We start from the raw sequence: 72,089 nt of genomic DNA, 5'->3' as shown, positions 1-72,089 counted from the left end.
CCCTACCCCTGGACAAAGAACACTCCAAACACTGCAAAAAGGAGACACCGTTTTCGAATCGACCATTGGTCGCCGTGGAGTAGCGAGTGGATCAAGCGGCCACTTAACCCTACGTGGTGTGAGACCGCTATTTTGTAACGCACTTTGCAACAGACCCGTTTGGGACGCACAGGCTCATACTAACCAAATATCTGTCGCTCTAATCATAGAGGTTTACACTCATATATACCAGAGGGAAATCTGGCGCCAGTGTCTACGGGAGTAGCGCTTCAGAGAGCGTTAGGTCATGTACCGAGCAGGCACTTTCCCCTTGTCCTTGGCATGGTTCTTTTTTTTATTATTAAGCAAGTTCGCTCTTTGGCATAAACTAGACGTAGTCCAGCAGTCCCGTCTTGGCATGGTTCAAAAACAGGCTTTAAAGTTGGCTCTGGCTCCAACAAAGCCACTATATTACTGTGAAAAATTGTTCAAATTTGTTTAATTATTGTAAAATTGAAGCTTTAAACAGATTTATATGTCAGTGAATATTTAGAAGCGTCCTTACGATGAACAAAAAAATGTTTCCTTTTTCGTTGATTTGGGCTTCGAAGCAACAAAGAGGCCATGTGCCTAGCCAGGCCAATTAGGCCAGGAACGTCGCTTGCGGCAATGGCGGCGCCCACGTTGGTCCGCCATTGCATCGCTAGATTTCCCTCTAGTTTACATTAGAATGAAACTGACTGGCTGTAATCAGAGTTACTCAATATGTGCCCATCGGGAAACTCTCCTTAGGCCCCACGTATCACAAGCCAGTCTTCGGTTGCTCCTCCCCCCTGTATGGGGCATGCACGGGGCATGTTGACTAGCCTGTCGTCTGTCGACAAAAAGTTGAAGTATTACTCAAGTGTGCGTGGCTGCTGCTGTAAGTCATATAAAGAAGAACCGTAAAAACGAAAGCAAAGTTTACTTTAATAATGTCTTCTCATTTAAAATGCAAGCTTTGTTTTACAAAACGTTTCTGTTTGAGTAACAGTTTAGCAAAGTTCAGTTTTCGTTCGCTAGGGGCGCACCTGTACACTTGCCCCTGAATTTCTACACGGCAGGGGGGCCCGCGCCACCCGGATTCTGAAGCGGAGTTCTGCAAGTGGTATATATTGACGAACTCTGGCTGTAATCGTATGCCGTCGTGGCCGCCGCCACAGCACCTGACAACCTTCCTCTCCTGCTGGCCTGGCTAGCTAAGTGGCTTGTTCCCGCTTTGGAAGCCCAAATCCGCAAAAGGGGCTAAAGTGTTCTTGCTTTTTCGTCTTGCGTAAAGCCTCTAAAAATACCTGAGAAATCAATGTTTTCAATCTACACTTTTTTATAAATAAAATAACTTTAAATAATCTCTTATCATCTCTTACAGTTTATTATTGTTGTTTTCTTCGCGTCTATCCGAAATATTTGAGCTCGTTGGCGCGCCATGGCAAGTAACGATATAACGTACTTACACCCTACATGGCGGCCCGCTCCTTGAAGGGCTGCTCGCCTGAACATTAGCGCCTGATTTCCCTACGGAGTTTGTCAGTGTGAAAGTCATGGTCAGAAACCTTGAGTAGCGTCTGCTAGAGCATCAGGTTTTCCTCGACGTCTACTCGACCGACGATTCATAGAGTAACGCTAGTAAGAAACCGCTTGTGCTTGGAATCACATTTCTCTCACCTGGGCGTTTTCCTGTTTAGCACCCAGGTGAGAGAAATGTGATTCCAAGCACAAGCGGTTTCTTACTAGCGTTACTCTATGAATCGTCGGTCGAGTAGACTCTCGAACAATCACAAATATTCTATTGTCGCACTTGATATAAAAGGGGCATTTGACAATGTCACGCACCAAGCCATCCTACAAGGGCTAGCTACTACCAACTGCGGGCCCAGACTTTACAGCTACGTCGCGGCATTTCTTAGCAACCGAACCGCCACTGTACGCATCGGCCATCTGCGATCCGACACTTTTTCAGCAATTCCCCGAGGAACACCTCAAGGCTCGGTTATTTCACCCCTACTCTTTAACCTTGCCATGAAGGACCTCCCACCCCTGCTCCAAGATATTCCGCATCTCCGACACGCTTTCTATGCGGACGACCTCACGCTATGGACACCCACTGGATCAATTGGAGATCAGGAAGAGGCACTTCAAATGGCAATTGACACCGCCCAACGATATCTCCAATCCAGAGGACTGGAGTGCGCCCCCGAAAAGTCTGGTTTACTAACGCTCAGCAAGAGATCTACCCGCAAGACCGCACACAGTATACCAGAACCAGAATTATACATAAATAATCACCCTGTCCCTAATGTCCCTTACCTTAGGATATTGGGCCTCATTATACCTAGAGATGGATCTGGCTTACAAGCCCTACCACCATTACAGCGTACACTCAACCAGCTCATGCACATCATCCGCCGCGTCTCCAATCGTCGCTTCGGACTTCGTGAACACGACACCCTACGCATGGTCCAAGCCATTCTCATCAGCAGGATAGCGTATGGCACGCCATACCTGGCCCTGAGACCACAAGAAATACGGAAACTCGACGCCACCATACGCCAGGCCTACAAGACCGCTATTGGGCTCCCAATCAGCACGGCAACCAAAAAACTTTTGCAGCTAGGGGTCCACAATACCTGGCAGGAAATACAAGAGGCCCACCACGCATCTCAGATACGCCGACTACAGATAACGCCCACGGGAAGAGCAACACTTCTCCGTCTACACTACAACGTCCCACCACGAGAAGATGAGAAAATTCGAATCCCAGCAGACATTCGGCAACACATCCGCGTAGCCCCCATACCCCGAAATATGCACCCGGTTTTCAACAAACAGCGGCACACTGCACGAGCTCGCTTGATTCATAAGGACAATCACCATTTACCATGCACTCGGTACACAGATGCATCGCCGTACCCTCATCAGAAAGCACATGCAGCCTGTGTCGTTAGCACGCAAGGCGCAGAACTGGCAGCAGCGACCGTTTTCACCACTTCCATCGAGACTGCTGAGGAGTGTGCCATCGCCCTTGCCGCTACAACAGGCGAGGAATTTCTTACAGTTATAACCGATTCACAGACCGCCTGCAGAAACTTTCTCATTGGCCGCATCTCTCAACCAGCACTGCACCTTCTACGCCAACTAAAAAGACTACCAGAAATTAACATCCTCCGGTCACCCGGCCACCAGTCCCTCGAAGGGAACGAGGCGGCACACGCCGCTGCCCGTGCTCATACACACCGGGCCGTTACCTCAGAGGGAGAAAACAATGACCGAAGCGCCTCAAAGCCAGCACCAATCCATACATACACCGAAATCTTATCCCACTACAAAAACGACCGCCGTCGCTTCCCGCCACCTCATGCACAACTAACACGCGACGAGGAAACCACTTTCCGGCGCCTCCAAACCAATTCGTATCCCCATAACACCCTACTGAACGCTATGTACCCCACCCAATACCCTGCCACCTGTAACTTTTGCCCTGTTGCTGGCACCCTATACCACGTGGTATGGGAGTGTCAACGGACCCCCCCTCTAACCCCAAATCCCAACCCTACCTATGAGCAGTGGGTGGAGCAGCTGACCAGCTCCGAGCTCTCGGACCAGCGCCGACTGGTGGAACGGGCCCGGACGGCCAGCCAGCTCCAAGGCATCTTGGAATAAGGATGCCTCTCACTGGGTGGAGGCCCTAAGAACATCCTCCTGCTCATTACTAAAATAAATGTTTGTCTCTCTCTCTCTCTCTCACCTGGACCTCATTCTAGCTACCTTGATTTTTCTACAGGCGCGAAAATTACCAAGGCGACGGGCACCTTTAGACAACAAGGAGTTCGTATTCGAAATGAGCTAGTCCTGTTTCGTCAAACAGTTGCTTAATAGTGCTTACCAGGACTCGATCACGGAACTGTACGCATTAAGTTAAACCGACCTTGTACAACGAATTCCATGAGGCAGCGGAGCAAGCAAGTCCACGTGGTTGCTTGAGCAGTACGCATTCATTAGCACAACTACAAAAGACTCACCAGATCCGGGCAGCAAGCCGTAGTAGAACTCGTACTTTTTAAGCAGTTTGTTCATAGTGCCGTAGTGGCCCCACGTCGCGTGTGACGCGAACGCCTCGCTGTTGTCCCGGCCCATCTTGAAGAAGGCCACTCCGAGGTCCCGGGGCGCCTTGGGTCCACACTTCTTGAACGCCCACTCCAGGTCTCCGATGTCTTCGTACAGGTTGAGCAGTCTGCATGGCAAATCACAATGAAGTTCTGATTTTCGCTGCACCGGAAGTACGGTCCCCGGAAAATTCAGTCGGAAATGACAGATTGTTCCAAGGACCCCCCGCGGTGGCTCCGTGGCTGAGCCGTTGTGCTGCTGAGACCAAGAACGCGGGTTCTATTCCCGGTTACGGTGTTTGGTTTTCTAATAGCGACGAAAAGCGAAAACGCTGCTCTGGCTAGATGTAGGCCCGCATTGAAGGTATCCAGGGGGTCAAAATAATCCGGAGCCCTCCACTGTGGTGTTCATCGTAGCCCAGGCGAAGCTTCGGCGTGTTGAACCCTGCAATCTATCAATCAGATTGTTTACACGCTAGAAGACATCATATTGCCGGTATCCATGCCTCTATCTCGTCTATTTATGCTTTGTCTGGAACCTTACCGCGTCCCCTAAACTCATATTGTGTCCTAGAAACGTGTGTTCACTCCTTGTGTGCACAGCGCCGCTCACCTTGTCTTGATTGGAAAAGGGTTTTGCATTGTGGTCGCTTTCCCAGACTGTTCCTATTTAACATACAATGTTCTCGACAGAAATCATTATATCTTGCAATGAGAGCACCGCAGAAAAATGCGTTAAGATTCGCCACGGGCTTCGTTTCGCCGACGTTCTTCTTTCCAAGTAACTTGGTTGAATGCTTCTCTACATTGCGTATAGCTTAAGTTCTTCGCAAGGCCGAAGTTCCCTGCAATAACGTCTATTCCCTCAACAACCCCGTGTAGTCCTTTACCACGTGACAATATCGCACTTTTACAAGGTAGCCAAAAAGGTGTCATAGCTTTTGTGCAAAAATGAAGTCTTGGGATTCTGGCAGCAGGAAGCCTTCAAAGGCAGTCACCTGAATCTTATGGAACCTGAAACCGTACTTTACGGATGCAGATATAATTAGGATAATTTGCCAAGTACAACATTTCACACGGCATGTTTTCAAATGGCCATTTCACGGTGAGAAAGAAAATCCGGACGTGCTCATGTGCATTGTCAGCATACTGGCATGTCCTATCATACCCTAGTAAGGTCATGTGTTCGAGGCCAGTTGCCTTGGCATTGTTGGCACATCCCTCGTCTGCATGTGTCATGCATGCACATGCCTCAGTCGGGACCAGCAATCACATGTGTTGTAAAGCGAAGCTTCCATTGCCTGTCCTCCCGGTTTTATGGGGGACACTATTGATGCTTCCTCGCGCGCCCAGGGGTGCCGGTAAGGCGACTGTAGGGGCCCGGCTGCACCCGTGGAAGTTACACCAGATAACGCTGGCCTACTCGTGCCGCGCCCAAGGGCTTGGGCGGCGAAGCAAATGTCGTTTGTTAATGCGACTGGTCCAATGCGTGTTTTACGTACTTTGCTTGGAGCTGGTGACGTTTTCAGCAAGGAGATTGAGATGTTAAACGCTTACCGTTAGGTCTCCTATTTCATGACACACTCACCACTGATCACCGTTGTAAAAAAACAGCAACTAGGCCAAACGCAATGACTATAATAAACTCAAAATGTCACACACAAGTTCATTGGAACTCATGTATGCCACGATAAAAGCTCACGTTTCAACGACATTGCGATTTGACGCAATTTGATACACGTTAGGCACTACAGTGCCTAACTTGTAGCACAGAAATTGCTACTTTGATCCCAGAAAAGAGCTTTCCCACAATATTACCGCCGTTGACGCAGCCTAACTATCTAGGTAATTTTTCTACCTCTTCCAACACCCGACACGAGAACCATTCATGGCACTGTTAATGGCGGAAGTAGTATGCATACCCTGATGGCCTTTCTGCTTATAGCATAATAATTGCCTCCGTATCCAAAACACCCCAAAAGAAGCAAAACAGTTCACATAGGTAAAAACACATGGATGACAAAAAGGTTGCTAAACCATGGTTTCCGCCTGCAACGAATAAAAAAAGATTTCCTTTTCAGCAACAACTTATAAAAAAACGTTTATACTACAGTTGCTGGTGCCAGTACTCTGGTGGCTATTGGTCATTGTTAGAGTTTCTATCATCGCTAAATTACGTGCCAAATAATTAGGGTTTCCGAGATACCGACCCCGCTCCAGTAAACGTTCTACACCAGACCGAAAATAAGAACCTGCCTCCGTTTTTGAAAAAGGATATCCACACAAGTGCGTACTCACATCAGTCGTTCAATGTCTGGAGGAAGCTTGTAAGGCTCGTACGGGATGGCGGTAGCTCGACTGAGGGCGCGCTGCAACACGGATATCTGAAACAGAGCCAGCTCTACCTGCGAATTAGGTGCCAATTCTGTGTCTTTTGGGCACGGTTTACCAATGTTCACAAAGCAGTTAGCAATATGTGCAAGAGGTTTCATAAGAATATACAGTTTGACCCAGCTCATACGCCCTCCGGATTTGCGACCACCAGCTTCTTACGACGGATCACCGCGGTCATAGAAAACTCGTCATAGAAACAATGTATTGGAAACCCTGATAATATGAAGCTCGGGTCCACGTGGTCCGCTTCATACCACGGACGCTGGCGCGGATAAACAGGTGTTTTTCCCATATTTTTCACCGCTTCGGCACCTCGTCGTGACCATCTTTATTCTTAAGCCCCGTTTGGCGCCGCTTGGCATGCAAAGGTCCGCTGGTGGGTCTGACCACTTTCTGAACCGACGCTAGCAAGCAGGCGTGAGCAGGAATTAATCTACGATGGTCCCACGCGGAAGTAGTACGCCAGCGTGCCAACCGCAAGATGTCGAGGTTCAGGTGGCAGGCGGACCCTGAATTTGAACCTCACGTCGAGACGATGACGAAAGAGAAAACACATACGACACAGCCTATTTTAAACATTTTAAAAAGCAGTATTCTGGAGTATATATTTGTTGTTGAACTGCAGCTGACGGAGCATTGTTTTGTTGGTCTTTTGCGTGCGATTTGGGGTCTCCTTTCGTGGTGTGCCTCGTGGGTGGTTTCACGTTCACGCACGGCAGTGCAGCGAAGTTTTTGCGGCATTCCACTTCAACTCGCAGAAAGCATAACAGCCTTGAAAACGTGCAAGTGGTACCATTATCTTCACCCTCCGTCCTTAGAGATGAGCCGTCTGGGTTTGGCTGTGGTTCCGAGGTGCGGTGCCCGTTTCCACTACAGTTTTGGGGGTGAAGTCAAGCAGAATGTCTCACAGAATGGCACGATAAGTCTAGGGTTTCAGCATCAGTATGTTGTTCGTACGATGGCGTTCTGAAAAAATTGGCAACAATTCACGCTGTGAAGATGATTGGAAAGCGTAGCTTTAAACGACACCCACAACAATTGCCCATGCAACGTCACTTGAATTCAAGCACGTGGCTCTACACAGAGTGAAGACAGAGGCTCTGCGAGCTGTTACCTCGAAATGACGGTGAGTGCGTCACGAACGCGGCAGCAGCATTAGACACGGCTAGGCGAGAGGGGTGCACGCCGCCGCTGTATCACAACAGTGAGTCGGGAGAAAGAAAACGGAGAGCAGCGTCTTTCGAAGGGTGAGATAGCGGAAGACAGCCGTGATGATGTGTTAGCTTGGGGATACTCCACCAAGCGACACAACCGCACACACAAAAACAGTTCGGCATGTGAGCACAGTTATTCCGATTTATGCCGATTAAACCTAGTTAATTTAGTAAGGTTGAGAATTGCGAGAAAGTTGATGGAAAATTTTATAACCACTCTTGATCAGAACAAATTGCTCTTTTCGCATTTTGCAATACCTCTTAAAACAATCGAATTGGTATTTACCAATTTAGAAAATGGAGTCTCACTCGTGGGAAGCAGTGCGCTAAAGGTGGCGTTTTTATAGAGGCCAGATGTCCGTATGCGGTCTCTACAATTTGGTTCTCCGCCTTTCAAACCAATCCTGAACGTTTCTTTGCCGTACGGCCACTTAATTCCGTCAGATCCGGGTTACCCGGGAGGTACTGTTGAACAAGTTAATCAAGCCGTGTGAAGAAAGCGCGCAGTAGATGCGAAGCACGCCAGAACAGGACAAAAACAGCAGCCGCTAAAGCAGATAACAGAGCAGTACCGCCGACGCGCCCCCCCATGGAGCAAGCACCTTCGCACGGGGATCACCGGGTAAATTCGCCGCACCCTCTTCAGTGCACTCCGTGTGTGAAACCCTCCGCCCCCTACCCTTCCCTGCCTTGGGGGTTTATTGTCCCGTACGTCGCGAAAGATCCGTTAGCTGGTAGTGCATATATTTTCGGTAGAACCATATACATGCACTTTTGATAAGCTAAATAACTTATTTAACGAAAGCAGCGCAACGTTATAGACGGTATTCGTTCAAAAGTTTAGCGGTCAATTTCTTCGCTTGGCAACAGTGGAAACGGCCACAGACATAGCCGATGCGCCACGGACACGGCGCAGGCTGGGCCACTGCGGCCGCACGCCGAAGAAAAAAAGACACCGGCGCGCGTCACCTGCTGCGCTCCAATCCGATCCTAAACTGTGGCGCCAACAGAGATGTTCTTATTCGCACCCACAGTGAACTAGACACAATTCTTTGTGTGCGGCGAGGAGTTCGTAACGTGAAACAGTCATGTGTTTCAGAGTCGTGCTTGGCTGGACAAGTGCCGCCATCCCGCGGAGCCCGACGTAACGAGTGGCGGCGCACCGCGGCCTCTGCGATCGGCTGCCGGCGGCGCGGAGGCCACGGGCGCACTCACACCGCTCACACGATTGCATGGAGGAGACGAGCGGTGCCTGATCTGCGGGCCGCGCGCACAACGTCGCCTATCAACAGACGCTTGGCCACAGATATGGCGGCGCACACTTGGTTGCCTGCATGCATTCCACGCAATTGAATACCGAGGATACAAATGGTGCTTCTTCATTGGGGCTTGGAAGGGGGCTGACTCGGCCGCCGCTCCAGCCATTTACTGCTCATCGGCCGGGCAGAGTTTGGTTTCATGAGTCCGCCACACAGCGAGCATCACAGATGCCGAACCTGGTAAAACATGAACACTCAATATCCTTTAGAGCTGGAGTCTGTGTATGTAGTTTCGTTCTGTGCGCAGCATTTACACTTCAACTATTACTCATGTATCGATGTTTTCCCTTTAGTACGCGAAATGTTTTATTTTAGCTCAACAACGTTGACAAGCCACTGCCACACGATTTAGTAGTACGGGAATGTTTGCCTGTATAATCATCTCTTGCCACCATTCCCTTACCTTTCGACCGGGTGGTAGAATCGAGGAAAGGCAGACAAGCATACCAAAATGCTCCGTTTTAAGTAGCCCACGAAAGACTCTCGTCTTTATTACCTCTATTATCTCTGTCGTACTCATTAAATGATGGTAATGAGAGAAAAGTGCGACACACTTGCTTGGGCGTTGGTTCCTCCTTGTGGCCGGTGTTACATCTCCTGGAAAGGGTATTGTCTCGTTGGAGGACTCAGGTCGCTCCGAGTTGACAAGGCGTTTTCGGCGTTGTACTTAAGATCACAGTAAGGACACACAGCTAAGGGGTCATGCTCGAAGTTGATGAACCTGCGATTTGCAGCGGTCACAAAGGTTTAGAGCAAACTCATCCTCGTCCTGTCGAGCAACCCCCGTCGCTATAAACTTTGAGCTGCGCCAACCCATGGCATCACGTTACCCTCCGGAAAAAGCTCTGCCGAATGCGTGTGCTTTAGCCGCTGATTGTTTGGGGCATGCGCTCTCCGTATCTGCTTTGTGCCTGATTACGGGACCCGCCGCGTGCATGCGCTCTTTGCAGTGGATGAGAATTAGACCAGGCCGTCTTCCGTTAGCGTTGCGCTGTAGCGGGAGGTTTTGGGCCGGCGTCGGTATGTAAAGTCTGGCCACAGAGAGTAATCGCCTGGCGAGACACAGGGCTCAGAAAACACCGGAAGCGGAACCACAGCCGTAGACAAAGGCAGGCCTTGGATGAATAGTACAATAAGTACACCTAAATCCGAGGCTAACCTAGTCAAACCAAGACTTAACCAAGCTAAGAGCAAAATTTCGATTTGTATATCCAGGTTTAGTTGAACTGAGCCGCGGTCATTTTTTGCACCATGCACGGCAGGTGCCTTTTAGAGCATTATATGTTGACTGCACCAAAACCTTCTACAATTTGGAATGTCTGAACAAGTAAAGAGGTACATTGTGTCGTTGATACGTTGTGCAGTTTATGTTTGTCATAAGCAGACTAGGCACCCATAGTGCTGTTTTGCAGGACTTGGGTTTGTATTGAAGGTACTATTGTGTTGTTTTATTTTTTTGTTGCTGCTGCAGCGGTTGTTGTGTTTGAACAGCTCTTATATGAGCCAGTTGATATAAGAGTTGTCCCCATACCCGAAGACCAAGTTCCGACCGTGCTGTGTCTGCAGAGAAGTCCGTGAATTCTGGGCGTTTATTGAAAACAGGCAGCATAACAAATCGAGGATTTTATCCAGGTGAGTGTTCAGAGCATACACATATAAAATGGCAGTGAAAATGTTTCAAGTAAGTGTTCCTTTGCGGCAACATGTAAAAGGGTTCGTCTGGCTTTGTAAGCCTGATATGGTAGGAAGCAACGGAAGGTAAAGGAATAATCTGGACACCGGCGGATGCATCTCTCCCAGGCTACGAGGTTTTATTTATTTTAACTTCATTTATTCATCATTAAAAGCCCGTATCCATGACATCATGGCGCCGTACATCAAAGTTGCTAAATCTTCACAAAAAGGTAACAAATAACATCAAAAAAGGAAAAAAACAGGAGTGAACACTCAATTGATGGCGCACATCAAGGTTTCAACAACTTCATAAAAAGTAACAATAATCAAAGTCTCAACAAGGGACAACAAAAAAGGAAATAAAAAAAGAAGGTAATTAACACTCAAGTGATGGTGTATGTCAAGGTTGTAACATCTAAAAAAGTGACAATGATCACACATTTTAACAAGAAACAACACCAAAAAGGAAACCAAAAAAGGAATAAATACTCCTTTGATAACAGCCAGACTAAGAATAAATTTACAGCAGTGTAATAACAAGACAAACAAAGAGGACTAAAAAAAGACGAAAGCAAGTGTGGTGTTTAGGTTGCATTAATTTGGTTGCAGATATGACTAGTTGCTCACGAAATTTTGTGCAATCGCTTCACGAGGTATTATTATCTGGGATCGCGTTCCAAAGAGTGGAGGAACGGGGGAAGAATGAGTTGCTCATCGGCGTCGTGCGGTACTTCATCGCCGCCAAGGGGCGAGGATGATACATACGGGACGATGTCCGAAATGGGCGTGTCTAGAGGGCAAGTCCTGACCGGGTGAAGTAAAAGAGGGTGTGCAGGAGGCAGAGACGAGAATTTTTGCGCCGCGAAACAAGAGATTGAAGGGAAGAGTTTGTTTTAGGGCGGTTATGCTGATGTGTTTTGAATATTGGGAAGCAATGAAACGAGCAGCGCGGGTTTGCCAGGCTTCTAAGTCTTCGGTAAGACAATCTTGTGGTGGGTGCCAAATGGATGATGCGTACTTACGTTTTGGTCGAACGCACGTAAATATGCAAGCTGGTTATTTCGCAAGAGTTTGATTTTAAGTCCCATTGGAAGTACCCAAGTGTGCGTAAAGCTTCACAGCGAATTATTTGAATATGTGTCACCCATGATACTGATGGTGTCATATGAAGTCCTAGAGACTTGTAAGTTCTGGTGTGGTCAATAAGAACAAAGTGAATGCAATAAGTGTTATCTATGGCGGTGCGTTTGCGTGTGAAAGACATTACTTTGCATTTTGCGAGGTTTAAAGACTGTGGTCTTTCTTCCTCACAATATGCATGTCTAGCATTGCACAAGACATGCACTCATGCAACCTGCGGGGAACCACCGCAGGTTCGAGCTAACTGAGCACGCTCACGATACTGAAGCGCCGTCGCGCGAACTCAACTCAACTTGGCCAGGTGGAGTAGGGGTGACAAAGGAATATGCCCAAGGTACGGAGGAAATACGTTTATTTTACACCGACATCCCAGTTACATAATTTACAGTACAGGTACGCACTACTCTTTACGTGATTTGGGCGATGGGGCGCCACGCGGAAGGTGCGCGCGTCGTCGGCGCAGAGCCAGTGAGATCTTCGGTCAGGGCAAAATGCGGGGCGCGGCGCAACCGTTGTGCGCGCGTATCGCCGTACTGGCCAGATCGGCTCGCAGCAGCGAGCAAGACATGGCCCGTTCGCTCACAAGCGCGTTCCGCACGGCGTGATCATCGAATGGTAGGTGCGGCCTTAATATATGCAAGCGTAGGGACAACAGGAGCAGGCTAAGGCATGGGCCGGTAGCCGGACGGGCTGGTGGGCTTTCGCCGGCGCAACATAGTTGCAGCCGGCTGGGAAAGAAGGCGTCACATACCTTCGGCCAGCGAAATCTGCGCCCTGGAAGCGTCTCCCCGAACGGACCGCCGCGCAGGGCGCGCGTTCGCGTCCCGGCGAGTGGGGGAGTTCAGGAATCGTCCAAACGGGCCAATGAGGTGACGTTAGCTTCACTACCAGGGCGGAGAACCTGCTACGTGACAGTGTTTTATCGCCGCAACGGTTGCTGCAGCCGTCACCTCAGGCAGGAGTTTGAGAAGACGGCTAGGATCTCCACAGTGGCACCGAGACGAACCGGCATTTCGGGGAGAAAGGGGAAAGGCGCCGCGCAACTGCACAAACCTAGCGATTGCGCAATGGCTCGGGCAGCAGGATCCTCACACTCCCCTCTCCTAAATGCCCTCGCTGATCTGAGAAGAGTTGACCGGCCATCACCCAGGAATGCAAAAAGCGGCAAAGAGTAGAAAAGAATGCATGCACAGGGCAGCCTGAGTCCCCTGTCCATACAAAGGATTTAAAAACAACACTACCAACTCTACCCCCCTCCAGCACTTATGATACGTACAGGAAAACAACACGCGGCACTGAGATGCATATTACATAGTAATCGGTTCCACACGCATACACAAAATGAAGATATTGAAATATACAATTACAGTGATTGCTACACTATAATAATAACAATAATGTTAAAAATATGTACATGCAGGGGGATACTATGGTACATATGGTTACAAAAATAAAGGAGCACACACAACAACTGGAAAGAAATTAGGGCATGACAGCAGGCACACGCATTGTACAAAGTACGCTAAACTGCGACGGAAATTACATTATGTGCAAAATGCTGACGAGTCCGTTTCGCGGTTATCTCTCAAGGTCCGGGAATGGAGTGCGCAAAAGGCTCTCGGTGAAACGTCTGCTGCGTTCAAGGAGGCCAGATAATGGCTCGGAAGACCAGCACAAGCTCACCCCTATGTCGACAAAGCAGCTGGCCCGTACCGGCACAAGGGCAAGCAAGCCTGTGTGAACCCGTATCCCGACCTCAAGGGGGCAGCGCCTCCTACGACGGTGAGTTAGTACCCGAGAGTCAAATGGCCTACTCGCTCGCCTGTAACGGTGCGAAGTACCTCCCAATGTCCGTCCGCGTCCATGCGTGCGCACACCACCATCAAGAGAAAATCAAGTGAAATTCAATTTGAGGCGTGCGTTTTTAGTTTCATTATGGGAATAATCAAGGCGCACTAATCAAGGATGTTATCAAGGGAATAATCAAGGATGTCAGTCAGGGCGCAACTTGGATGTCATTACGAGTCCCCGTACTCCGCACCCTCACCATCATCCATGGAGTGGAGATGCTTCCAGTTTTTTCTTGATATTTTTTCTGGTAACGTAATGCTGCGGAACTAAAAGCTTATAGTGGGCGCCTTAGAGTGGGGACGGCTGCAGCACAAGAGGCAACAGGCTGAGCAATCCTTTTTGCTTTGTACTTCAAGTTAGTCGTCACCATCTTGCTTGCTGTATTCGTAGTTATGACCGATTTGTCGTGCTACTGTACTGCCTACGGTGTGTTCATTGCTTTGTTAACAGTGTTGTTCTGTTGGCGAGGGATCTTTTGGCATGCGGGGATATTGAATCAAACCCAGGGTCCCCTACGAAGAGGTGTTGAAGGAACTGCGGGAAGGTAAAAAACGCTCACTTCTGTCATTGAATGCGTTCAGGAATAAAAAGTAAAGAATGAAAAAATGAATTTCAGGTTTAGCTGATCAGATAGACAGACTTGAGCAGACATGAAACGAATTAACCAGTTTGTTTACCGACGTTACGAACATGAAGTTGTCAGCATAAAAGCTTCAAAAGCAAGTACAAACGCTCATTAGGAAAGTCGATGAGCTTGAGAACAGAAGCCGGAGAAATAAATTATTTACTGGTTAGAGGAGCCCTCTGACGAAAAATATGAGGATCTGAAAGCCAATGTACAAGATATTTTTGAGCAAAAATTAGAAATAACGGTAACGGGCATTAAATGATGTCATAAGCTTGGCAAAAGAACCAATTACAGGTCAGGATCTGTGATCATGAGATTTGTTGACCTCCTGGAAGAAAATAAAGTTTTGGCGAGTGCATATAAATAAAGGCAAGCCCATTGTCACTGTTCGAGTTCGAGAAACACGGAAGCAATTGTGGGAAACTTCAGAAGACAGTGTGGCTGTAAGGCAAAACTAGTTTATGATAAGCTTAAGGTTGACGACGTCTTGTATGCATGGCACGAAGTAAAGGGCTTACGCTTTAGTTTGAAAAAAAAATCGATTTGACAAAAAAACACCCCCGCCAATTAAAAATAATAAATGTAAATTGTAGGAGCATTCTTAAAAAGGCCACTGACTTAGAAACATCATTCCTTTCTCATGATCCTGCTATTGCTGTCTTGAAGGAAAGTTGCCTACGCGACTCGGTTTACGATAGCGAGTTTGTTCCGTCTGGCTACAGCATACAGAAATGGCCGTGATAGCAAAGGAGGCGGTGCTTGTGTACTTTTTAAAGAAAACCTTAAAATATATAGAACAGCAGATCTCCAAAAGCAGAAGGTATTTTTTGTAATGTTTCCACAACGATGTCCGTTACATTAGAGGAGGTGTTTATAGGCCCCCAAACGGTACTGTTGATCTGTTGAAGGAATTCCAACATTATCTGAAATCAAATGTTAAGCTGATTGACAAAAAATGAATGGACCGGATTATAATGACAGGAGATTATAATTTACCTAATATAGATGGGAAAAGCTTGAAGCTATGCTTGATATTTGTTACAGTTTTGACCTCCCTCAGTGAGTTGAAGGCTATACAAGAATTCAAGGTACCTCTCAGTGAATCCTTGAATCCTTCGTTAACCACGCAATTCCACCTCAAGCAAGTACTGAGATATTTCTTGCAGTTTCCAGTCATCATGATGTGTTTTTTACTCTAAGTGACACAGCTATCGACAAGAAAGTAACCTTTTTATCTTTTCCTATTTTTGATCGTGCAGATGATACTACTATTATTAGATGTACTTTCACTGAACTTTGGCGACTTTGTGAATAACGAAACTTGTATACGTAATATGTGGACATTGCCACAGAATGCACAGAAACATTCGTGACTCTGGTAACTGAAACCAAAGCGGAAATATCCGCGGATTTGTCGAGTGACATTGAGGTCAAGATGGCAAATAAAGCGTCTAAAGAAAAAATGAAGACTGAATGTAACGTATCCAGAACAAATTGCCTACCTTCCAGTAAAATTAAAAAAAATCAAATTAAAACAGATAAGCAACGTTATTTTGCGAGTGCTCGTTGAATAACTTGACCTCGTGTCCCAAGAAGTTTTCAGGTGAATTTTTCCCGCGTCGAAAGTGTGAGAAGGCTTTTTTTTGGCGGAAGTCTCACCCAGTACAATGTTCGAATTGCAAATGACTTTAACGATCATTTCAAAACGGCTTTTTCTTGGCACAACTCTGTATTACCGCTCTTCGAAACTATTTCACCGCGAATGCCTGATGATGATGTTCGTGAACAGGGCATATTGAATATGCTTGTGAAAGTCTATATGAGAAAATCTTCTGGACAAGACAATACCCCAATCGTGTTCTTAAAGAGATACGATGAATGGATGTCGAAGTACGTCCATGTTCTTTTCACAAATTTGCTGCGCAAGGGCCAGGTTCAGGACGACTGGAAAACAGCCAGAGTCACGCCTATCCATAAATAAGAAACTAAGCAGTGTCAAAAAATATCGTCCTGTCTCGCTAACTTCAACCGATTGTAAGCTTCTCGAACACATTATCAACAATAGTATTTAAAATTTTCTGGACGACCATAACATAAAAATTCCCCGCATTTCCCCGAGGGGAAGAATGTGAAAGTGCGAATGCACGAGTTGAATTTGCGCGGTTCGGTAATGTTCGCGAAAGAGAGATCACACACACACACACAACTACAAAGAAAGAAAGATGCATTTATTCACAGACACCTATTTGTGTTGTCGTTGTACTTGATTGCTAGAGCGGATCTCAGCTTTGAAATTTCGTGTCAGTACTCCTTCAAGCGGGTGCATTAGCCCTTCTCACGCCCGATTCTTGGCCGATCCCGCACGTGGGTATGTGCCATGTCAGCGGCCAGGCAGCGCGCGCCCATCTCCCCCCGTTGCCAAGGAAGACGAGGAGATTCCTGGCCAATCCCCCACGTGGGTATGTGCCATGTCAGCGGCCAGGCAGCGTGCGCCCATCTCCCCCCGTTGCCAAGGAAGACGAGGAGCGCGCGCACCCGCAGCTGTTGCTATGCGGACGGCGGCGGACGCTTCAGGCTCGCTTAAGAAGTGCATTCGCACTTAATAAACGAACATCAGCATGGATGGAAGAAGGGAGTTTCAACAACGACACAATTGGAATTGGTATCAACAATAAACAACTTCGCGGCTTCAATAAATAATGGCAAGCAAACAGAAGCCGTTTTTATAGATTTTTCAAATGGCGTTTTTGTGGATTTTTCAAAAGCTGTTGACAATGTTTCGCACAATGCAATAATATACAAACTAGAGAACACTAGAGAACTAGAGAACTAGAGAACAAACAGGGAACACTGTGTACTTTTTCGCAATAATTCCTCTCACAGGGTTGCCGTTGACTGTAGCGTCCCCCAAGTGTGGGTTCTGGGTCCCCTTCGATATATTTTGTTCATTAACGACATAGTAAATGATACCCTTGTGAATGTTAGTCTCTATGCGGACGATTGCGGTATTTACTCGAAACTTTAATCCCCGAAGAACCAACTTTTGTTAAACGAGTCGCTAAACAAAGTTACTGCTAGGTGCAAGGCTTCGAAAATGCCAATCAATTTTGAAAAAAAAACAGTGTGTATGTCAATTTCGCACAAAAAAAAACAAATTAAATTTTCAATACTCTACAAACAATGCCATTTTTCCAAGGTTGAATCCGAGAAATATCTTGGGTTGTCGATAACAAACGAGCTAACTGGACAAAACACATTGACATAGTAACTTGAAAGGCTAACCAGGAATTATTCTTTTTACGAAGTACTCTGAGACTTTCACCTCCATCCGTCCGCATTTTTGCATACAAACCGATAGTGCTACGCATACTAGATCACGCCGTTGTGTTCTGGGATGTTTCTACTGAAATTAAGATTCATAAGGCAAAAAAAACAAAGAAGAGCAGTTCGCTTCATATATAACCGTTATGGACGAACCTCGGTAACTGAACTGGTAGTCAGGTAAAACTTACCTTCACTTACAGAAAGCAGCCGTATATCACGAGTAAAATATCTATATCAATTAATAAATTTGATTTACAAGATAAATATTGTAAAAATGATCTCATTTTCTTCAGGTTAGGCCCCTTGACAGTTCCATGATCGTACAACAACTCTGTCCCACACCCGCAATAATAGTTAAAATATTCTTTTTTCCCTAGAACCGTTCAAGATTAGATTAGTTTCAATAAGCACCCAGTCACAAAACAATATTTAGCATCCTCTGCCGCTGGTCTGCAGTGGGAGAAGTTTACATGTGTGTTAGCTTTGTTTTCTTTTTTAAAATTGTGAGTGATCTCATCTGTATGATTTCGTTACGTTTGCTTACGTTTGTATAACGCAAGTGATTGTTCGTTATTTGCATTGTGTTATAAGGCTGCCTACTATGTGAAATATGAGGGATTGTTCCATCTGTTTGCCTGGTGTTATACGCTTACTTTTTTATTTTTTCTTCTGTACCCACCTGCTAAAATCTCTTCAGGGGATTGCAGTATAAATAAAGAAAAAAAAAACAAACAAACAAACAAACAAATAAATAAATACAAAAAAAGAATGAAATAAAAAATATTTAATAAATAAATCAATAAAAATAAATAAACATGAACAAGTAAGAAAACCCCACCTCCCCTCGCGGGAACCCCTGTTTAGATGCGACGCATAGGGGGTTCACGTTGCAGCGTTGGACAGCGGAGGAACGGCGCTGGAACGATGGAGCGGAGCGGCGCAGGCACCGCGTTTTATAGCGCGCGTAACGGTGAGGGGACGCGCCGGCGCCAGTGCGTCTGCCGCGGCTATGACGCAACACAATCCAACACAATCCACTTTAATCCCATCCAATCCAAATCCAATCGAATCATCTAATCCAATCCAATCCAAGCCAAGCCAAGCCAATCCATTCTAATCCAATCCAATGCCCCTCTCGAGAGAGTGTTCGCTATCGCAGAGGAGAGGGGGTGAGCGGCGGAGAGCGCAGCTCACGCGGCGAGGAGAATGAGGAAAGGGCGGACGCCGACAACAACGCCGACGACGCCGCATGCAGGGACAAGGCGAGTGAATGAGATGCAGTCGCATCTAAAACAAACTTTGCTTTTAAAACTTCACCACTTTGTTAAACACGAACCGTCTGGTGAAATATCCGACTTCACAGTTAATCAACTTTGGATCGAGGATATTGATATGTAAACTTAATGGTTCCTCTAAATTCCTGAATAATTGCACCTCTTCCTGATTTTTAATGCGAAGCATCTTTTGTTCTTTTGTGCAACCCATAATGAAGTTGCTTTCGGCATTCAAGCTTGGAAAGTCAAGCCTTTGAGGAGCATGCGACAGACTGGTCACTTTTTGTTAAAGAACTTGGAATACGAGCCACCGCGCATGTCTGATTGGAAGACGGAATATACCCTTAGTGACGCGAGATTACAAGGAAAGGTATTTTCGATGGCCACTTTAAAAAGTCAGCCAAGAAGCAAGAAGAATGCGAGGCTGATCCGCTCAGTCGAGCAATCTGCGCAGTGCCACTCCGGGCTGGCACTAACTGTAGCTTTCGCAGTGTTTTCAGTCGGAAAGGAACGAGTTAAATCGTTCATCGGAAGCGTTGGAGAGTTCCTTCAATGTAACTAGTGTTTTTCTGCAGGCAGGAGGACACAAAAGCGAATTCGTTCTTCATCTTTATTCCCCAAAGGCAAAAGGCGTAGCGTTCAACCGCGATGACTGGGAGGCTACCAGTCCTGAAGGAAGGGCAGGAAACTCCAGGCGTCAGGCTGCCCCGCATGCGGCACATGCGGGAACGGGGACAGGCTCCAGACGAAGAACTCGCCGTCGTACCAGGTGGGGCCGCACTGAGTCCAGATGTAGTGCCTGGACATCATGGTGGAGTTCACCACCTGCGCCAGTTGAGAGCAGCTATTTTCAAAACGTTGTTCATAGGGTGTTTCATTTATTTCATTTATTTCCACCTTAAAAGCCCGAGGGCGTTATATAAGGGAGGGCCTCTTGGCCGAGGTATATATCTTACGAACAACAAACAAGGTTGGCGAAAAAGTAAGGCAAAAATAATTAAAAGATTACACAGGTAAAACACAACTTATCGGATGGAACAGCATTACACACGCTTAAACAGGGTTAATCACAGAAAATCCGGTAGCGTAGCAATTTGACGGTTTAGCTTTTCACGAAAAGTGGTGTGATTGCTACATGAGGCGATATTATCCGGAAATGTATTCCGCATCACTATAGCACAAGGACAGAAAGAAAAGTTCATTGATGACGTATGGCAGTTGATTCGGGCAATGGGATGATTGTGATTCAAACGGGATGACGTTCGTGACGGTGGTATCAATAAAGCGTGTCTTGTTTCAGGAGGGTAATAGAAAGCACGGAGAAGACGCAGGCGAGAGATAATGCGACGAAATGCAAGCTTGAGAATACGGAGTGTTTGTTTGAGCGATGTGACATTTATTTCGTTCGAGTACTGTGGCGTGATAAAACCACCGGCGCGATTTTGAATTGATTACAAATGGTTAGAAAGATATGACTGCGAAGGATTTCAAAAATGGCAGGATCTTCACTCCGTGGATGTTGGCTAGGGTGTGGAGTACGGGGACTCGAAATGACATCCATGCTGTGCCCCGAGTGATATCCGATTTGCGCCCCGACCATCATTCGATTTGAGCCGATGAGTTGCGCCTTGATTATTGTAAGGTCCACTTATGAGATTAGCGTCCAGGCGCCCGGGCTGCGCGTGAGAACCCGCCGCACTGTCTAGCGACGTAGCACTGCCAACACTGCGCTGCAGTCATCGCCAATTCGCCACGGCGTGCACGGGAGACGGATTGTCGGGCCCACCGCATACCTCAAGGATAATCCCCCATTGAGAAAGCAGACAGCGCCGCTGGATTCCAGGGACGTCTGCTCGACGCGCGGAGGTGGTGGGATTACCGGCATCGGGACGAGCGCCGCACGAGTCTCTATTGTTGACACGCCCGGTCAGCATGACGCACAGTCGCGTCTTTCGCTCTCACCCCTCGGGGTTACCGTACGCGCCTGCTGGCCCGCGGTGGGTCCGTTGACCCAGAGATGGCGGCGACTCATTGAATATTCCGTGGCGTGCTGAGTGACAGCTGTCAACGTGAATTTGAGCACTCCCTTACGCGTGTACGAACGCTACAGGGGCGTTCCCGAGAGAGGGTGATCTTGAGGTTTTATAAGGCCGAACATGGCCGTTGGAAATCGTTCTTGTCTGAGCTCCGAGCTGGGCAGGTCCCGGCGGGACAAAGAGTCTCGACCGTTGAAGCTAGGTTGGGATTTGTGAGCCCTCTAGTCGAGGTTAAGATCGTGTCGGAGGTTTAGGGTGCAGCGCCGTACAGGGCAACTAGACGTATCTTGCGGCGAGACAGGGTCTCGACCGTTGTTTCTCGAGCGGTTTGTGTAGGCTCCGAGAATAGGAGAGTTGGACGAAGTTGAGGACATCGAGTGATTTGTGCGCACTCGGAGCTAGCGTCTAGCTGCAGTTTGAAGTTTTTTTCTTTTTATTACTCATGTACCCAGTTATCCTACTGTAAATAGCTGTACATAAACTTCCGTTTCACTTAATCAACTTCAACGCCTCGAGTTCGTCAATTCGACCGCCACCTCTAAGAACTTCAACACCATCGCCCTGCTAGCCTCCTGCCAAATCAACCGGAGCCCGGGCGATTGGGTTCCTGATCGACGCCGTACTTCGGGGAAACGATCTTTACTATTATTCCCTAAATGAAACTTAAACTCACGGCACAAATCGAATTTCGCTTGATTTTCGCTTGATGGTGGTCTGCGCACGGATGGACGCGGACGGACATTGGGGCGTCCTAAGGTAGTCCGAACTGTTACAGGCGAGGGAGTAAGCCGTTTGGCTCTCGGATACTAACTCACGGTCGTAGCCCAATTGATAAGACGACTGGCATTAACTATGTCTGGTATACCAGACACAGGCTCGAATCCTGCCGGTGCCTGTGTGATTTTTTACGATTGTAAATGCTATGCGCATGGACGCGGACTGACATTGTGCGGTCCTAAGGTACTCCGCTCCTAATAGATGACGCGTATTACAGCTTAGGGCGAACGAATTTTAGGTATGCCAGCTTTTTATTATCAAAAGATGCGAACTGAAGATTTCGGCTCAGGAACCCAAGTTTGCGTGAAGCATAAGGGGAGATGAAAATGTGTGGGATCCAGGATAGAGATGACGTAAGGTGCACACTCAGGTATTTGTACTTTGTAGTCCTTCGTACTTTGTACTCCTTTGTAATCCTAAGGCTGCTCTCGTTGCTTGTTTTATGATAGTAACATTTAAATTGGCCTTTTGGGGCAGTCGATTGGTAGTTTGGGTCTTTTGGGCAGGTGCTACAGCATGGGGGTGATTAAATCAATATGTTCGCTGAATATAATGCACGTGTATTTTTTATTAGCTAATGAGGCGTCCCATGATTAATCTCTAGAACTTACCAGCCGAGCAGGGCCTCACCTTACCCTTAACCACAGTGTTTCAACGGTGTTTCGATATGCACTTACAACATATGTAGAAGTCGCCGAGCACAGCCGACCTCTCCGCCGGCATTACCTCCAGCACATCCGTCGCTAGGGTACGCTGCCGCTAATATTGGGCTCTTAGTAAAAGCGCACCATTTCCCCCACCCAGTCAAGCTGCACAAACGCACACGCAAAAGTTCCATTTACAGCAATACAATACCCAAAAACGAGGAGAAAATAACTGGGGAGTCGTTTTGAACAGAGTGTCAGTCGAGGACAACAACCTTATATCACATACCATGTTGGGCTTCAGAACGGGCGTCTGCACGCAGGATGCATTTCTAATCCCCAAGGAAGAAGTGCGACAGAACATCCCAAGAGGAGGCGAGGAGCTTATCTTGGCCTTAGATTTAAAGAGAGCCTTGATAATGTGTCCCACAGGGCCATTCTACAAGCACTTAACGAATTGCGCAGCGGGGTAAGGATATACAACTATGTCAAAGCCTTCTGACCAGACCGCAGAGCATCCATTGGTATTGAAGACGTTCACTCCGACTCCTTCAAAATGCCAAACAAAGGAACACCGAGGGATCTATTATCTGCCTATTGCTTTTTAATATTTCAATGACTAACATAGCAAAAAAACTGCAAGACATGCCCGACATAGGTTCCATTTTGTACGCCGACGACATAACCATCTGGGCCACTAAAGGCTCCCTGGCTCAAAAAGAACAGGCACTCCAAGAAGCCACAGACTGCGGTGAAATGTTGGCAAGGGATAATGGCCTTGAGTGCGCACAAGAAAAATCTGAAGTTATCAGAGTTCGCGACATCAGATGTAGGAGCCTAGGGGAGATAAAAGTCAAGCTTGGGGACCACGAAGTATCAGAGAAAGATAAATTAGGAATCCTTGGAAATGCTTAAAGCAATGGCAGAGCAAACTTCACAATTGCAAAATTTAAAACATCCACGCGGAGAATTGCAAAGATAGTTAGTAGGGTAACCAGAAAGAGAGCAGGGCTGAATGAAGAAGAAACCTTGCGTATCATGCATGCATTCTTAGTGAGCAGAGTTGCTTACGTCTGCGTTTTCACTCTCTAAACAGGCAGAAAAAGGAACAGACCAACAATATATTGCGTACTGCATACAAAACGGCTCTCGGATTTCCCAACCCTACGGCAAATGAGAAACCTATGAATCTCGGCGTGTCCAACACGTTTGAAGAAATTTGTGAAGCTACTCTTGTTTCACAAAAGGAAACGCGGCAAAAGACGAGAACTGGCAGGGCCATTGTGCAAAGAGTAGGCTCCAGGTTAGATGTAGAATCAATTGTCGACAAAGAAGACCTCAGCAACGCCGCCAAAAAGAAATTGAAAGCGCTCCCAATTCTAAGAAACGTGCACAAAGACAAGGAAAGCCAGGGTCAATTTCCAACGGAGAAAGTTGGGAAAAACCCAAACGTTGTATATACTGACGCTGCCTTTTACGATAAGACCAATGCCTTCTTAGTCATCGTCGACCAAGAAGGAAAAATCAGGGACTGCCTCAAACGCCAACACAGAGGAGTCTGAAAGTGGCGTCCTTCTATTGGCCGTAAAGTATGGAGAATTCCAAGGAAAAGGCCTCCAAGTAATTACGGACTGCAAGAAAGCTGTACGAAACATTATAAATGGCCGAATACACGAACGGTTCTCAAAAGTTTACCTCTCACTATTTTCCAAAACATCATTTGGACACCGGGACACGAGGAGCTAGAGGGTAATGAGAGAGCAGACCAAGCTGCGCGAGTACTTAATAACGGCTCAGCCAGTAGTTCTAGCTTCATCACCCCTCGCGACACAACATTCAAAGAAGAGCCAGAGCTCGCTTTCCTCCACCAGGTAAAAGTTTAACAGCTGCAGAGCATCAGTCTCTCAGACAAATACAGACGAATAGCCATCCGAACATCCTCAGACTATCGAACATGTTCCTTGGGAAATTCTCAAACGCATGTAATGAGTACGGTGAAATATCCACTCTATTCTATGCATCCTGGGGTTGTCGTATTATATGGCCCTCAGTAAACAGCCACACTAAGTTATAAGAGCTATGGGAGGCAGCTATGACCAGTTATAACCCTGGGGTTCCAAAGTATCTGATCTTATAGCCAAGACTGGGGCAGACGAAACAGGGGCGCTGGAAGGAGGGAACCTACCCTAGTCCAATGAAGACCTTTCATTTCAAATAAATGGTTCATTTCTCTCTCTCTCCAACCGGGAGTTTTGCGGCACCCAGTACGGTTTGCCCCTGGTGGTTCAGGAAACTCCAACTGCAAGGACCCTCGCGGCCGGACAGGCCATTAGGCAGCAGCTATCCCTTCCGCATAATCATAGTTGCCAGAAATAAAGTGGTTCCTCTCTCTCTCTCACTCTCTCTCTCTCTGTCGAACCCTATGCCAAGCGTTTAAAAATTTATACATCAGCTTCAGTCTACAGGCCCCCGCATGACGTCGTTGTGCAACCTGACCGGTGCTCCTCTCATTAGTGCACCCCCACCACCTCGTCGAAGGCTATTTATGGAGCGATATAAAGATAAAGGCGATGGCGCCTTCTGCTCTCTTCATTTCTCTCACTTACCAACAATTACCACCAAATTACCAACAAAAGTAATTTGGCAACGTATTTTCTGAGTGTGTTTCCAAAGGCGCCATTGTCACAAGAACATATGCATGTGCACCTCTCGGGATGATCGAAGGAATTCATTCAAACTTCAATCCTTCCACACTCTATTCAACTCAGAAGTCCCTTGATCGTATCAGTTAGGCGTTGAGCACTGCCAATAAACGTGCATAGACATCAGCCACATCAAACTGCAAGCTGCTTTCAATAGAAAAAAATCGCTTTTGGGTATAAAATTAGTTCGCAGCGTGCGCTTCTACCAGCTTTTCCAGTGAGCCTTTCTGCTTGGCACAGGGCTTCTATTTTGGTCCATGTGCTCCTGGGAAGGCCTTTATGCACACCAGCTATTCTTCGACTGCCTACTCCTTCGGCGTATGTGTCACGTAGCTTGCCTTCCTACTTACGAACATGCCATATCGGTGACAAGTCTAAAAAGTGCCCGTGTATCTCCTTCCTTCGCCGCAGATGTCGTCGAAAGACGACCGTGTTCTCCCACCACTGCCACTTAAACGCGTCATTCCTCTTTCCCGCTAGTCCCTTACGCTTTTACCCTCCAGCCTCGCTTCTCCAATGATAAACCCAGCTCAACCCAATTCTATTTTCCGTGGTCCACTGCTTTCGCGCCATCTTCTCGAACCTATTGTTACGGTTAGAGGTTTTGTAATTCCGGCTCAAGGCGCCCGTAACAGCTTCTGGTATTCTTGCGTCAAGATATTTTTTCAAGGCATGTTTATTTATTTTTTATCTCAATAATAATGTAGCAGTGTATGTATTTAAAATAACACTGCAGCTATCACGTATGCATTGCTATTTTGCCTGAAGTATTCCTAATCTTTTATTTTCGCTCAAAAATGTTGACAAGCATGAGCAGAGCCGCCAGATGGAGTATTACGGAAATGCTCTGCCTATGCAAACACCTCGTTCAAGAATTCTTTTCCCTTTTGGTTGGCCGTAGAATCGAGGGAAATACAGACAGGCAAACAAACATTCTTGCGTTTACGTAACTCAAGAAAGACTATCGTCTTTAATACCTGTCTGACCTCTGCCGCACCTCTTTAAATGATGGTTAGGAGACGACGCTGGGACACACTTACCTTGGCGTCGGTTCCGCCGTGCGGCCGGTGTTCCATCTCCAGAAAGGGATATTTGCCCATTGGAGGATTGAGGTCACTCCGTGCTGACAAGGCGTTTTCGGCGTTGTACTTGGGATCGCAGTCAGGACACACAGCCAAGGGGTCATGCTCGAAGTTGTTGAACCTGCGATGGCAGGAGTCATAAGGTTTTTGCATCACTAACGACAGGTGCCTTTTAGAACATTAGAAAACCTTATACATTTTGGAATGGCTGAATGATCAAACAGATCAGAACATTCCTCATGGTTGTGCCATTAATACTTTATGTATTGTATATTTGTGATGAGCAGGTCTACACGCGTAGTGCGGTTTTGCTGGACTTAGGTTTGTTCTTGACCGCACTGTTGGTGCTGTCGTTTTGTTCGGTTTGTTGCTGCTACAGTTACTTTTGGTTTTGCATAGCATTTATTTGATCCCAATGAGATAGGAGTTTTCCTCATATAAAAAAAAATTTGCGACCGTGCTGTGTCAGCAGTGGGCGCCATAAATTGCAGGGCCTCCATTGAAAATGGGGAGCATAATCGAATCAAAATAAAAAAAATCAAAGTTCATTTTACTCACAGTTACATACAAGTAAAAAAAGGTACATCGAATGGGCAAGGAAAAAAGCTGCAGGAAGCAGCTTGACAGGGCCCTTGCCCCCGTCCAGCAATGAACGGCGTGTGCGCTTAGAGGGTATATGTATAAAACTTCTCTGAACAATACTTTTGTGATGTGTTAGAGGAATATAAAATATTAAAATATGATAAAATCAGTTTGGCTGCACGACAAGAGTACATACAGTGTACAGTACTAAAATATACTTATACGTAAACTGCAACAGGCAAAAGTGTACAAAAAAGGAATTACGATCCAGTACGTTCACCATACAAGTATTGTGAGTTTTATAACGTCAGCAAAAGAAAACCTATCGTGTTCGCAGCACTGAAATCGTATTTTATCATCTAAAATAGATAAAAAATGCCTTGATTGTATAACACTAAAATGTTGATTTGTTCATGGTCAAACTTGTTAAGTACAATAGGCAGGGTGATCTTAATTTGTTGGCCCCCGTAGTCAGTACGTGAAAATAGAACTTGCCACGGGGACTGGTATCGATAAGAATAAAGGTTATGAGTCATTGTCACGGGAGCTTCAGTTAAAAAAGAACTTTGTTTTCCTTGCGATGCTTTCTTGTAGCTGCGGAGTAGCTGATAATTGTATGTATCACCGGCACGGAGCAATTCTTGCGTTTGAAGAAGTGCCTGAGTGTGCTCTAAGTACGAGATATTATTTCATAGCCCGAACGGCCTTTTAGATGTGAAGCATCTGTTGCTCTCAGCTGCGTCGTCCGTCGTTCGTCTGTCCGCACCTCTCCCACTACACTATTTAAAAAGTAATAGTTAGCGGCGCCCGGTTTTGACCCCACGACTCTCTGGCCGCAACGAGAGGTACGTGGCGCTCTTCCCACTTCGCCAGAAAACCTCCAAAATACGTCAAGAAGCTACTGATACAACGAATGCACGCCAAGCTGAACGTCAACGGAAACGACGAACTAAAAACTTTAGAGGAGGATGTTGAATTTCCCGTGGGAAAGCTGTGGCGGAAAGCGCCACGCGCCTTGCAGCTCAACCAGAGAAGAGGTGGAAGAGGTCGGGCAACGGGGTAGGAGCGTGAGCACGCAATAAAAAAAGACGAGAACCAGGAGGTGTTCGATCAGATAACGCCGGTGTCGGTCTCTTCGCTGTCTCTACATTTCTCTGTCTCTACATGGGGGTTCACACTACGTTCCCATTCGTGCTCCGATTAATGGAACAACATAACGGCAACACAATGGAACCTACACGGAACCCCTATGACGCTTCGCATACTCTTCATGGTTACCCACTGGAAGATGGTGTAATTTTTGTGTATTAGTACTAGTTTCTGTAAGTCCTGTGAAGTGATGTTTGCCCATACTAATGTGCAATAATTGAGGTGGGCTGCAGGAGGGAGTTGTACAAAGGATCTTGATGGTATTTGGGAGATCACGGCGGTGTCTGCTAATGACACTGGCAACCGTCAGTTTTTTTGAGCAGATAGAATTAATATGGCCATTACAACTCATACTTTCGGAGAATATAACACCAAGTATCTTTATAGATGTTCGATATCTATTGTATAGAGTCCCACTGTAACGCTTTTTTGTAAATCTGAAGAGATATACCTCGAGAACGAAAACGAATGCACTTAGTTTTTTACTTATTCAGGGATAGACTTTAGTTTGGACCAACTTTGAAGCTTGTGAAAAATGCGATTTGCATTGGGCGAAATTTCTGGCAAATCCTTTCCGCGGATCAGTACAGTGCAGTCATCAGCGTAGATAATGAACATATTATTGGTGTCTCTACGTACAATGTCATTTATATAAAATAAAAAAGCACCGGTCCTAGAATACTACCTTGTGGCACCGCAGCAGTTATTTGACGAGTGCGAGATCTTTATTCATTAATTTGTACAAACTGATTTCGAGAGCTTAGGTATGACCACACCAGTGCCATGGGAGTTCCCCGAAAACCGTATCGTCCAGTTTAGCGAGTAACAGCTCATTATTAACGCTATCAAATGCTTTGCTAAAATCTATGTATATGCCTCACGTCATTAGCTTATTTTCTATGTTTTCCAAAAGTGCTTCCTTCTGGGCTAACAAGGCGGATTCCGTCGAGCGACTTGCCATAAAACCGTACTGACAGTCAGTGATCAGATTGTACTTTTGTGTAAAGCTTTGATTCTAACATTTATTATCTTTTCCAAACCATTAGAAAATACTGGTAATATATATATTGCTCCGTAGTTGCCTATTTTGTTTTCATCACCCCCTTTGTACGTAACCATTACTCTAGCCAATAGAATATTTCTTGGGAAAGTGCCAATTTGCAAGGCAACGTTGAAAATATGCGTTAGTGCGGAAGCTATGATGTCACTGATGTCTAATTTCAAGGGCATCAGCATCTTTGCATCGACTATTTTTAAGATTGGAAAGCGACAACAACTTCTGAATTATCTGTTGGCCGTAAAAATATTGTATTTTTAGTTTCAGGAATATTATGCGAAATTTCTTTGTTATTTACCTCACCGTTGCCACCAAGTCCGGTAAAAAAGTTGTTAAACTTGTCCGATAGCTCTACTCCGTTTGAATTTCACCATCAGCTACCATTTCTTCCAGGCGAATAGCTCGGGGTTTCCAGTTGATTACCTGGTTTAACTTTCTCCACACCACATCATTTCTGTGGAGGCAGTCACTATCAAATATGCGATAAAAGTAATATTTCTTTGCCTTCTCGTTCTGCTTGTGAAGCATATTTCGAAAAATTTTAAATTCAGTGCATGCTGGCGGCTCTCGGGATTTGAGAAATGCGTGGTGAAGTTTGTTCTTTAGTTTAACTTGTTTTACAATATCCAGACTGATCCACGGTTTTCGCACTTTTTTGTTGATATTGTCTCAGCGGGCAATATTCAAAATGCAGTGCCTTGAAAAGGTCTACAAAAGCATCATAAGACAAATTAACATCCTGTATGGCGAAGATCTCAGCCCAGTGTACTCCGTCAATATTGTTTCTAAATGTGTGTGTTTGGTGACGTTGCGCGGTATGGGGCTTTGTTAGGCCACGCACCTTAGCTAGCGCCATGCTTATCGACAAAAAGGATTATTGGCTTGTGGTCACTTACGCCGGAGCTCATGTCCCCATATATGTTACGACTCCTTGAAGAGTTTGTGATGAACATGTCAAAAAGTGAACTCGTTGAGCTGGTGACACGTGTTCGTAGTGTGATGACGTTGTAGAACCCATTGCACTAAAGGATTGCCAAAAAATCAGCATTTGTGCCAGAATGTTTCGATACATCGATATTAAAGTCTCCCGTAAGAAGTACCAGGCAACCCTTGTCATTTGCATACGAAAATAAGCAATCAATGAAGCGGAAAAAAGCAGCAATACATACAGTTGGCAGGCGGTAGATAACAGCAAATAGTTCTTTCCCGTAGTTTATGCAAAGAATTTCATAACTATCTTAGATTTGGTTGTAATCAGAGACTATTTCGAAGACGTGAATGAGAGAGAGGGAGAGAGAGAGAGAGAGAGAGAGAGAGAGAGAGAGAGAGAGAGAGAGAGAGAGAGAGAGAGAGAGAGAGAGAGAGACAGAGAGAGAGAGAGAGAGACTCTTTATTAAAGAGGAAAATGCAGAGAGGTTTGCCGACATCAGTTCGCCGGCATGCTACTGTGCGGGGAAAGGAGGAGGGGGAAAAAGGTAGTAGGTGTAGTGAAGAAAAGGAGAGTAATAGTAGATAAAAAAAATAATATATGATCCTTCTTCAGGGTATTGAGTTCAAAGGTTCTTGAGATGGAGGAATGACTACAATTTCGTTTGTTTGAACCGATACGTCGCCTCTACGGTTGCCTATGCGATTCATATAAAAATGGCTGTAGCCGGGCAGTATGTAATGGTCTGTGTCTTCGGTATACCAAGTCTCGGTGAACATTACAACATAAAATTCTATGTTGCATGCCTCAAATAGCGCTGAGACATGATCTCGTTTTGTTCTGAGTCATCGGGCGTTTAGATGAAAAAGCTTCAGGCATTTATTTAGATTGATGTCTCCAGCGGCTGAAACAATGTTTTCTGGCAGGATGTAATCGGTGGTCATAAGGCAACTGCAGTGCTTTCGGTTTATGGACAGATGACCCTACACGGGATTATGTGCACCGTTACTTTGTCTATCGCTTTCACTGGCGCTAGGAAGTACGGGCGACTTCTGGGCTTATGTCAGAGATATGCGCAGCGTCGTCCGCGCACGTCTTGTTGATATCGCTTTCGGTGATAATGGCAACTATTGGCGACTTTTCTGCTTTTCAGGCAGATACTGGCGTTTTTTACCAACACAAAGTTCCACTCGTTTTCACGTTTGCGTGCATTCGCTATTCTAAGCAACCGTTTCATTCCAGGCCATAGGTGTTCATTTATGTATATAGACTCATCCGATCCTAGTTCAAGGGTTTTATTTGTTGGACGCTTCCTACGTGCCTTTTGGAGAAACTGGTCTCGCTTGTGATGGCGTTAAAATCGAACGACAACATTTACATGTTTACATTGCCAAGGTTCTTGGTTGGAACTTTGTGACATACGTCTATGTCATTTGGCGACACTGTTTCACCGGCAGCTACACCGATCTTTTGCACAATGGCAACTAGGTTTTCGCTCGGTTCCTGTTGAGCACAAATTGAGCATTTACTCCAGACGCGTGTTTACTACTTTGGAGCGGAAACGACAGTTGACAGTTGAAAATGCGGAAGTAAATGACAGTTAAAACTTCGCAAGTAAGCCTTCCAACGCAGGAACTTTAAAAATGACCCGTCTGGCTGGTTAGGCCAGATAAGGGAGCACGGTAAGGTACAGGAGCAAGGTAGTAAGGGAGTAAGTTAGTGAGGGAGTAAGGAAGGAGGCAAGCAAGCAAGGCAACATTCCTTGCAAGATCATGCAAGTATCCTTCATTAACTACTGGCCAACCTAACGCGTGGATAACCTCAGTGTGTTGTTGCAGGGGCTTATTTGAAAAAAAATACAGAAGATATGACAAATAGAAATATCGAAACTGCGCTGCCGCTGATGTGATTCAGCCATAAGATGTATACCTAGCAAGGTCGGCTTAGCTTATACTCATCTCCTCAACGAAAAGTGTAATTGCGTGTGGTGCAGAGGAGGCAATTCTTTGGGATTCTGATCTTGGGACCGAAATTTGATGCCCCATTGTGCGTTAAAAATTAAAAATTTTGCCCTGCCACTTCATCGAAAAATTTGCTGATAATTACAAAGTGCATTCACAACGCTCTTCATTTACCGTATTAGCTCGCATAATGACCCCACTCCCGTAATGATGCACCCCGTAAGAATGCAGTTGAAGTTCGATTTTTTAAATTTCTCGCGCAAATGAACGCACCCTGGACTAGCCGCAGCAATATGTCGTATGTGTACAAAGTCTAGCTGATGATAGTCATGCGTGCCTCTGTTTCTTTCCCTTTCGAAGAGGACGTGGATACGTTATTGCGGCAGACTTGCCGATATTAGCGGTATCGGCAAGCATGCGTTCAATGTTGATGAGAAGGAAACTCTCACTAAATGCGGATAATACAGTGATAATACACAGAAAAAAAAACACGCTGAGGTTGCTGAGTCGGCCGCCATGACTGTTTTGGTGTCCGGCACTGTAACAGGGGCAGCCATTATTGGTTGAACTATAGTGCCTAGAATACGCAGTATATTCAAGGCACTACAGTTGAAGTGTTGCCAACTCGAAGGTAACTCGTACCGGCGTGTTTGGTAATTCTTTCAAACACTGCATTTTCCGTCGCTTTGGAAAGCGGCTGGCGGCGGTGTGCGGAGTTTTTATAATATTTTATTTATTAGTTTTATTATGTTCTTGAGAACTATTGTACAAATTTTTACCGAAAAAGTGCTTGCGTTTGCTGGGCTCAAAAATGTTTTGCAAAAAATTCACCCCGCGCAATAAACGCACCCCTATATTAACATCAAATTTTTCAAAAAAAAAAGTGCGATTATTACGCGAGTAAGTACGGTGGACACCACGGTGAGGTGGACACCACGTTTTCAAAGGCTGGCTGATTCTGTTGGACTTCTGCTCCCTGAGTTCGATCCTGGCAGCACGACAGTGTTTCAGATTGAGGCGAAAGCGAAAAATCCCGGGCACTGTGATTTCAGCGCACTCTAAAGATAGCCAGGTGGCAAAAATTATTCCGGAGCCCTCTAAGGCTGCACACTTCATATCCCGTTGTAGCTTTGGCGCGTTAAACCCAATAACATGAATTTGAATTGATTGCAAAGAACGAGAATATGAAAGTTTCGCCGGTTGCAGTTCTAACAGAACGTAACGGTATGAGAATATGTGCATACGTAAACTCCTTCTACCTGCTGCGGCGTGCCTTCAGGACATTCAACAACCAGAAACTATGTTGCGTGTTAGTGATGGTGATTAGTTGAGTGAATCTGAGATGTTTCTACCTTTCACCACCGGCTCAAAAATCTTTGTAATTCTTTTACACGACTTTGACTTAAAAAACCGCGTTCGTTGAGACATTGAGGCAGTCCTCTGGTATGTCAAGCAAAAACACTGTTGCGATCTATTCAACGTGTTGTTAGCATAATTGGCACTGGTGACAACAAACAGTAAAGTCATGTCGGTTCATTTGAACCCATGGTAGAGCAAACCTGCCCGCCTAGCCGCTGAAAGTAACCCATAGTTTTAAGCAGTTGTTGCGATCCTGCCGCATAAGAAAGCAGCAATAATAATAAACCAGAACATAGATCATGACGGGGAAGCACAAACATGTGCAGCAGTGTACGGCGGTGGATGTATTGCCGCACGTGAAGTATTGATGCTATCTTGGGTAGTGTGCTGGCGTCAACTTTTGTTGATGGTGATTTTCCGTCGGCGTTCTGTGATAAGGTACCCGCATGCAGGTCGGTCGGCGTACATGCGGTAATATTGGCAGGCAGTGCATATTGATCGTAGCTCTAGCGGACGTCCGAAGTACATAATGACTGTACTTAGCTGTCGCAACGATTTATTTTTCACGTCCTCTGTGTGCACAGAAATGCGGATCAATTATCCGCGTGGCTGTCGGTTTCTTTTGCTATTTTCAAGAAAAGCTTGTATTGGTTGACTCGTGTCACCGTCGGTGCTGCTGTTGGCACCGTTCGCTAAAACTTCCTCCAACCCCCCTCCCATTCCTCTTCATCCGCAATCGGCGGCTGGAATTCCCGATGTTTGTTATTGCCAGGAACTGTGATATGTTTGAAAGTGGTGCTGGCGTACGGGGGCCAGCGCGTGGAAAAAAAGGGAAACTCGGCGTGACGGCACCCGGAGGACACAGACGAAGACAAGAAAGACGGAAGATTCTCGGTCACCATGGTCATGCCCCTCAGAAATTAAAGTATGGCCGCTTCTGTTTCGGGTTGAACCTCTCATACCTCGGCCACTACAGTGCCACAAATGCTGGCGCTATGGGCACAGCCAGGGAGGCTGCAAATCAGCGGCTCGATGCCGTCGGTGTGGGGAACGGCACGCGGACTCAGAGTGCACTGGAGATGATCAATGTTGTTTTTGTGGGGAGGCTCACGCGGCAGACTCAGTAAGCTGTGTGGCACGTGCAAAGGAAGAGAACATTGTAGAAATCATTGAGAAGCGCCGGTGCTCGCGCGGGGAAGCTGTAGCTATTGTCAAAGAACGCTCGCTTAACTACGCAGGAGTCACTTCCAAGCAGACCCCTCTAACGGAGTCGTCTCTGACTAACATGATGAACACGGCTGCGGAGAAGGCAGTAGCAAAGCATGTAGAGCCACTGGTTTTAACAATGTCTCAGTGTCTGGCCCAAATTCAGCTACTGACGGCAAAGCTTTCAGAGTTTATACAGGCTTTTCCTCTCCTCCATGCTTCCTCTGAGTCCCAGATTCCGGTCGTGAACTCAGTTCATTCTTTCCCCACAACTGCCAATCCTTCGGTGCAGGGTCGCCAGGATAACAAATCATCCGGAGACAGCCCTTCCTTGAACAAAGCTGCAGCGCCCCCCGAGGCCGAGATTAACCACCCAGCCCAGTCTGCTGCTATCGCGAGTGCCCCCCAGATTCCTCTCTCCTCTGATGAAAGCTCTTCTGACATGGAACTCAGTATTGAAATTTCCCAATACAAAAACAAGAGGACTCTTTCTCTCGCAGATGCTAAAACAGCCAAGGGTCCTAAATCCAAAACTAAGAAGGGCATAACTCGTCATTAAAATCTGGAGACATCTTAAAAGAGGCCATCGCTTCGGCAGAGCTCCAGTCGCCATAGGGCGGATACGCGTCCTGCAATGGAATTGCCGCTCTGCAATCTCTTCGTCTCCTGATCTTTCGCATCAAATTTCTACGCTATCCCCGGACATTATTCTGCTTCAGGAAACGTGGCAATCGCCTTCAAAATCTTTCGCTGTTCGCAACTTCAGATCGTTTCGCTTGGATCGCCAAGGTAGGGGAGGAGGTTTGCTAATTTTAATTTCAACCGCCTTTTGCCACAGGGCGTCAATCTCGTTCACGTTGTCGACAAGTGACTGCGAAATCCTCGGGGTTGACCTCTATCTCCCGAATACTGCTCCCTTATCTGTGATCAACGCATACTTCCCATCTGGAGTAATATCTACGAGACCATCGGACGCAGCCCTCGCTTCCTGCAAACCCTACAGCGTTCTCGGAGGTGATTTCAACTCTCACCATGTATCCTGGGACTTCCGTACAGATGCCTGTGGGCGCCGGTTGTGGGAATGGATTGGTGACAACAACATGGCATGCTACAATTCTGGTGTGGCAACTAGCGTGAGGGGTCAATCCCGCTCGGCTGTGGACTTGACTCTTTCAAAGCCAGGCTTGGTAGTCAATTGGGAAACAATCTCGGATGCAACCAATAGTGATCATGTTCCTGTGCTTTTCAAAATTTTATGCCGCGTGCGTACTCCCAGCCGCAAAATACACGCATTCGTAAATATGAACCGCTTTGCTAAGGAATTACAAGTTGCCCTGTCTACGATGGCCCAAGGGGATGAAAAGCATACGGCCGCAGAGGTTTTAAATTCGATTAACGATGCTGCCGTGAGTTGCAAATTCACAGTCTCGGTAACTAGGGATACGATCAGCCCGTGGTGGAACGACGAGTGTACGTATGCACACAGACGCAGAAATGCTGCGTGGAAAAGACTGCTCCGCAATCAGTGCCCTGCGAACTGGAGTAGCTTCAAATTCGTCCGCGCTATATTTAAGCGGACTATCAATAAGGCAAAAGAGGAGTATAAGTCGCGCCGCTTTGCTTTCGATTTTTGCTTTCGACCTATTTCGATTTTTGCGCAGTTGGAATGCGCCTCCTCCAGAGTAAAACATTGAATCAGTTATCAGCTCCCCGGATGAAATCCAGGATTTTATTAACCAGATTGCGCAGGGCTTACATGCACGTTTCACTTCGGCATTACCACCAGTCCTTACGAGACTCTGTCAAGACAACTTTGAGGAGGTGACCCTTCAGGAGATTGGCGAGGGCTTGAGCCGTGTCCCTGATGCGGCTCCTGGACCGGATGGTATTACAGCCCACATGCTAAAACTCTTGTTCAACGAGTGTCCCGACTCACTGCTACAAGTGGTTAACCATTCCCTACAGCATTCATGAGTTCCAATTGAGTGCCGGCTGGCAAAGATCGTCCCCTCCTTAAAAGACAAGGTCTTGGATACGCGTTAGATAATATCAGACCCATAGCCCTCACGTCGAATTTCGTAAAACTAGTAGAAAGAATCTTGCTACATCGAATTGAAAACGTTTTAGAACGCGAGAACGTCTTGAACCCTAAACAGATAGGATTCAGGCCTGGCTGCTCAGTTTGGTCGGCCCACATTGATTTGGAAGCTGCATTCAGCTGGCACGCCAACGTAAAGAAGTGGGCGTGTTGTTTACCCTGGATATTGCTAAAGCTTACGATAGCGTTGAATACGGAATTCTTTTTGACACAATCCAGCGTTATCCTTTTCCAGACTACATTGTTTCGTGGATTGGCACTTTTTTGTCGGATAGAAAATTCTTTTGTTCACAGCACGGCCTGTCCTCTCCAACATACAGTCAAACTCGAGGTGTTCCCCAGGGCTCTGTTCTCTCACCAGTGCTGTTCAATATTTTAATGAGCTCGGTTCCGGTAAATCCAGACATTCAGGTGTATATTTACGATGATGATATTGCCTTTTTCACTTCAGACAGGGATATACACACGTTGTATCGGCGTATGCAGTAGTACTTAAGCGCCTTACAGGCTTGGCTGGATGGCCTTCGCTTGACCCTAAATGTGAACAAATGTGCTCTGCTTTCATTTCCAGTGAGCGGCCCAGTCTTCATAGCCCAGTCTTCATATCCCAGTCTTCATGATATTCCTGAGGTCAATTCCTTAAAATATCTGGGTATATTATACGAATATACCCTCAATTGGCGTCCACACATAGATTACTTTACTACTAAAGGGTCTCGGGCCGTGTCATTCTTGAGAGGGCTAAGCCACAAAAGATTGGGCATGCGTCGTGACACCCTACTAATGATTTACAAAATGTACGTCAGACCAATTCTAGAATTTGGATGTGTGCTATTCTCCGGGAGTCCCCACTACAAACTTCGCCCGTTGATAATGCTCGAAAGACAAGCTCTGCGTTTATGTCTGGGTCTTCCCCGTTATGTACCAATTAAAATCTTATACATGGAAGCCCGTATTCCTCAATTAGTCTCACGCATGCATGCCCTCACCGTAGATGTATTTTTACGAGTCATGGAATCGCCCATATCCAGGCCGCAAACTGCCTTCGTTACATGGCCCTCGCTGTTCTTCGGTAGTTCATGGCCGCGGTTCAAACATCCACAGGCGGTTTTTGTACAATCTCTGCGTGGCCCATTAAATGTGGCCCTCTTGTCGGCTCCAGTACTTGACAGAGTGTCGCACTTAGATATTTCTTTTGATTAAATCTTTCCCTCTAATGCGAAATTACTCCCTGTGAACCTTTTAACAGGCCTCCTACAGGATCATCTGAACGGTTTCCCATTCCACGCTATTGTTGCAACCGATGCTTCTTTCCGGGAGGAGAGGGCAGGCGTAGGTATTTTTTCTCCCAGTCTAGATTGGGCCTTTTCCCTCCGGCTGCCTAACTTTACTACATCTTTCCACGCAGAATTTCTCCCAATAGTCTTGGCCCTTCGTAAGCTTGGTTCCTCGAAACGCCAGGCAATAATTCTCACGGATTCATTTTCTGTTTGTTCTGCCCTTACTTCTTCAACTTCATCCCCCCTACGTCGAGTCCTTGCTTCTTTAGCGCCTTCCTCCCTTCGTGAACTTCGTTTGGTCTGGGTACCTGGACATGCAGGTATCTGGCTTAACGAATCGGCGGATGCTCTGGCGGGAATGGCATTGGGTGGTCCAGTAGTGCAGGTTCTGCCGCCCATTTCCCTCATAACTTCGGCTCGCTTCCGTAGGCTGTGCTTACTTCAAAGTCTGCCTGATTCTACTTACGACGACTCGGAGCTCGAGCACCTCCGGTACTCATGGAAGTGCAGCATTAGCCAGTCGCGAGCTTGTGAAGTAACCCTCACTAGCTTTCGCTGTCGCGTGCCAAATTTAAATTATTACTTGCACCGCTCTAATCTGGCCCTGTCGCCGTTATGCGCCTTTTGCAAAGAACCAGAAACAATCGACCATTTCTTCTTCTCCTGCCGACGGTTCTCCTCGATAAAACGAAGATACTTAGAAAGTACATGCAGCCGGCTAAACCTCCCGCTGTCTGCTACAGTTATTTTGTCATTCGGGGCGAAGGAACTGGTATTCTGCCACGGAGATCTTTGCAGTGCGTTGCACTCATTCATCCTGGAATCAGGCCGTCTGCTGTGCTAAACAGCATTTAGCTTAACTGGATTTTCTTGTCAAGAATATGCGCGCCAAGCTCACTGTTTCGTCTGTACCACTTTCTTCGTGTTTCTTACTTCAATTTTCATTAAATGGTGTTCGTTTTTACCTTTTTTTCTTTCTTTCTCTAATCTCCTTACTTTTATTTTTCTACTCATCTACTGCTGATTCATCCTAATAATTAAAAATTTTTCTTTCCCTTCAAAATTTACCTAATTTCCTTCGGTGAGGCACCCATTTCCTGGCCGATCCCTGTGAGTGGGTACGCGCCATTTTACTGGAACCACCACCACCACCATGTTAAAGCTTGGTATGCACTGTACTTACTGTATATACAGTTCGCTTTTATTGTTTCCGTTCGGCTTTGAGATTCTTCAACACCCCTGCTCCCACAAGTGGCTCACCAGATCCAACCATAGCCAATCACAAGCGGTTTATTTCTCTGGAGAAGCAAAATGGAGGTTGGCTCATACAACGCCAGGTGCGCATGGGTCGGCCGCCCTTGGTCCGTTCCACTGAAGTGCAAGCAGCCCGAAGGAACGACAACGGGGGCGGTACCGTGAACGCACGTGCGCGTGCTCGCTGAGCTAATGCCGAGTTTCGGCAGCTGGAAAGCCAGGCGAAATAGCGACGGCGAGTCGCTGAAGGCTTCTCTTGCGGTTATATATTGTGCGCGTTCACTGCACGCTCTCGGATCGACAAACTCGGTGTACTGCGTTCAACCACTGCAAAAAGTTTTTGCAAAGCTTGAAGGGGCCAAAAAGAGAAAATACATGTTTGGTTAATTCAAAAGATGACCTCGTTAGAATCAGGCAGACACCACTTTTAACCTAAGCTTCGCTAAAAAAAGCTCTATAATTAGGATAAAAATGGCACCATCTCCACTCCTTGGATGATGGCGAGGGTGCGGAGTACGGGGACTCGAACTGACATCCAAGTTGCTCCCCGAGTGACATCCCATTTGCACCCCGACCGTCACACGTTTTGAGCCGTGAGTTTAACCTTGATTATTGCCTAAATGAAACTGCAACTCACGGCTTAAATCAAATTTCTCTTGATTTTCGCTTGATGCTGGTGTGCACACGGATGGACGCGGACGCACATTGGGAGGTCCTAAGGTACTCCGCACAGTTACAGGCGAGAGAGTAAGCCGTTTGACTCTTGGATACTTACTCACGGTAGTAGCCCAATGTGTAAGACGACTGACGCTAACTATGTCTGGGCTACAACACACAGGCTTGAATCTTTCCGGTGCCGGTGCCTGTGTGCATTTTTGTTATTGTAAATGCTATGCGCCCGGATGCGGACGGACATTGTGCGGTGCTAAGATACTCCGTACGTAAAATTGCCATGCGACCCACTATGCCCGCAACAGAACCTACAATGTAATACCAGCCAGCCGTGGTATTGGCGGAGGCCGGTGAAAGCAAATGGAAATTAGGCAGTGCTATAAGCTTTACGGAGGAGCTATTTGCGCTTAAATTTAAGGCACATGCTTTTTATACCAGTAAGAATGGTGGAAAAACTGTGAACGTTACGAACGCACACGTAAGCAAAGAAGTACCGATGCATACTGCTGTAGGTACTGCGCGCACTATGCTTCGTTTAGGTGCACAGCACTGAGGGGCTTTGGGGTTGTCTCAGACGACACTGGCCGAATGACGCAAGCGACGGAGCTTCTGCGACCATATTTGTCAACGAGCACCACGTTTCACGAAACAGTTATTTTCTCCATGAACAAAAACAAGCAAGGTTTAAATACGTTCACAAACAAACCAAAGGCAGAAAACGCCTTGCCGTGGTGTGGTGGCGCTATCTAGGCTAACTTATAGTGAGCAAGTCTCCGCTCCACAGCAAGTTTAGCTAAAAGGCTTTGTGATGTCATTACAACGTCGTTCAAACAAAAGTTTGGCACGAGAATCAACATTTTTACTTATAATGATTAATTTCGCAGTGAATAAAGCATCGATTGATTGATTGTGGGCTTTAACGCGCCGACGCAATGCAGGCGATGAGGCGCGCAGTTGTGGAGGGCTCCGGATTATTTTGACCACCTGGGAATCTTTATCGTGCGCCGAAATCTCGTACACACGGGCGTTTTTGCTTTTCGCCTCCATCAGAAAAGCGGCCGCCGCGGCCGGGAATCGAACCCGCGACCTCGTGCTCAGCAGCGCAACGCCTTAGCCACTGAGCCACCGCGGCGGTATAAATAAAGCATCATTTGCTTCCGGACAAGCGCTGGGGCCACTATAGATAAAAAAATCTTTCGAGCAAAACAAACGGGTATTTTGCCTTCATAGCCCCTTGAAGGACACTTTTTTGTGTATTGCTGGTACGGGCATTGCGCATATGTGATAGTTCACCTACACTGCACTAAAAATTGCACAATCGTGTGCTGAAAAAAAAATATGTAAAGCATTTGCACTTTTGTGGAGCCGTTGCTGAGGTCGTTTTATTGATCGTACTTCTTTCAGCTTATCCCTTTCTTAGGGGTTTCTATGCATTATTTATTTCAACGGCAGTTTATTGTGCCATAATGTTGACGGTGCTACGAGCCTCGGCAACAAAGAGCGCTCACACAACTTCAGCGAGATCAACAAGGGAAGATACCAATAAACAGGAACCAGTAAAGTTGTTTCGTACTTTTAGATTCTTTCGGTTGCAGTACACTTATCACCAAGGAGACGATGGAAAGTGAAGATAGAAATTCGGGCGAGCACTAGTAAGTGCATGTGATATCACCAAAGAAAGGCTGAAAGACATGAGAGCACGTTCTTCGCAGATCATCCCACTCCACTCGCCGCAGGCGTCACAAAATTCCTAAAAGGCGGTTTAAAAGGGATGTTTGTGAAAGTTACCCATTTAAAATACTTCAGCGTCTCAGACGCCCTCTACTACTAAAAAGCGAGTCCAACTGTGACTCTCCCAACAATCCCAACTGTGGGATTGTTCATTTAATCAGAGGATTTTATTTTCATGTGGAGAAAGCAAGCATTCAGCTGATGGGTGAGGTCAAACACTGCGAACGCGTTTTCACGGTTCTGGCAACCGTTTGCATGTCCGGAAAAGTTTGACGTAGCGTCCATAGCTTCGCTTAAAGAGATCATGAATACGGACTACAACTTTCTTTTATTTAAAAAAATTTGCCTTTGATAACTCCCTCAGCTGCACTACAACTATGAAATACTTCTTTTAACCAAAAAACTTCGGAAGTGTTAAAAACTTTCAAATATTGTGCTTTTATTGAAGTAATTCGGACAAGAATGACGCAATTTTAGCAAGCACAAAAAACGTGGTTATCAGTGCACGTCAGCATTCAACTGCAGCATTCAAATGATACCATCAAACAAAACTAGGGGCCGTACTCATACAGTTTCATACTAATGTGCACTAGAGGGAAATCTGGCGCTGCAATTCCGGGACGACGTTGGCGCCGCCATTGAAGCTAGCGACGTTCCCCGCGTACTTAGCTTCGCTAGCCAAATGCCGTCTTTTTTTTCTCCACGCCAAACCAACAGAAAATTATAACGTTTATTTTTTCTGTTCGCTTTGCATGCAGCTTCGAAATAATCCCTGACGAATCAATCTTTTAGAGCTTAGGTTTTGTAATAACGAAAGAAATTTGATTAACCTTCTAAAGTCATGGCGTCGGCTTTTCGCAGCCAGAGCCACCTTTTGAGCCTGTTTATGAGTCATGCGAAGTACAAGGGAAACTCGACTGCCCAGTACATGATGAAACGCTCGCTGAAGCGCCGCTTGCCTATACCGTGGCGCCAGATTACCCTCTGCTATATATTAGTGGAGAAGAACCACGGTTCTTCTGTACGGCTCCCGTGTAGAAAGACCATGGTTCGAAACCCGCTGCCGTAAAATTCCCACCGGATTAAAAAAAATCCGCGTGTTGATGGAATTGCAGAAGGAGGCTCGAAGTGCGGCCTGATCCCGGCGACCATTGCCGGCAACGCACTCTCTCACCAGAGCGTGATTGGCCACCCATGAGTACCCATGAACCTCCCATGAATACGCCAATGAACCCACGGCCCCCACTTTTCAGCGGCTGGGAAGCAACAGACCTATGACGCAGCAGAGGGTGCTAAGAATTCCTGGATCCGGACCGGGCACCATTGAAATCTGACCCTGGCAACGTTTAACAGAACTTTAGCGAGGCAGATAGGTCTTGTTCGAGAAAATAGAGGGCATTAAATGGGATGTAATAGGGCTTAGTGAGGTTAGGAGGACAAGATGAAGCTTTACGGCGTTGAAAAATAGACATGTCCAATGTTACCATGGTCTAGTGGACAGAAGAGAACTGGGAGGGGAATGCCTTGTCACTTGCGGCATACCTGGCAACATAGACGAATACTATAGCATTAACGAAAGGGTAGCCGTTTTTGTAATTAGTCTTAATAAGAGGCACAAATTCAAGGTGGTACAGGGCTACGGGTCTACATCGAGCCACGATGACCAGCTCGTTGAACGTTTCTGTGAAGATGTAGAATCGGCAATGGCTAAAGTAAAAACACAGTATACCGTAGTCATAGGAGACTTCAATGCTAAAGTAGGCAAGAAGCAGGCGGGAGACAAGGCAGTTCAAATGGTGTCCCATCTTTGCAGTCAAGACGAAGATTCTTGTGCCTAAAGTTTTTGTTACTCCTTTGAAACCGCAATCTTGCTCTGAACCCTGACCCCTACCTCACACCACTAAGAACACGTCAGACCCGGCATTCACACGCACTTTCTTTAACACCATATTTTGCTCGTACTAACTTGTTCAAATTTTCTTTTTTTCCTCGTACCATTGAAGAGTGGAACGGTTTGCCTGCAAGCAGCTTACGCTCTCCTGAAATTATTTACGTCGAAACTTGAAAGTGTTTTTCTAACTATTGAAACTGTCCCACGTTTCCCTCCTCACTCTTACCTTTCATTGATTTTATTTAAAAATGTTACGCTTTCCGCTTTCTATTTGCTTCATTCTTTTGTTGATGTTGTATTGAAATGTTCTGCATAATAACTCTATCATCTTGCCCCTCCTGCTTTAGCCCCTCGCCAGCAGTATTTGTAAATAAATAATAAATAAAAGTTTGGAACTGTGGTCTGGGTTGTAGAAATAACCAAGGGGATTTATAAGTCGAGTTGGCAGAACGGAATAATCGACGAATAATAAATACCTTCTTCTGCAAACGGGAGATCTGAAAGTGGATATGGGGGAGCCCGAATGGGGAGGATAAAAAGGAAATTTACTTCGTACTACGGATAACACTGGCGTTGTGAAGAATGCGGAGGTGCTCGAAGAAAGAGGTGTCATGTCCACCGAAGGGTAAGGTCTCGAATTAGGCTACATTTGAGGAGGCACCGTAACAAGCTAGTGCGAAAGAAGCGGATCGATGAGGTAACAGTAAAGCGGAAAGTTGATGAATTAAGGATCGCGCTGCAAAACCGATATCAGCTCTAACCGAGGAAATAGAGTTTACGACACAGGAAGCCAGAGACAATCTAACCCGCGAATAATCACGGAGTGTGCAGGAGAACTCGGAGGTACGATGGCTAGACAGGAGATTGGCAAACTTTCCCAGGAGACGAAAGATTTATTTAGGAAACAGCAAAGCATGACAATCTTCACCCCAGCCGACAGAATAGAACTAGCGGAGCTTTCTGAGTTAATCAACAAGCGTAAGACAGTTGACATACGAAAGTATACTATGAAGAGATCGAGCATGCTGTAAAGAATGGAGACATATTGAAAGCAGTGAAAAGGCGCCCAGGCGGGGGGAAAATCAGATGTATGCACTTAAATACAAGCAAGAAAATGTCTTGACAAATAGGGTTAATATAGTTATAGTGGCAGATAAGTTCTATAGAGATCCATATAGTAGTCGCGACATCCAAGATAATACCAAACCAGGAAGTAGTTTAGAAGCCATAGACATCTCACTATTAACCACAGAAGAAGCAAAGAAGGCTTTCAAAGAAAAGCAAGGGGGCAGAGCGCGTGGTAAGTATCAGATAACAGCAGACCTGTTGAAGGATTGCGGGCAAATTGCACTAGAAGAATTGCCAAACTTGTATACGCAATGCCTAATGACCGCAAGTGTACCGGAATCGTGGAAGAACGCGAACATCATCCTAATCCATAGAAAAGGTAGCATGAAGGACTTGAAAAATTACAGGACGATCAGCTTACTGTCACTCGTCTGTTAGGTACTTATCAAGGTAATCGCAAAGAGAATTTCTGCCACCTTAGATTTCAGTCAACTTAATGAACAAGCACGGTTTCGTAAAGGTTATTCAACAATGAACCATATTCACACGATCAATCAGGTGATAGAGCAGTGCGCAGAGCAGTGTTGTACGGAACGGCGTTACAAGGAACGGCGTTCCTGGAACCAATTCCTTTTTTGGAGGAACGGAAGAACGCCACCGTTCCATTAAGGGTCGGTGGAACTGTAACGGTAACTCGTTACGTTTTTGAAGGAACCGCGGGAACGGCAGGAAGGGCGTTACTGCCGTTACATCGCTGGGATTTGGCTGTTTCTGATGCCAAGCCTCGAGTACAAGAATCCACAAAGCGCTACTGCGTTTCTCTTCCTATAAGATGGTCAGTTTGCCCGCCCTTCAGCTGTACGTGCTTTCTCGAAGGTCAAAGGCAGAAGAATAACCACGCATCAGGCGGCAGCTTGTGCTTGCTTTCATGCTGGTTGCTTACGCAGCGTTCGACAGGTGAATAGCGTAGCCGCGAGAATGCTTTTCACCCTTTATCGTTTGTCTTGGGAGGCCAGAATGCGCGTCTGGCCGATAAAATTGTTCCCTGGCGGGGAAAGAATAGAGAATTTTAGCAGTCCATCCGTTCTGTCGCATGCGTTGTTACTGGGTTGACCGGTACCCGGCTGGGCACTTGGGCATTCGTCGCGGTAGGGGGATTAGTTCCGCGGGCCTGCCTTCGCCATGTCCCTGCCTCCGCACCCTTCCTACTCGTCCTTCCGCGCGCTCAGGAGCAGCCCGGTCCCGGTCAACCAGGTAACAATGTAGTCAACGAAACAAACGGACTGCTAAACGGGATCCCGACATTTCGGTGTCGGAAATTTCGGTCCAGGATGTTTCGGTGTGGACATTTCTGTGCACGGACATTTTGGTGCACGACGTCTTGGCCCAGATATTTTGAGTGAGGGGATGTCCCAGGCATTCTTTGAACATTTATTAGCTTTAATATTGTAATTTCATGACTTGATATGATTTTACGTTCGAGACATGTGCTTGCGCCGCCGTTCGTGGAAACGAACGCTAAACCCATGCAGAGAATTGCCATGTGAAACCCAATTTCTGCAGGAGATGGTAAAAATTAAAGTTGTTAATTTGTATCCGTTCAACCAATTTTTTGTTATTTTAACATTCATGTGAACAACCCTAATACTTTTAGTGTTACCAAAGCGCTTTTCTTTCACTTCACCCAACGGTGCAACACGCTGCTGCTTTTAGTCATTCCGCCTCCCCCACCCCAGCAAAACTTCCGCGAAAAAACAACAGAAAAACTAGGTCGATTAGGCGGGTGTGCATGTCGTTTTAATTATTCTCTCAATCAATCTCGCCTTAGTTGCATTCGGTGTCAGTTCTACTTAAACCTAACAAACCAACGATCGCACTTACGGTGGCGTTACTTAGGGGAGGGGAAAGCTGAGCCCCGCCGGCAATCATCCCCCTAAGTAGAGAGAGAGGGGTGTCGCTTGTGCTTCACCATTGCGGCGACTGGACTTCGAAAACTTGAAGACGACTGTTGCCGCTGTCGTCACACTAGCCTATTCATTTTTTTTGCTCCTTATAATGGGAGGAAGCGATGTATAACTGGGGTGTCCATGATATGCGCGACTTGATGAGTTAATTCCCAAAGGGGGGAGTGAAGGCGGAGAAAGAGCAATTTCTGTAGTGGGGGCGCCGTCGATGTGACCGCGACGCGCGGAAGGGCGTAGCCAGCAAACGATAGTGGCCATTGTGTTCTCAGCGGCTGTTTGGGTGGCTTTTTGTCACACTCTGAGGTTTCGTGGGCCCATTGTGAATGTAAAGCTTTTTCTCTGTTTTAAACGCGAAGTGTGCTATGTCATTGTTCTGAATGTATCACCCACTTCCTGCAAAAGCCTCCAATAAGAGGCTAGCAGTATGTTCTAAATAAAAAGCATAAAATCACTGCGGTGACGCTTCGGAGACCGTGAACTCCACCACGCCGGTAGGATTTTCAGGCAAGGTTGGCACAGGTTCTTGAAAACCTTGAAAACCCTTGAATTCAGAAGTGTAAATTTCAAGGCCTGGAAAGTCCTGGAATTTTTACATGGTCCTTGAAAACCCTTGATTTTTCTGGAGAGAACCAATGGCCCTGTCTATTTACAAGAATTTAAAGTGTTTGTCGTGAATTTTAGGTGTTAAAAATGTTAAGAAACATTGTAACAATCAAGTTTCAGTGTATTGCGTGAAATTACAAGTTGTGGATTGTCATTATTACAAGGCAATATTGGGAGCAGCACTCCTGATTCATGTCACGATACAATGCCGTGAAAGCCGGCTTCTGTTCTCTATCTTGCATGTTCCATCTAGTCCGTGGACGACCTTTCATTGCATGTTAACTGTGCATCCTACGCTCCATCTGCGTTTGCTTTTACGTGCAAATGGTGGACGTGTACATGTTCATCCTGCCTTGCAGCAACACTTGCTGAGTTAATTTCAGCTGATACTCTTGCTGACAAAGCAGGAGGTGCAGGCAACATTAACTAAGTTTTGAAATCAAACAGCATCAGCAAAACACAAAGAAAAAAGAAAAACCTCTAAATATAAACTATGAAAAAAATAAAGCTGGGGGAGCATTCATGAACCCATAGCATTTATCTAAATGTGTATTAATGTTCTTAGGTATTACGGAATATCAAAATTTTGCATTTTGTTGAAAAAGTTAGAAATAATCCCAGATAAAACATAAGATGTGGACCTTGAAAATGTGTTTTCTTGTCCTTGAAAGTCCTTGAAAACCCTTGAATTTTTGCTTTTGAAGCCCGTATGAACCCTGTAAGGGGAAACCGAAAATAATATGGCTGAAAAAGAAATCTGGTCGAGATTCGAGCGTACAGGCGAGGGGGGGGGGGCTTGGAACAAAGAATTAAAATGTGGTAAATGTAGGCTTGTAAACATTAAACGAAGGTTGGTTTTCCCGAACCCAATCGGTGGAATTTGTATGCACCACCGGTACGCGCCTAATCAGCATTTAGGACATTAGATTCGGCGGCTGTTTTCCAAAAGGCCCGTTTTTCATCCCCGGCAATATCCTAGACCAATGTTCGCGAATTCATTTTAGCAAGGCAGCCCAGCCAACGTAATACTCTTCATAAGGTTTTCTTCATTCTGGGAAGCTAGCTAATGTTTGTTACTTTTTGTATACTGAGAGTGTGCATGTAATATATGTAATTTGAGGGTCTGTAATTTAAAAAAATACAAAAGAGGCGTTAGACCATCTTAAACACGGGTAATTTTCTTAGCTAAAAAAGAGCGAATATAAATTAACAACCTGCCATAAATAAAAAAAAAACGTGTGCTAAAGAATTCAATCGGCTGCATAACAGGTGTCCCCAGAAAGAGGATATAAACAAAAATGTATAAATGTTGAATTTATAAAAATACCTGCAAAGATCGCACATGGCATCAATAAAAAAATGAATTCACTGCTCCAGATTGTTGTCCATAACACACGTCAAGCGGAAATAAAAATATAACGGCTGTTGCAAACAGGCAAGCACAGGATAATTTGGTCACCGAAATGTCCGTACACCGAAATTTCCGCACCAAAATCTCCTGCCCTGAAATGTCCTCGAGCCATGTGGAGTTTGTCCGGTGCTCCCTGAAAAAATTCGCCTAGGAGCGTTTTTTTATTATCTTTATCTACAGATGATCTGCTGCCGGTGGTGTTAATATTCGTATAATATACGTAGTTCGATGTGAGTTTTAAATGTCTTACTTAATTTCGACCCAGGATTATCCGACACTATATTATAATTTAAAAACCTAATTGTAACGTTAATGTAACGACACGTTCCAATTTTCGAAGTGGAACCGGAACGCGTTCCTTTCGCAATAAAGGAACTTGTAACGGGAACTCGTTTCAAAATTGGCAAGGAACGAGGAACGAGCTTTCGTTCCTATTTTGGAGGAACGTGTACAACACTGGCGCAGAGTATACTCAACACTTATGTACAACCTTCATGGATTACGAGAAAGCATTTGAGTCAGTCGAAACCTCAGCAGTAATTCAGGCATTGCAGAATCAGGGTGCAGACGAGCATTACTTAAGAATAATAGAGGATATCTAGAATGGGCCCGCACCTACCATCGTCATCTATAAGGAGAGAAGTAAAATATCTATAAGGAATGGCGCCAGACAAGGAGACAAAATCTCCAATGTTATTCAAAGCATGTTTTCAAGAGGTATTCCAATATTGGACGAAGAACAGGTGAACGCGAAGGTAATTGGAGAGCAGCTCAGTAACCTCAGATTTTCTGACGACGCTGCCTTGCTAAGTAACTCCAAGGACGATAGGACGATTTTCAAAGCATGCTCATGGCACTGGACAAGCACAATAAAACTGTGGGCATGAAAATTTAAAGCAGAAAACTACAGTAATGATCAATAACCTCGGGACAGCACAGTGATTTGAGGCAGGTGGTGAGGGAGTGAGAGTAAAAAGCGAATATATCTACTTAGGCCAAGTTGTGACCCCGTATCTCAACCATGAGGCAGAGATAATAAGAAGGATAAGAATGGGGTGAAGCGCATTTGCCAGGAATTCTCAGATAACGCCCTGTTCAGACAGCTACAAACAAGAACGCTGCCGAACCCAGCAGTACTACACAAGGTGTACCCGGACGCGTACCCAGACGAGAAGTGCAAGGTGTGCCGTGACGAAAGAGCCATCGTGGAACACATTCTGTGGGATTGCAAAAAGCATCCAAATGAAGCACGAAGACTGATGTTGCCGCCGTCGCTCGAATGGTTGACGCGGACAGAAGACCAAGAAATGCAACTCAAGGCCAGGCAGGGACTGGGTGAGCCTGAAACGGCGAGTCGAGATACATGCAGGCGCACCAAGAAGACGATGTAGGCCGCGTCTAAAGCGCGCGTGCTTTACTGCAGCTCTAATTAACGTTTCTCCAATCCAACTAATCAGATAATGAATGGCAGCCTACCGTTGTCCCTGAAAGAGAAAGTGTATGAGAGCGGCGTCTTACCGTAATTATCTTCGGGGCAGAAACTTGGAGTCTCACTAAAAAGGTTCAACTTAAATTGAGAACGACTCAGCCAGCATTGGAACGAAATATGATTGGTGTAACGTTAACGGACAAGCAGGGAGTGGAGTGGGCCAGGGAACAAACGCATGTTAAGGACATATTAGTAGATATTAGGAAGAAGAAATGGGCGTGGGGAGCGCATGCAATGCGAAGGCACGACAACCGTGGGTCATTAAGGGGAACGGAGTGGATTCCTAGAAAAGGCAAGCCTGGCAGGGGGCGCTGGGGGGCGGCAGAAAGTTAGATGGGAAGATGAGATCAAGTAGTCTGCGGAAATAAATTGGTGGCGTTACCACACGACCGGGATAATTGGAGGTTGCCATGCAGTGGGCGCAGACAGGCTGATGATGATGATGATGATATATGTACGAAACTCTACAGCCCCACTCTACGATTGCGGCGTCATGTTTCCTGACGGTGACTTCTGTGACTGACTGTCAGCGGCAAAAGCCAGAATTTTGTGACGTCATAAAGAAACATCTGGAAAGTGGCTGGGGATTCGGCACTGCTTCCTCTGTTGTCCTCAACAACTACAGTATTTGTTACCCTTGTAAGAATGTTGGCACTGTCGTTATCTCGATGACTCTTTTAGACTCTTTTCGAACTAAGTCGACTCTTTTAGAACTAAACTTTTAGCTTGTCTTCTAGGCCCACCTGATCAGGGCGAGGACTTGCTGCATGTTGTTGGGTTCCTTGTAGCTCCTTTTGAACATGAGGGCTCGGGGGCATTTTTCGTAGCTGAACCAGGCGCCGTACCTGGTCACCAACTCGTCCATTCCACTGGCGTTGAAGATAGCCGGGAAGAACCTGCGCGTGCCGTAATTTTTTTAGAAGCCTTGTTGTCCCTCTAAAAGTAGCGTTGTCGATTCCCTACAGTCATTTTTTTTTCTCAGGGAGTGTGGCACTTTTCAAATCGCAGTGCTCATCACCCGCTGAATATTGGTAAAAAAAACGTTGCCGTAGATGCGAATGAAAATAGCCCATGTTTTCTAAATACCATCCCGCCAAAATGCGTGTCAACGTAACAGAAACGGGAATTTAGAGGACGAAAATCATGCTTCGTTCTTTGGCCCTTTGGCTGACGTACGAGTTTCTTCGGTGGTGTAAATAAAGCATCAAGTTTATGGCCTTAAGTCATCACTTGTTGTACGCATCGATTCAATTCTATTGATGTAGGTAGCTTTCAGTTTCTTTTTTTCGGAGTTCTTGCCGAAAAGCACCCCGCCTCTTATCAACTCTGCGTCGGCTTTTTCGTCATGGACGGGATCAGGCCTGAAGTGATCAAGGCAAAGCAATAACTATGTCGGTCTGCATGTTTAATAGCTTTCCAAGCAAATGGAATTAGCTGCCAATGTCATTACTTTGGTTTTACATGTGAATTCTGAATGACAGTCGACGCGAATGACGTTTGGCGGGCGAATGAGTTCAGGGAACACATTCGTATTGGCTTCCTAAGCGAACGAGTAACATCACCAGCTGTAGCAGGTAATTAAACAAGAAAGTTTATTTATAAACTTAAGAGAACTGCGTCAGTAGAAATTACCATTAACATTTCGCCGTGTGTTTTTCAGTCAAAAGGAGGGAACCAACAACTTCGCAAAGCTACGTTATGTTGCTGTTACCTAAATACAATTTTTCCCTTACTTGTCTCTGCATTTCGTATCTATTAATGTCACTAAGAATATTGGTAATATTTTTATTTTTTAAAAGAGTTTGATTTGTTTGGTCTTCGAAATATTAAAGGGCAGCTGCGCAAGTAGGAAAGCCCTGATAATCGTGAGTGCTGCCCTTACCAAACGACATTTTCTTCGCTATGTCTACCAGGATGGCGTAGCCGAACGCCATATACATATATTGTATTTCGTTTTGAATGACATTAGGTTTACCATGTGACAGTGGTATCACACGACAGTTGAGCGGGAGCCGACTTACGGAATGTTGTAGGTTGCCCAGTAGCCCTGCTTCTCGACGACTGTCGTGATGTCAGCGGACACAGAGTAGCCTCTGAAACGAGAATAACGCATTAAAACAGTTACGAGGGGAGAAAATTGCCATCGCTTCCTAAAGAAAATTGAGAGAAACGCGAATGCTTTCTAACATGTCCACTGCGTCAAAAACTTTCGATAAAAGCGCATCCAACGTTCGCCTAAAAAATGCGTCGTACCGATCTTCCAACCAGTGTGGCGAACTGGGCAAGTTGGTGAATGTTGATGGTGAAAAACAGCGCATCCAAGACGAAGACAGGGAAGGGAAAACACAAACACGGCGCTGACTCGCAACTGAAGACTTCAATGAAGGAAGGCCCATATTTACAGTGTGCATCACCGAAAACACAAACAAGAAAGAAAGAGGTAAAACCAATCAGAAGTGGCTACTACGTTAAGCAATAGACGCAGCAGTCATGTGCGATCGAGATATGCTTCTCTTTTAGAAAGGGCGACAGATGGACAACTGATACAATTTTCGGTGGTATACACTATAAATATGGGTGTTTCTTCATTAAAGTCTTCAGTTGCGACTCAGCGCCGTGTTTGTGTTTTCCATTCTGTGTTTTCGTCTTGGATGCGCTGTTTTTCACCATGAGCACGATCTTCGAACCTTGAAAGGAACAAATAGCGAACAAAGAACGAACCATAGCGACGATTTTTCCCGCACTATGAGAATGCATCTCCGAACAATCTAAAGGCATCCTTGATTCACGCGCTTGAGCCATGCGCGTGTTGTCTTATCTGAAATCGCTCCCTTTTCGCGGTTTCCAAGAAACTGGGCTGACACAATGGGAGCCCGGTTTCACGAACGCGCCGAGTATCTGGAGATCTTATCACAGGTTCTCGGTCGATCATCTGGTCTCTCAAAAGAGGAATTTGTGTTTTGACAGGATGTCATTGGTGCCACTACGAAAGCTTTCCCTTTAAAAATCAGGCTAATCTGGTTGTTTTGTAGATCATGCGGTCTTAAAAAACACCCACAGCGCTCATCTGTGTTTTCTCTGGACTGCTAGTCGTCGTTTTCGCTCTGGTTTTTTCGTTCTGTAGGGGAAAAATTGTTTTCGGTGTCGGCACGTAAAGAACTGCGAAGGTAGTAACGTTGCGCGGGACACTTTTTACCCTACAATCGTTGATATTGGCAGCGCGTAACCTACGCGGAACATTCACCCAATAATCGACGGCTGTCGTGGAAGAAGTGCTCTATGTATAGGCAGACGCGCAGTTAATCCAACCAAATTAGGGCGTTTTATTTGTTCGCCAAACCCAGTGCGCATACTATGGTTACATCGTAGGGTGTGATGCTGGTCGCTGTGAATCTAAACAAGGTTAGAGTTCTGTAAGCCATGATGATCTTCACCCTTGATTTTTTTAAGCTCGAACCAAGAATAAGAGGTGCCCGATTGCACCACCGACATGAAACTCCAGCGTGTAGAGGAAGAAGCCAATGCATGGCGCAGCCATATTCAGCATGGGGCAGACATCACTTATTTAGCGTCGACGTGTGCTTTCGGTGTTGCGTTAAAGGGATGAGCCCAGCTTCACTGACTTTACGTCGCTAACGCTAATGTTGACAGCGAAGCTGCCTGGCGATCCCTGCTCGCACAGCTAAGCTTCATAGAACCTCTCGGAGCCAGAAGATCGATTCCCGTTTGCTCCAATTCATTTTTGCCGTGTTCCACTACTCGGGCCATCTCCTGGAACGTTTTGTTACTTTTGAACTTGCGTCACGGCCGGACTCGACTCTCCTCCCCAAAGCGCGTGGGGAGGAGCGTCGAGTCCGGCCGTGCTTACGTCGTCAGCACGAGGGGGAGCCGCGAGCGCTTTTTGTTGTTTAACTGCGGATTTTCTAATTTGCTGTGGCAAAAATCAAACATCGAAGAATTCGTAAGTCAAAGAACAATGCAAATATCGCTTTTGTGTTGATGTATTGCCTCCAATATGCTTGATGCTTTATTTTTGCTAAACAGTATTTGCTAATATAAACATTGCCACCAGATTGTGTTGTTCATGGTGATGATGATAAAAACTTTATTGTAGTCTCTGTTAAGACGGAGTCACTGCTTGGGAGTGGCAGTGTACCCGTCCCTTCAGACGGTGGTCAGGAACCCATGGATCCTGGCGGCGTCTTACGCCAGCTAGACGACTACTGTTTGGATACCGGGTTGGGAGCTAAGCAGCGAAGCCTCCCATTGCTGGTGCCTCGTAATGCGTACACCTGGTGTGGGTGTCTCTGGTTTACTGGGACACGCCCAAACCATGTGTTGGAGCGTGGCGGCTGCGGCGCCACACCACTTGCACTTATCTGTGTATGTTTATGGAAAGTTGCGGTGGCACAGGGCGCGGTGTGGGAAGGTGTTCTATTATGTCCTGCTCCATGGAACCGATTGCCTTCTGTACGATGAGTGTACGATGAGTGGCTGGAAGCGTGCATGGGCCCAATATATAATGCTGGGTAATTTATTGATATGTAGCCAGCCTGTCCCTCCCCCCGTCAAAGACGGCACGTTGTCTTCGAATTCGGCCTAGTAGCTGAATCCTCGGGCCTGTTCGTGTGCCATATCGTTTCCCCGTAGAGACGAGTGTTCTGGTGTCCATATCAAACAGATATGTCGTGAGGGCAGGATTGGTTTACTTTGAATTGTGTTGGCTGGAGCCTTGGATATTCTTCCTCGTGCATAATTTCGTAGTGCGGTCTTGGAGACAGAGATAATGGTCGTGCCCGACGTGCCTGCAACGGCCAGAACGATGGCTACCTCTTCCCCAACTTCCGGATTAGCCTCTGTGACGGAGCATGATGCGACCATATTGCCCTGCTGGTTTACTACAGCAGTTACTGCCACTCGTCGTTTGGGGTAGTCCGCCGCGTCAACGCAGCCGACCTCCGAGTTGGAGTGGTACTGCTTGTGAAATGCTGTGGCTCGGACCCTCCGTCTCTCTTGATGATGCTCCGGATGCATATTTTTTGCTAAAGGGGACACACTGAGGTGCGCGGCTAACTCGTCCCCAAGCAAGATTTTCGTTCCGTGTTGGTCTGCGTAGGAGATGTGGAGAAGATCTAAGATGGCTCTTTCGGTGGCACTTGCGGCTGGTCCGTTGTACTGTGCTGTGTGCTGGGATGCGACGAGTGCGTCTTGGGTGTTGTGTATGCCCATTTCCATCAGTCGTTCGTTAGGGGTCGAGATTGGGATGCCCACTGCCAACTTGATGGCTTTGCGTTGTGGTACCGGGGTTCTTGCACCCGGCCGCGGTTCCCCAGAAGGACACTGATCCCCCTCGATCACACCTTTACTTGGAGTCCCGCTACGCCAAGGTACACCGCTCAGCCGATCCGGCTGCACACACGTCGCCCAGCCGAGTCCGCCATGTCCTATCCTCGCTCCTCCCGCGCCACCTCCTCATCCTCAGCCGGCACATGTCCATCCCGTGGGATTGTCCCCCGCCACTATTGCCGGATTACCACACTCTCCCCCCCTCCGAAGAAAAGGCCGACGCTGGCTGCCCTCGGCTGCAGTCGTCGGCACTCTCGAGGGACTCGCACGGCTCAGCCCGGATGGCAGTAGACCGGTGCCACAGGTGGCCTCCTAAGACCCGGGGGTCCTTGCAGAAGGTCCAAACGTGGCAAGGTCCTGTCCGCGGACCTTGCTCCGCGGGTCGCGTCGGCACTCTCGAGGGACTCCCACGGCTCAGCCCGGATGGCAGTAGACCGGTGCCACAGGTGGCCTCCTAAGACCCGGGGGTCCTTGCAGAAGGTCCAAACGTGGCAAGGTCCTGTCCGCGGGCCTAGCTTCGCGGGGGTGGTGCCCGGCGCAGTCGTCAGCAGCTGTCCGTCTCGAGCTCCTGCTTCATCTTGGCGAACTCCTCCTTGGTCATGGAGCCCTCGCCCTCGCCGAGCTTCTGGAGCTTCTCCCGCGAGGCGTCGAAGTCCGGCCGCGGAGGGGCCGGGGGAATGATCATCACGGCATAGTCCTCGCTCTCCTCCAGGGCGTCATGGAGCGAGATGAACTCCTCGTGCTGCCGAAGCACAGAGAACTCCGGCTTCTGGAAGTCCGACAGCGTCGTCTTGGTGTGGACAGTGAACTTGACCTTGTCCCTCTCGCTGAGGGCATCCGAGATGTCCACCACCAGAGACTGGTCCGCCAGGTCGATCGTGTCTGACCACATTTTCAACGAGCTGTCGGTCACATTTGCCGCGGAACACCAAAACGAGGAAGAAGACCACAATGCCCTTCCTAGGAACCACGGCCGGCCCCACGTTCAGGGCGCCAAATGTGGTACCGGGGTTCTTGCACCCGGCCGCGGTTCCCCAGAAGGACACTGAGCCCCCTCGATCACACCTTTACTTGGAGTCCCGCTACGCCAAGGTACACCGCTCAGCCGATCCGGCTGCACACACGTCGCCCAGCCGAGTCCGCCATGTCCTATCCTCGCTCCTCCCGCGCCACCTCCTCATCCTCAGCCGGCACATGTCCATCCCGTGGGATTGTCCCCCGCCACTATTGCCGGATTACCACAGCGTATAATACGCTCAACTTTTTCTTTCTCTGTTTGAGTGAGCTTGAGGTACTGGGTGAAGTAGGCAATTCTGATTATAATAAAAGCATGCGCAAGACATAGGATGTTGCCCTCTTTTAGCCCATGTTGTCTGTTGGCTATTCTTGCAATTAGCCTGCTAATTTGAGTAGCCGTGTTTTTCAGGGCCTGTATTGTGACCGTACTGGTCCCCGTTTCCTGTATGCGCAGATAAAAGAATACGTATGCACTTTCTTCGAGGTATGCATCTTTCCTGTAGCTGAACCTGTATATCCGGATCCTTTCTGGGCCTCAGACCGGCTGTAGTGGGTCTGAAGAGAGAGGATCTCTGACTACTGATGCGAACACGCGAGTCCGCGTGAGGAGACGTAGTTTTCAACAATCGTGGCAGGCTCTTGTAGCCTTCTTGAATGTATCCGTCCCTGCCTCCTGCGGTCCATATTGTTATATCATAAGCGTAGAGTCTGTGATGCACGTCCGGGATTTGTTGTAGTAGGGCAGAGAATTTATTCATGGCCACATAAATAAAAATGGCGATGAGTTCGACCCCTGTGGGGTGCCACGGCTACACAGACTTATACGGTCAGATTTGAGGTCCCGTACTGTTATTTGGGCGATACTTCGGGACAGAAAGTCGGCGATGTAGTTGTTCGCCTTGTTGCCCACATTTAAGTCACCGAGATTATGAAGGATGGCACTGTGGGCCACACGGTCAAAGGATTTAGTCAAGTCAAGCCCCATTACGGCTCGAGAATCAAGTGGTGACACGTTCGGGTTGTCGATTATGTGATGTTGAACTTGTAACAGTACGTACCTCTTGCGTTGATAGTGAAGACCTGTGACCCACAATGGTGTGCGAGAAAAGTAGATGTGTGTCCATGTGGCGGTTAAGACGGGTCAAAACCACGTGCTCCATGAGCTTCCTGAGGCAAGAGGTCAGGGAAATAGGCCTCAAGTTCTCTAACTTTAGAGCCTTTCCAGGTTTGGGAATGAGCTTAATCAGGGCGCTTTTCCACGCGGGGGAAGGTTTCCCGTGTCCCACATATTTGTTCATGTAGCTGGTTCTCAGGGGGCAGTATGAATGTAGAGATCCCACAGTTTTTGCAGTAATGCGGTTTAATCTCCTTGATGCTCGTGTAGAATACTCAGTAGGTTGTTACACTGAGTAACGCGTTTTCCGTCTGTGTTTGCTAGGCAGCGGATGGTGTGCCATGTTTTGAAGGTATTCATCGGCACCTCTATCCGATCACACAGAGTGTTCCATTGTTGATTGATGAGGTACGCGGCGTGCTTTCGATTTCCTTGGTGAGTCTAGCGAGTCTCCTGCTCAAGGAGCGGTTATGCCCCTACGTGCGGAGCCGCTTCTTGATACTGTGTTTGGCCTCCCACATGTGCCGAAGTAGTGAGCCTATATTTTCAAGACTAGCCTCTTCTGGTACTATGTGTGTGGGCAGGTCAGCGTCATTTTGCAAACTTAGATTGTGTTGCTTATAAAGGCTTTGTTTCTATAAGCGTCTCGTTCAAGTAGAATTTTAACTTGCTGCATGTGTTCTTTGGCGCTTGCTGTCTTCCTCGCTAGGCTATGCCCTCTCCACATCACTGCGACCGCGTTACCACATTTCGTTCCATGAAAGCCTCGACCAAGGATAGCTTCGGTGTTGAAAAACTGAGCTACATTGAGAATATTGACTTCTAGCCTTACAGTCAAATCTTTGACCCGCCCATACTGCCCTGCCCTGTTTCAGAGGTGACATCAGATTACTTGCTAGAGACGTCTTAGGGCTCCAACCAGCCCTAGCTGGACACATGGGGTCCACAGGACATCGCTTAGGCCACCCTCCTGATATTCATCGCTGGACGTACAGACCCCTTTAAAAGAAAGTCTTCTACTTCATTTGTGAAACTGGACTCTATAGCTTCCTGTTGTACCTGTCGCGGTGGCTCAAAGGCTATGGCGTCGTGCTGCTGAGCACATGCACGCGGACTGGTTTTTCGGCCGCGGTGGCCGCTTTTCTAATAGAGGCGAAAAGTAAAAATGCCCATGTGTTCAAGTTCCCCAGGTGGTCAAAATATTTCACGTTAAAGATCCCCAGGTGGTCAAAATATTTCGGAGCCATCTTCTGCGGCCGGCCTGATCGCCTCTGAAGCGTCGGTGCGTTAAATCTCATTATCAACTCACAACAATCAATCTTCCTGTCGAAAGTCAGCCGAGAGATGCCGTTTTAAAGCGAAGCTTTTTACCTCTTTACCCAACGGTTCTGTCGCGGCCGTTTGTGTGAACAGCAAACTCCCGCGAACCAATAAAAGAATTTACTGACACTGCCAGGAATCGAACCTGGACCGAATGGAGAAAGGGAGCAAAAGCCCGTTGTCCTACTGATTCACCTACGAGCCCACGTGGAAACGCGGGATACAAATTGTGCACTCACCGAGAACATCTGTGCATTTACCCCCTGCGTCCTCGCTGAATGCCATGTGATAGCATTACGCGACCTCTCGCGCCGCTATTCGTTCCGCCAACGGCACTTGTAACGGCCGTGTGCGCGCCTTGAGTGAGCTCTAGGAGTTCATAAAATTAAAGGAATCTCAAACCAACGCACTGCATAGTATCACTTCTCTCCCGCCTGTGCCACCGATCTCGTCACCTCCGTCGGGGGCAGCAGAAACGGAGAAGTGAGATCGTGTAATACCTGGTTTCAGCTTCCTTTAATTTATAAAAAAAGCGCTTGCATCATGTGCTTCACTAATACAACTCAACCAACCAACGTTCATGAATCAAGCATTGACTTAACTTTTGCAAAGAATATCTCCTGGAAAGAATAAAGGCTGTGGTTCAGTGCTTCTAATTGTCTCTGGTTGCATATTTTGTAGAGCCACGTCTGTGAATTCAAGTGATGTAGCATAGGTAATCATTGTGGATGTCGTTTACAGCTGCGCTTTCCAATCACCTTCACAGGGTAGGCTGGAGTGGCGCGCATTTTTTCTCTTTCTTCCCGTGTCGTACCTCAATCTTGTCTTGAAATTATTATCTTCGGGTTTCTGATTCCCTGTGGCAAAATGGCCCAATAGTAATAATAAAAGAAACGCACGTTACCGCGCTCGGACTCTGACCTGATTTGGAGAGGTGCTCCAAGGTTAGAGAAAGCGAGCGAACAAGCTACTCACAACGCACAGTAGGTGCCTACATGAACATGACGCACGTTCCGTGGCTATTGCACTTCGAAAACGATCATAGGGTAGCTATAACAGCCCTGGCTACTGCTGCAATAACTGCATTTCACCACTTTTGCAGGATCGTCATTGTGCTCCCGCCATCGGCTTCTCTCCCACCAGGAAAATCTGCGATTTTTTACCGTAGGAGTTATGTAACCCCCAACCCCGGCCAGTATACTTCGTCATTTGAATGCTTGAAACCACTCCGTCCGCATTGCCCCAATCAAAGACACCAGTGACGTAGCCAAAAATATATTTTGCGGGGGGTTATACGCCACTGGGAGAATAATAAAAAAACTGTGGTTGATTCCTCTGTCATAAGAATCGGTAAAGCGCGAAAGTGAAATGTGCCGCGAAATCTGCAACTGAACATTATATGCGGGTCGGTGGCTGTCTTGTGGGTGTGCTTGGCGAGCGACGTCCTGCTGGTGGGTCGCTTAGGAAAAGGTGTACTGGCGGCATTTTCGTGACGGATATGATATGACGTAAGCGACATCTTGGTGTATACCGGGACAAAGCACTTTCGTGTTAAAATATAAACCTAAAAATGAACAACCCTAAGTATACGTACTGTTTAGTACTAAAGGTTGCTTCCCCGTAAGGATACCCTTTGTTCAGGGGTGCATCCTTTACAGGCTGCTTAGTTCTTTGTAATGGCGTCAGTTGTGTGACAGACATGACGTCACCGAAATCTTGGTGTATCCGGGAATAAACCACTGTCGTGTTAAAAAAAAGGGTACAAAGACTGCGCTGGACGCCTGAACAATGCCATTTTTCGGCATGCACCAGTTAAGGGAGTGTTCTGGCACCAAAACCCCTTCCCACCCTCCACCAACCGTCGCAACACCCCTGAAAGACACAGTAATTAAGACCGGCATCGCAGCTATGCCGAGCAAACCAACATCGAGTTTTCGCCACTGATTGTCCCCAGCAGGTATCGCCATTGACCGGTGGATTTTAACTGAGCTCCGGAAAATGGAAAGGGTGAGTGTTTAACTAAGCTCCGGAAAAAAAGAACGGGTGAGGGTGGCCGACGTCAATCTATTTACACTCTTTTAGATCAATTAACACTATTTTTACACTATTTACACGATATGAACGATATATTTACGCCTTTTTCCTCGTCGTGTTCGACGCCAGGCTATGGCGCCATGGGGCATCGTTCATCTGTCCCATGGCAATATTAAGTCCACTGAAAGGACGTAGCATCATGAAAGAGCATGCATGATGATATTTGTTCTAAAGGGTAAGCATATTCTGCTCAAACGCATTTCCCTGGAGGAGAAAAAATACTTGTAACCTCGCGAGCAAAAGATCTGTTTGGTTGGTTTTGCAAAAACTGTGCACATAGTGTGTCACGAAATCTGCGTCACGCCTGTGACACTTCTGCTCCGGCGGCGGCTTGCCTACCATGGCGAGCAGCCATTAAACCCTCGCCTGGTAATCCGGTACCACAGAGGCGGAGCCCGGAGCGAGTGCAGCGCGAAGCCTCTCCGCAGTGGATATCGTGGCGTGAAGTCACACCTGCCCCGCTTGCGCACGCTCTGGTGGCTCAAGGTCATTGCGACGCGATGAATGATCTTGCCAGACACGACGTAATATATACTTTGGTCTAAACGTGTACTTACGGCAGCTCTTCGTGATACCACACGAAATTTGTAGGCAGTCTCTTCATTCGTGGCTTGAACAAATTGTAGTCAACCACGATCCACTGGCTGTTGCCGCTGAAAACACACCGTGGCAACACGTTAGAATGACCGTGATTAGGATCACTAAACTTACTTTTAAGCTAAAAAATAAATAGCCCTCTTATATGACTGTCACCTGGCAGAAGTTTTGTGATACCTCTGATCCACGTATGATGCAGCTCACTGAAAGTAATCGCCGGACTTCCGGTGTCTTATACAGAACAGTGTTTAGAAACAAGATAAATACGTTTTCATTTGTTGACAGGATTTGTTGGTACTTCGGCCTTAAGGAAAAGTGTAGGCTGCCTGACGTCATTGCCGAAGGTGACTAAAAAGAGCAGATCTGAAAGCATTCACTAGTGCATTTAACTTCACCATTGTTCTCCTACTGTAATCCTCTTTAGTCTGTCCTTCTATGTTAATTATTGGGTGCTTTATCACGCTGTGAATATTTGCATTTCTTCCTATTTCTGGTTTGTTTCCTTTTTTCGAGAACCCGTACTGAGGATGACGTAAGTGTACAATATTATTGAGTAATTCTAATGAAATTTTTGGTATAGCCAAAAATGTGAACCAGCTGACCATTTGGATAATATATATATATATATATATATATATATATATATATATATATATATATATATATATATATATATATATACATATTCTTACAGGTTAGTGGTGTAAAATTTGGCGGCGCCTCTGCATGGATGTTTCCTTATATTTATGCTTAGAGCTTTTACAGGGTAAGAGAGAGAGAGGGATCAAACTTTTCGGAATTTTTTTCTGACCGTCTGCGCGCGTCCGCCCAAACCCTTTTTTTAGGGTAGAGGGCGCGTGTCCAAGCGTAGCAATGCAGCCTCCGCGTCCTTTCGCTCGCTAGAACACTTGGGGTAAACACCAACGGCTCAAGAGGCTAAATAACGAGCAAAGTTTGGGTTTACCCCTCCACTTAGCAGAAGCCCAGAGACTTTAGTACATAGGCTTCGGCTTCAAGTATCGTTTACTCGCAAGTAGCTGCACATTTTGTACGTGGATAAACATCGGACTGCTTTCTGTGTTGTCCAAAAGCTATGGGTCCAGACCTGAAATTCCGGAGAAGGGGAACACGGCCGCAGCCATGCGAATGCACTGCATAAAAATCGACTTTAAAGATTGGGAGCGCACAATATGATAATGATGATGGTGATAAAACAAGAAAATCCGCTTCCTGTGTTCGGAATCGAACTTGGCTCCCTCGCATTATGAAGCCGCGGTCGACCGGATTGCGCCATCATGGAAAATAAATAGGGTCCCTCAGCATTTCCTTTGCCTTCGTTGCGCGGGCGTTCGCTTTTGACTTTGGCTGAGTTGAGGTGAACTTTGGCTTCGCACATTGGCAGTTTGAATTTTGAACGACGACTCGGGAGGGGTGCTGATGTTTCTCGTGAAGGATTCACTTGCTGTCGTCTGTGTTAGGGCTTTGACTGACGGGCAGATTGCACTTTGATCTTTGGCTCTTGCACTTTGACTCGTGTTAGGACTTTGACTGACGGGCCGATTGCACTTCGATCTTTGGCTCTTGCACTTTGACTCTAAGGTGGTCTGCACTTTAACGGTGGACTATCGGACTTCGACTCTCAGGCGGTTTGCACTTTGTTCGTTTACACTTTGAATTTGATTGAAGGGGCTTTGACTGTGACACTCCGCCATTTGATTTCGCGTGCAGAATGGTTCGCGTTCCAGCCACCGTAGTCATTATACAGAGGGTATTTGAACTTCTTTTGTGAAGTGGACCACAGGGTAATGTTCACCGTTATTCTATGGGCCGTTCCACGGTATAGTTAGGCCTTTATTTCAAAACCGACCTAAGGTATACCAACTACCCTTATTTACAGAAGTAATGCGTAGAATTACTAACGAGAACATGTTACAGTAAAATCAATTAAAAAAAATTAAACCAGTTCCACTTTACGTGAAAGCTGCGAAGTGCAGAACAGTGATTCTCTATAGAGGCTGGGACATCCTCTCTGAACTAGTTTAAATATCAGCCTGGCGCTGATGCCGAAAGTAGTCAATAGAAGGCGGCGCAACCCCTGAAAAAATTTGAGGGGAGACTGCGTGACATGGAGGAGGAAAAATTGGCTGCGTGAGTGTTTAGGTAACTGTACATGACGAGAATGGACATGTGGTGGAGACGGAGGACCAGACAGCTGACCAAGCTGTACGGAAATTTGGTAGGGGAAGCTGGGGTATGCACAACAGTTGAAAAGAAGGTAAAAGCAGCAGAGATGACTAATTGGGTACAAAGAATTGAAGGGACAAAAAAACCCTGGAGACCTATAGTACAGAGAAACTACAATTCAGGAAGGAAGGTTCTATGGGAATACGCCAGGCAGCGCATTGCTTGTTGAAGCACATGCGGGGTGTCTGAGAACACGGGCATACACGGCTAACTATAGGCAGCAGGACGAAACTTGTGTGTGCTGCGGCAGAGATCGGGAGACGGTAGAGTATATTTTCATAGACTGCACACAGATACGACCGCGGCGGTACCAAGGGGGAATCGTCGTTAACGGAGGCTTTGGGATTCTGTGTGAGGGGAGCCTGAACGTCAGGGCCATAGACGCCACGAAGAGGTGGCTGGAGTGGTGGTGGAAGAAAGGTAGGCAAGAGAGTGGGACGTTGGAAGAGTACAAAGCCGAATTAGAATTTATACCAGAAGGGAGGAGATAAGCAGGGGCGCAAGGGCAGGAATGGGGGGAAGTGATGGAAGTTTAAATGAGCCATGAAGACAAAATACAATTTTTTTTATTCGAAAGATCTGGTGTTTATATTGCCCCCAGCGCTTGTCTGGCAGCAAAGGATAGTTTGTTCACTAAGACATTAATCAATTCTGTTAAAATTTTGATTCTCCCACCAAATACTGTGTTTTGTGAGGTCGTCTGCGATTACGCCAAGAAAGCAGGCCTTAAAGTGAACGCGAACGCGACACTAAGCATCCAGCAAACTATAGAGCCTTGTTTACCATCAGTCCTCCTAGATAACGCTACCATACCATGGCTGACATTTGACCGCCTTTGTTTTGTTTTTGACCGTGGTTGCGTCTGGCTTGTTTTTATTGCAGTAGAAAGTACTCGGGTTGTGAAACATGAAGTATACTCGACAAACAGGGTTACGTAAGACAATGTCGCTTACGCGAATCTTCCTGTGTCGTGTTAGACAACCCGAAGGCGACATACTGCTGTGCAGCGATGACAAGCCAAGTGTACACAGTACCAACAGCACGCTCTGGTACTTCAATGTTTACTCGTACTTTCGTAGCTCCCATGTTTACCCCGCCATTAATACTTCTATAAAATGAACATATGATTCACTTTTAAGACAAAATATCTTGTGAATGAAGATTATAGGCCCTGCATAACTTACAATTGTTTTGCTGGCCTCCCTCAATCGCAGAGGTGTCTGGTATGACATCATAGGTTCTGTTGCGTTAAATAACCTAGTGAGCCGCAAGGCCATTGCCGTTTTTTATAGTTAGGCTTAGTTGAGCGAAGGTTTAGTTAAAAGTGGAGTCAGTATGATTCTAATCAGGCAATCTTTCGAATGGACCAAAGTCGTGTTTTGTCTTCATGGGTATTTTAAAACCCGGGAAGGGTGAGGTGAGCTAATCCATTAGGTTAGTGAAGGGTAGGGCAAATGAGTAGAATAATACAGGCAAGTCGGTTGGTGACAACTGACGTCCTGAAACAAAGGGAGCGCATCTAAAACCAATCAATCAACCAATCAATAAATGAATGAATGAATGAATGAATGAATGAATGAATGAATGAATGAATGAATCAATCAATCAATCAATCAATCAATCAATCAATCAATCAATCAATCAATCAATCAATCAACCAATCCATCAATGAGTCTGTCTGTCTGTCTGTCAGTCAGTCAGTCAGTCAATCAATCAATCAATCAATCAATCAATCAATCAATCAATCAATCAATGAATCAATCAATCAATCAATCAATCAATCAATCAATCAATCAATCAATCAATCAATCAATCAATCAATCAATCAATCAATCAATGAACCTTTCTTTCGGTTCCCAAGGAACAACCCGAGGATCTTGGTGCTGGTACACCATACAAAACAAAAAAAGCACCTAATTTAAGACGAGGCAACACAAAAACCATATGTATGACAGAAACAATAAAGTAAAAAAGTTACAGAAATCTCAGAAAACAAAGAAGAAAAAAAAGAAGGTCAAAAAACAGAAGAAAGCCCTAGTGTTGCAACGCGTGCCACTCGGTCAGCGAAACGTTCAAGACACATAAAAATAGGAACAATACAAGCAAATGTTCCATGAACAAATGAACTATGAAACAACAATGAACAATCAAACAACAACTAATGTAATAGGACCCATAAAAAACACTGGATTGATTTTTCAATGCTTAGGAATGAATTATGCGTTAATTCACTGTTTTTCCTATTTTATGTTGTTGAGTACTTATTTGCTACCTATCAATGGCAGCTCCTTGTCAACAGTGCAGCCCAAAGATCACTCCCAAAATTTTCTGAAGAGTATCGTGTGCATGCGTGGCGCTCCCTTCCATGTACTGACCGAGCCCAATTATAAATGTAGCAGATGGCAGTTTAAATGGCGTTAAGGTGGCGTCGTATTATGATTGTTTCACGCAACCAATAAATATCGAAAGTGTGGCCGAGTTCATTCCATTGTTGTCATCAGCAGCTTTAGGTGTGAGATCGTGTGGACTTTTAAGTCACCACGCAAAGCCTCGTGTTCACTTTTCTTTTAATCTCTTCTTTTCCCCTCTTTCTTCTGCCCTACTTCTTTTAGGGCCTTTACTCCCTTCTCCTCACCCCCGCGGAGTAGCATGCAGGCGGGAACATGCCGAAAAACCTCTCTGCTTTCTTCTAATAAAGAGCTCTCTCTCTCTCTCTCTCTTGTCATCAGCGAGGAAAGGGTGCCCTGCTTCCCCGTTGTTCTTTCGTATTTTTCTAGAACCATTTCGTCACGTCACCCAAAGCTCAGTCAATTGGCAGAATTGTGCCTATATTTGGCCCGGAAACTAGGAATCAACACCGACTGTATTTGAGCGCGTAAACTGGACCACCACGCCTGGCCGCTACCTGGCCGCACCGGTGGATAGTTATCTGTACAGCAATCAGTACTGGCAAGACGAAACCCACGTGCTACGCGAGAAAGCCACAAAGTAGGGGGTAGTGCTTTGTCCCTCTTCGCAAGGGCCAGTGTCTGCAACTTGTTCTTTCTGGCGAAAGTGTGGTTCGTGATGCAAGCTATTCACTGTTCCCGTGTTCATGTTAATAAGTTGCATCGTATTTTTGCTGTTTTTATTTGGAATTCAAATGGGAACGCACAAGCCCCGATTCTCTTTTTCGAAGAGTGAAGTTGGGAGGGTTTGGCTAAGGCATACATACTTAAGGGAAATTGTAAATCGTTTTATGTTCTTCCTGCTTTGCGTAGTTTTTTCCGAGTGGCACTTCCCCATACTTTACCATAGTTCACCGTTTCTTCAACGATTAATGGCCTATAATTAGAGGATATCTGAAAGAAGCAATTAATTGATTTATGGTAGGGTTGAACGCACAGACGCAACGCAGCCGATGAGGCTCGCCGTAGTGGAGGGCTCCGGGATAATTTTGACCACCTGGGGATCTTTAACGTGCGCCAAAATCTCGTACATAGTTTTGCTTTTCGCGTCCATCAGAAAAGGGGCCGCCGTGGTCGGTAATCAAACCAGCGACCTCGTGCTCAGCAGCTATCTGAAAGAAGTAGTTGACGCAGTTAGATTCCTTTCTGTGCGGTTTTCTGTTGAGAACCTCTGAAATGTTTCCAGGAAGGGTCTGACTAAAAATCTTAAAGAAATTCTCTTTCTTTTACCTCTGCACCGGGCAGTGCACTCTGGAGGTCGAGGACAGCATGTTAGGTCCAGGCCAAAAGCTATTGCAATCCCAGCCTCTGTGAAAACCTTCTTTTTTAGGAGGAGGAAAATGACTTTATTGATATTGTAACGTGGCGGCAGATGACATGAACCATGAGGCGATGAAGCGATGTATTTACAAGACTATTTACAGGCAGCCATAACCAAGTACGGCTTGGCTGCGCCGCGCACACAGCTCTTCGTCGTCATCATCCTTGGTGGTGGGCCATGGCGCCACGGAGATTGTCCGCCACGTCCCGTGACATCACCCCGCCGGTCGAGGACGGCCGTCCCGGTCGACGCCGACACAACTTGGCGAATGAATGCGGATGAATGTGCGATGACAAATGCAGACGAATTGCTTGCCGCCACATATGACGATGATGGTGTTGATGACGCCTGGCCCAGCAACAGCAACGGCTTCAGCCGCGACGAAGCGCCAAAGGTCCTGAGGCCACGTCGGTCGGAAGGGCGGGGATCCATCTTCGGCTTGTCTGGGCACTGCTGATCTCGGCTGGTCGTCACTTGGGTCTTTCGGGCTGGGGATATGAGGCGGGGGACATCGTCGTTCGGTGGTCTCGATCGGCTGGGCTGGGGCTGCCCGGCGCGTCTTCGTTATCCCTTGAGGCAACGTCCATGCCGATGCGGTGCGATGCTAGGACCAGGATGGGGATGACGAACCCGCACGCTCCACCAAATGTAACGTGGCGGCAGATGACATGAACCATGAGGCGATGAAGCGATGTATTTACATAATGGTTAAAGAACTATTTACATAATGCCAAAACGGAGCCCGGCCTGACAATATCAATCCGGCATATAAGGGTGGATCAGGCCGCGCAGGTCTTAACCAACCCCCTATCTCACTAGACCTCAGCGTGGACCGGTCCGGCGCAAGCTACTAGGAATTACCTCCGTTCGCTTTTGCCGGGCCAGGACCGCGTCGAGCCGCTGGATGGCTTGGAGTTGCACTTGATGGTCAGGCGAACTGATGTAGTGTGCCATGTCCGGTGGCAGAGAGTCCCGCACGGTTCCCCCCGCACACGCGTCACACCCCCACAGCACGTGGGCTAAGGTTGCCAGTTCTCGCGCACACACACAGCACTTAGCACTTTCAAACAGTCCGGGACAAACGTGCCGGGCTACGGCCGGCGTGAGTACTGTTCCAGTCTGTAGCTGTCGTAAGAGGACCCCCTCACGTCGCCCTAGTCTCGGATGAGGCCCAGGCAACGCTCGGTGGCCCTCTCGGTACCAAGCGAGGATTCCTCCGTAGTCCAGTAGCGTGTCCGGGTCCAGGAAGTCAGCCTCGTCCGCTTCCGAGGGGCGGGGGGGGGGGGGGGGGCGCCGCACGGTACGCCAGCTCACGCGCGATGACGTCCGCCTCCTCGTTGCGGTTGGCCGCTCCCCCTGGGATGACTCCGACGTGGGCCGGGAACCATCGTAGATGGGAGCGTCGGGACGCCGGCGGCGAGCCTGCTGCTGAGGACCAAGTCAACCACGACCTTCTTTTTTAAATTGCACGCCAACACACTACCTGTGAAAACATGGATGGAAGAGCGAGGCCTTTTTGTTCCTTGGAAAAACTTGTGCGTCCTCTGTCAAAAACCTGAAACTACAGAACACGTGTTTATAGAGTGTCGGTGCCATTTTCTTTTGGGACGTCCTGAAGAAGGAGTATCCCGCGACACCCCGTTGAATCAGGTTCCTCGGTGTAATTGACGAAGACGGAGTACCTCATGATATGATTATGCTTTTAGGATTGTATAGCATCTGGCGTTCCCGAATGGCGGTGCGCCATGCGGATGCGAATGCGCAAACCGTGAGCGCATATTTAGGCGAAAAAGGGAACTATTTGTGTTAATCGTACAAAGTGAAAAATCCTGACACTGACATCCTGCCAGTACTGTTGTGTCAAAGCGCCCGGCCCAAATTCGTTGCCCGGGGCGACGCGCCGGCAGCGGGGCCGATTCAAGCCTAGTCCAAACCAGACCGAAGCGCACGCGGCCAACACGTGCAAACATGCACCTCTGCAGAGTCGCTTCTCCCTTTTGGGTCGCGGCGGCTCGACCGAGAGAGAGAGAGACTAAACATGTTTATTGTTTGTTATTAAAGAGTCCTTAGGGTGGCCTCCTCATTCCAGGTGTCTATTGGCGCGGCCCGCGTCTTCTGCTCTCTCCACCAACTCTCGCTGGACGTCGAGGGAAGAGCTGGCCAAGGCGCTCTTCCAAAGCTCATAGGTGTGGAAGGGATTGGGCGGGTCAAGTGGGCTTTGTGTACAGCCGCCGACCATGTGAAAAAGTGTTCCAAACTCCCCGCAGAAGCGGCACAAACGGGCATACAGGGTGGGGGCTATGTAGTGGTTTCTGCTAGGGTGGGGGTAAGTATTAGTTTGCAAAGCACCAAGTATTCTATCGTGACCCTTGGGTAGTTGTTTGTGCGGTGGGGCGTACGTTTGTCTTTGTAGCCGATAGTGCGTGGTAATCTCATGAAACGAGAGTAGAGGAAGCGGACGCAGATCTTCTTTTTCAGGTGCTCGGCCGAATCATGCATCGGGTGTACGACCGGCAACCGACATGGCGCTGCTTTCCTGGTCGGGGCATCACGGAGTCGGCGACGGCGTCGCCCTCCCTTTCCCCATCATGGAGGCTGGGATGACGCAACCGCTTCGCCTTCATTCGTTCAAATTAAACTTTGGTCAGCAAGAGTTCTGGCTGGAGCAGTTCAAACTTATCAGTGCCGCAACGGCCCTCCGGGGCTATAAAAACCCATCAAGAGGCACTTCTCGTCGGCAGAGAAAGGAAAAACGGCTTACTACAGTGAGCAGCTTACAAAGGCTCAGTTCACTTAAGTGAACCGGTTTATTTGCACGGTTCAGCGGTCAATATATGTCTGTAGCCTGTGTTAAGCATGCATAATCTCAATTATTACGTAATTGTTAGTGATACATTTCTTTTGTGTCAACATCCGGTGTATCTGTACAAAAAAAATTGGTTACATTTTCATTACAAAAGTTTTGTGTCTTTGCGGTATTTGAAGATCAACCTCAGCCGAAATGTAAATTTTCTGTCAACTTTATTAGCTCGCAAACGTGCTGTCTACTACTGAGCTGTGACGCCATAAGAAATGACTCTAGAAAACACGATACAATACACTAATTTTAATACATCAAATGCAAACTGTGGTTTGTGAATAACACTTTGTTCAGTTTATTCGAATCTAGAAGGGTCCGCTTTTTGGCACCGACAATAGATGACGCGCAAGTTGCACACAAGACCCTGTTAGGTCGGCAGATACGCCTCTACTAACTCTACCGGGATGTGCCGACACGATTCGTCGACAGCCATGTTCAGCACCATGATGTGATCGAGTGAGCAGCCATTGAGCGGCGGTTCTTTGGAGAGCCACTCCGCCAAAGAGCCGCCGGAGTCCGAGAATCGTCGCTGAACTCAGCTGCTCAGAAGAAGCAGCTCGGTCCTCACTAGGGCTGTACTGAACACACAAATGTAACTGTCGTGAATCATGTTTACATGTGTTTATTTTCCTATTACTTTGAAAATGGAGACGCAGTTCGTTCAGTGCTGCCATTGCGGCCTCCTTATTTGTAATTCACCGCCGTCGCCGCCGTGGTCTCTCAACCGCTGTTCCCAAACGGAGCATCAGGAGAACCCCTCCACGAAGAGCGGCTCTCGAAAATAGCGGTTCAGAAAATCCGAAGAACGGGTCAAAAGATCCCGGGGCCCTAATCTCGACTGCACAAATTCCCGGGAAATTCGCCATCTTTTTTGCGTAACCACAAAGTAAGCAATCAGTGATGTGATGCACGTATAACTCTGACGACATGCAGCGTAATGTGACGCTTCACTCTTAAAGATAACACCAAAGGTATTTAATGCTGTGCATGAAGATATAAAAACACTTGGCATGTACTATAAAAATTGAGACAATAGCTGAGGCTGGCAAGAGAGGGAGAGAGAATAAACGTTTATTTATATCAACAGGGGGGGATTTTTCTGAAGCTTGAAGAAGGCGTCCTCAGTCCAGGATGCCTTGAGCGCGGGCAGCATTGACAGCCTTTCGAGCCAGCCGAAGCTGGTCGTCCAGGCTGGTGCTCGCCAAGGCGCTCTCCCAAAGCTCGACAGTGGAAAGTTGCAGGTTGGGAGGGATCTGTGGAGATGGGTCACATCCTCCGACCATATGGCGTCGCGTTCCGGATTCTCCGCAAAATCGGCAAAGCGGGGAGTTCTGTCGGCCGAAAAGGTGAGGCCGGATAGGATAGGGGAAAATATTAGCTGGGAGAGCACGTGAATGACGTTCGTGCTCTGGAGAAACGCATTTCTGCAGGTCAAAATTTGCATCCACACCACAAGGCGATCGAATAAAGTTGATCCAAAACCGAGCCACCATTTTCAAGCTGTTACGTAACTTTACATCACAATTACGCAGGCTGAAGTGGCCAAAGCGTGACGTGTCGGTCCCTCCAACTGTTTAAATTACGTCACACCTTCTCAGCCAATCACAGAGAGGACGTGTATGCAAGCAATATTGTTGCTGAATAGCAAAGACCGTCTTACATTGTCATGTCCGGTGTAGTTAGTCTAGTTTTTCATTGCTGGCCAAGATAGGATAGGACAATACAGTGCATGAAAGAAAGGGAGGTTAACCAGGTTACAGTCTGGTTGGCTACCCTACACATAGGAAATGGGGAAGGAGGGATTTAAAGAGAAAGAAAGAGTATTGAAAAGACAGGAATAGAGCTT

The 72,089-nt window shown here is 46.8% G+C and overlaps 1 protein-coding gene across 2 annotated transcripts; it reads right to left on the bottom strand.

Annotated features, from left to right (window-relative positions):
• Positions 1–19,531: 19,531 nt before the first annotated feature.
• On the bottom strand, positions 19,532–61,449 carry LOC144142119 (putative phospholipase B-like 2). Of its 2 annotated transcripts, XM_077673522.1 has the most exons (6): positions 61,332–61,449; positions 60,815–60,895; positions 51,905–51,976; positions 50,627–50,779; positions 26,139–26,301; positions 19,532–19,764 (listed from the first exon to the last, which is right to left on the bottom strand). In XM_077673522.1, exons 1-6 carry the CDS (start codon positions 61,376–61,378, stop codon positions 19,600–19,602), a joined length of 681 nt encoding a protein of 226 aa, XP_077529648.1. In that variant the 5' UTR covers positions 61,379–61,449; the 3' UTR covers positions 19,532–19,599. The 2 variants fall into 2 exon arrangements, with proteins under 2 accessions (XP_077529648.1, XP_077529649.1); XM_077673523.1 differs by lacking the exon at positions 60,815–60,895.
• Positions 61,450–72,089: the final 10,640 nt, after the last annotated feature.

Source organism: Haemaphysalis longicornis, unplaced genomic scaffold (assembly GCF_048455015.1).
Source record: "Haemaphysalis longicornis isolate Haplotype H1 unplaced genomic scaffold, Haemaphysalis longicornis Haplotype H1 scaffold_6, whole genome shotgun sequence".
Taxonomy (NCBI): Eukaryota; Metazoa; Arthropoda; class Arachnida; order Ixodida; family Ixodidae; genus Haemaphysalis; species Haemaphysalis longicornis.
Note: the sequence above shows the minus strand (reverse complement) of the source record. Positions and strands in the feature narration are given on the sequence as shown.

Excerpts from the sequence above, each read along its gene's own strand:
- LOC144142119 (XM_077673522.1), bottom strand. The coding sequence starts at position 61,378 with ATGAAGAGACTGCCTACAAATTTCGTGTGGTATCACGAAGAGCTGCC. Across the intron at positions 51,977-60,814 it reads AACACGACGAGGAAAAAGGC|AGGCTACTCTGTGTCCGCTG; the intron begins GTAAATATATCG and ends TTCTCGTTTCAG. Across the intron at positions 50,780-51,904 it reads TGGGCAACCTACAACATTCC|GTTCTTCCCGGCTATCTTCA; the intron begins GTAAGTCGGCTC and ends CGGCACGCGCAG.